At 34.3% G+C, this 57,061-nt stretch overlaps 2 protein-coding genes and 1 long non-coding RNA gene across 3 annotated transcripts; 1 reads left to right on the forward strand and 2 right to left on the reverse strand.

The window, feature by feature from the left end:
* The first annotated feature begins 14,024 nt into the window (after positions 1-14,024).
* On the forward strand, positions 14,025-25,771 carry LOC110643446 (long-chain-alcohol oxidase FAO1). The gene is made up of 6 exons (XM_058146184.1): positions 14,025-14,056; positions 14,146-14,269; positions 14,719-15,036; positions 20,352-20,654; positions 20,777-21,055; positions 23,723-25,771. Exons 1-6 carry the CDS (start codon positions 14,025-14,027, stop codon positions 25,466-25,468), a joined length of 2,802 nt encoding a protein of 933 aa, XP_058002167.1. The 3' UTR covers positions 25,469-25,771.
* Positions 25,772-26,203: 432 nt separating this feature from the next.
* LOC110643447 (phosphate transporter PHO1) lies at positions 26,204-33,343 on the reverse strand. The gene is made up of 15 exons (XM_021795821.2): positions 33,023-33,343; positions 32,099-32,185; positions 31,796-32,021; positions 30,334-30,679; positions 29,741-29,789; positions 29,240-29,311; positions 28,814-28,943; positions 28,218-28,338; positions 27,772-28,021; positions 27,584-27,688; positions 27,457-27,501; positions 27,205-27,357; positions 26,839-27,117; positions 26,622-26,758; positions 26,204-26,541 (listed from the first exon to the last, which is right to left on the reverse strand). Exons 1-15 carry the CDS (start codon positions 33,260-33,262, stop codon positions 26,451-26,453), a joined length of 2,331 nt encoding a protein of 776 aa, XP_021651513.2. The 5' UTR covers positions 33,263-33,343; the 3' UTR covers positions 26,204-26,450.
* An 11,952-nt stretch (positions 33,344-45,295) lies between these two features.
* On the reverse strand, positions 45,296-47,233 carry LOC131179160 (uncharacterized). Its single transcript, XR_009148139.1, has 3 exons — positions 47,029-47,233; positions 46,536-46,593; positions 45,296-45,973 (listed from the first exon to the last, which is right to left on the reverse strand). It is a non-coding gene; the product is annotated as an uncharacterized LOC131179160 (long non-coding RNA).
* Between the last annotated feature and the right edge of the window lie 9,828 nt (positions 47,234-57,061).

The raw sequence follows: 57,061 nt of genomic DNA on the forward strand, positions 1-57,061 counted from the left end.
CGAGGTACTTGATACCAAGTGCCAGTTTACCCGTTTATCCAGTCCAGTCATCTAGTGTAGGTTACTTGGACAACCAAATGAATGAAAGTGGACAAAGTAAATGATATACAAATTCAAAATAAATAAAACATATACATTCATTACATATTTGTTTTCTTGCTATTTTTTTTATTTTTATTATTGCACCACTAAGCATTATTGCTTAGCGCGTTGCTTTTGCCACGCGTAGGTTCTGGAGATACAGATCGTGAGCCCAGTAGACCGCAGACTTGGTGAGTCCATCCTGCAGCTCTGCACAGTGTCCGTGTCACCTCATCACCTGCAGTGCATTGGTAGGGCACTAGGTGTCATTTTGTCATTTTGTAACTAAATTTTTATTTTCTCATATGTATTTAGAATTATGAAATGTATTTTGTTGATCATGTAAATAATGAGAATTGTGTTTGTAAATGGAAAAGAGAATGTTTATTTGTGAATTATACTTGATTATCACATGTGATGGATGATTGAGAACTGAAATTGAGAAATGTTGATGAGATTTTGATATTGGAGTTTGAGATGATGAGACATGAATATAGGAAGTGTTTTTCACAGGTTCCGAAGAACTGTTTTCTCCATTTTTAGCCGGTACTCTGCCGGATTTTCTTTAAAATTTTCGGAACCTCAAATAAATTATAATTTCGATAAATGGCTTAAATGAATTATATTTCACAAATTGTATTCAAAACTATGACAAAAATTGATTAAGGTAAAATAGAGTGTGCCGATACACCGTGTGACATTGCTTACTCGGATATACTGTACACGGGTAAGGGGTGTCACATTTAGTGGTATCAGAGCACGGTTTAGGCGTTTCTGGACCTAGAATGAGTCCATACCATGCATTGCATTTGTAAGAGTCGAGGTGACACTAATGCAGATCTGTTTGTCTTTCTTATTTTAAATAGGATATGGACCCTTCATCTCAGAGGGCAGTTGAGGAGGAAGTGGAGAGTCATGCTCCACTGCGGCGGTGAGACTGGGGCATGGGAGAAGTCGCTCACTTGACTCAAGCAGAGCCTGCTCAGCCTCCATAGGCTATGTTCCAGCAAATGGCCGATTTCTTTAGACAAATGGCCGGGGTAATGCCAGCACCACCACCACCACCAGCTCCACAGCAGAAATCATACCTGGAAAGGCTAAGAAAGTTTGGAGCAGTGGACTTCTTCGGCAAGAGAGAAGATGATTCTGTTGCAGCCGAAAATTGGTTGAACAGAACAGGCAGAGTCTTAAAACAACTCCACTGTACTCTTGAACAAAACCTAGAGGCTGCCATATCTCTGTTACAAGATGATGCCTATGAATGGTGGGATACGGTGTCCAGTGAAGTACAGCAGGAAATAGTAACATGGGCCTTCTTTCTCTCAGAATTCAAGAAGAAATATGTGGGTACTGTATACCTAGAAGAGAGAAGAAGGGAATTCATCAACTCGAGGCGAGACGCTTGTCGATGGTCGAGTATGAGAAGGAATTTGTCCGATTGAGCCGCTATGGAAGGGAGATAGTCCCTAATGAAGCTGAAAGGTGCAAGAGATTTGAAGAGGGATTGAATGACTATATAAAGATTATGATCACTGCCTTGGGAATCACTGACTTCACCAAGTTAGTGGAAGCAGCAATAAAGGTTGAAAAAGTAAGAATCAGTGAGCAAACCAGAAGAGAGAGACAGCAGAAGAGGGGCCCAGGTCAGTCTAGTTCAGCTCCTGCATTTGGGAAGAAGTTCAAGGGTCCACCTGAACAGAGTTCAGCTCAGCCACAAGGTCAGGGTCACCTCGGGGCCCAGCCACGCTTTACCTCTAGAGAGGCCACCCACACCATCGGTGGGCGCTCTCCGTGGATGGGGTTCAGGACCAGCCCGGCAACTCGCATGTCCACACCGAAATGGCATAAGGGGGAGTGTTGGAGAGTGACTGGTGCCTGCTTAAGGTGTGGGTCAACAGAGCATCAGTTAAGGAACTGTCCACGCAGAACTACTACAGCTACTCCAACACAAGCGCATGCACTGCTCCTGCACTACGAGAGGTAGAAAATGCGTAAATCTGAGGTCATTGGACCATCACGAGGCTCATGACGAGCCACAGAGAGGCTGACAGCGGACCACCAAGAGCTTATGCTATTAGAGCTCAGAGGAGCAAGATGCCGGGCGTCATCGAGTGCGTTCTCCTCTACAATACACCTGTGCATGCATTGGTGGATCCAGGATCCACTCATTCCTACATTTGCATCAACCTACCCGTAGAAAGGGGGATATTGGTAGGGGAGAGTGACCAAGACATTATGGTCACTAATCCATTGGGCCACAGTGTAGTGGTGAACAAAGTGTACAAGGGTTGCCCGTTAAGGATTCAGGGGTATGAATTCTTGGCAGACTTAATTGAGTTGCCTTTCCATGAGTTTGACGTGATTTTGGGAATGGACTGGTTGTCACGTCATCAGGCAATGGTTGATTGTAAACTGAAGAGGATTTCTTTGAAAACTTCTGAGGGTAATGAGATCACAGTTGTGGGGGAAAGGATAGATTTCTTGTCCAATGTCATCTCAGCCACAGTTGCAAGAAGAATGATGAGAAAAGGCTGTGAAGCCTACCTAGCACATGTGGTGGATACTAGGCAGGCTAAGCCAAACTTGAATGATATACCCACAGTAAGAGACTTCCCAGAGGTATTTCCTGAAGAATTGCCTGGTTTGCCACCAGAAAGGGAAGTTGAATTTGCTATTGAGACAACGCGGCACAAAGACCCATTTCCATTGCTCCTTATAGGATGGCACCCACTGAATTGAGGGAGTTGAAAACTCAGTTGCAAGAGTTGCTTGCTAAGGGGTTCATACGCCCCAGTGTGTCACCATGGGGAGCTCCAGTGCTGTTTGTGAAAAAGAAGGATGGGACTTTGAGGCTTTGCATTGATTACCGGCAGTTGAATAAAGTGACTGTGAAGAACAAATATCCTTTGCCTAGAATTGATGATCTGTCTGATCAGTTGAAGGGAGCAGGAGTATTTTCTAAGATTGATCTCAGATCAGGGTATCATCAGTTGAGGGTGAAGGATGCAGAAGTGCCAAAGACTGCATTCAGGACCCGATATGGGCATTATGAGTTCCTAGTGATGCCCTTTGGCCTAACAAATGCACCAGCAGCATTCATGGACCTTATGAACCGTATCTTCCATCCATACTTAGATCGGTTCGTAGTGGTCTTTATTGATGATATTTTGGTGTATTCCAAGACCAGGGAAGAACATGATGAGCATTTGAGGATTGTTCTGCAAACCCTGAGAGAAAAGAAGCTGTATGCTAAGTTGTCCAAGTGTGACTTTTGGTTGAATGAGATTGCATTCCCTGGACACATAGTGTTAGCTGATGGGGTTAGGGTGGATCCCAAGAAAATAGAAGCAGTGATGGAATGGAAGCCTCTCAGGAATACAACTGAGGTCAGAAGCTTCTTGGGGCTAGCTGGGTATTACAGAAGATTTGTGAAGGGATTTTCCTTAATAGCTGCTCCAATGACCAAGTTGTTACACAAGAATGTCAGATTTGATTGGAATGACAAGTGTCAGACCAGTTTTGAGAAGTTGAAGGCTATGTTGACAGAGGCACCAGTGTTAACACAGCCAGTGTCAGGAAAAGACTTCGTGGTCTATAGTGATGCCTCTCATAATGGGTTGGGGTGTGTATTGATGCAAGAGGGGAAGGTGGTCGCTTATGCTTCCAGGCAGCTAAGGCCACATGAACAAAATTACCCTACCCATGATCTAGAGCTTGCAGCAATTATCTTCGCACTGAAGATATGGAGGCATTACTTGTATGGTGAAAAGTGCTACATTTACACGGACCACAAAAGCCTGAAATACTTGCCAACCCAGAAAGAGCTCAACCTTAGACAGAGATGATGGATTGAGTTCCTGAAGGACTATGATTGTGTGATTGACTATCATCCTAAGAAGGCAAATGTAGTTGCTAATGCTTTGAGCAGAAAGTCCATCACAGATTTGAGATCATTGAATGCCCGTCTATCTTTGATTCGAGATGGAGCTATTTTGGCTGAGTTGCAAGTGAGGCCAAACCTGCTACAACAGATTTTAGATGGGCAAAAGGCAGATGAAAAGTTAATGGCTATTATGAGCACAATCTCAGAGGGAAAAGCAACTGACTATGAGGTGAAAGCAGATGGGTGTCTGTATTACAAAGGAAGACTGTGTGTACCAGATGATGGGGAATTGAAGGCCAGTATTCTAAAAGAGGCACACACCAGTGTATATGCTATGCACCCAGAAAGTACAAAGATGTATCATGATCTGAAACTCCAATATTGGTGGCCTGGTATGAAGAAGGACATAGCTGACTATGTGACTAAATGCTTGACATGTCAGCAAGTCAAGGCAGAACATCAAGTTCCATCAGGTTTGCTACAGCCTATACGCATACCTGAATGGAAATGGGATCAGGTCACCATGGATTTTGTAAGTGGTCTACCTCTCACCCAGAAGAAACATGATGCAGTATGGGTGATAGTTGATAGATTGACGAAGTCAGCACACTTTCTGCCAGTTAGGACTGACTACTCACTGGAGAAATTAGCGAGTGTATATCGCTGAGATAGTTAGACTGCATGGAATTCCACTTTCTATCATATCTGATCGAGACCCAAGGTTCACATCGAGATTTTGGAAGAAGTTGCATGAATCCTTGGGTACACAACTCCACTTCAGCACAGCTTTCCATCCTCAGACGGATGGGCAATCAGAAAGAGTAATCCAGGTAAACAATTGAACCAATTGAATTAATACACATATTGAACTGAAATGATAATAATAACATGAAATGTATGTCAGGTCCTTGAGGATATGCTGAGGAGTTGTGTCATTGAGTTTGAGGGAAGTTGGGATAGATACCTCCCACTGGCAGAGTTTGCATACAACAATAGCTACCAAGCTAGCATCCAAATGGCCCCATATGAAGTAATCGTATGGGAGAAAATGTAGAACTCAGGTGTCTGGACTGAATTGGGCGAAGACAAGCGGTAGGGCTGGACACGGTGAAACAGTGAGGAGAAAGTGAAACTAATCAAAGCCAATCTGAAGGTTGCCTCGCATGCATGTAAATCTTATGCCGACCTGAAGAGAAAAGAAATAGAATATGTGGTTGGCGACAAAGTGTTCCTCAAGGTGTCACCGTGGAAAAAGGTATTGAGGTTTGGAAGAAAAGGTAAGTTGAGCCCTAGGTTCATTGGCCCATATGAAGTCATTGAACGTGTGGGTCCAGTGGCCTATAGGCTAGCTTTACCACGGTGGACAAGATCCACAATGTGTTCCACGTGTCCATGCTCAGAAGATACCGCTCAGATCCTTCACATGTCATCTCCAGGGAAGAAATTGAAATACAATCGGATTTGACATATGAAGAAGAACCTCTACGGATCCTGGCTCGGGAAGTGAAAGAGTTGAGGAATAAGCGGATTCCACTGGTGAAAGTGCTTTGGAGGCACCACAACACCGAGGAGGCAACTTGGGAAAGTGAAGAGACGATGAGGCAACAGTTCCCTCAACTGTTTGCATCAGGTAAATTTCGAGGACGAAATTTAAATTAGAGGGGAAGAGTTGTAACACCCTCCCTGTAGCAACTCCGTACATTCTACTGTTCCGGTGACCGGTGTCGGTCCGGATAGCTAGAACGTCCGAAAAAATATTTAAACTAAAGTCAGGAACCATAATTAACTCAAATATTAGTAAGAAAAATTTAGTAAAAATTTTAGAAATAAAATACAAACAAGTTCAACGAGCCGGTGCCCTAGCGATGGGCAACCCAGAGGGAAGTTGCGGTTCTCGCAACGAGGAGCCCTAGACCCGGGGAAAAATTCATAAAATAATTTTTAGGACTCCAGAGAAGGGTCATTGAGGTTCCTATGGCATTAGAATGCCAAGAAAATATTTAGAAAATTTTTTCAATCAGTACAGACAATTTTGACCCGTTAAGCCAAACGGAGGGCATTTTGGTCATTTCGCCTTCAGGGACGATTTTTGGCCGACTTGTCCAGTTAAGTAAATAATTATTATGATCTAAAATGTGAATAAATATTGCTAAAAATTGAATTGAAATTAAGTAGAAAAGAAAAGAAAAGAAAAATGAAAAAAATGGGACTTTTGACATCACATGGTGTCGTTAAAATTTCTCTCCACCAATGACAATCAAGCAATTTCATTAAAAAGGGAAAATGAGGCAAAATTGAAACAAAAAAATCTGTTCTTCTTCCTTCATCAATCGGCAGCTTCTCTCTCCCTCTCTCAACCTCCATTAAACCTCACTTCCCAAGCTTGATTCTTACTTTGTTTCACCACAAAAACCTAACCTCTCTTCATTAAAATTTTACACCACACCTTAAACAACCTCTAGGCAGCCATTAGGAAGAGAAGAGTGGAGTTTTTCAACTCTTGGAGATTGGCTAAATTCAAGTTAGTGCACCTATTTACTTAAAACTCTTTAATTTCATGATTAGGGACTTGAATTTAGTAAGGAATTGTAATTTAAATGGACAAAAACTCATGTGTATGTGTACATGAAATTAGGAAGCCCTATTGAAGGAACAATAATAGAGTGTTTTGATGGACTTAAAGAGGATTAGAGATCATGTTTAAACCATGTATGCATGTGGTTAGTGAATGAGTTAGTAATTAAGGTGTGTTGTGAAAACTTATAATGGAAACTAGGGTTTTAAGAGTGAAAATTGGACTTGGCATTTGAATTGATTAATGGACATTCTAATGGTCAATTAGTGACCATTAAAGACAAGTTAATCATAATTTGAAGTGAGTTAATGCATGGCAAAACTGAAATGGAAGGCTGCCTAAAGACAGCAGAAATGAGGCTGAGATTCCAGCCCACTTAGACAGCCATAACTTTGGCTGTGTAGGTCCAATTGGTGTTTGGCCAATTGGACATGAAACTAGGCTTATAATGGCACATTTTTGCTGAAGAAACCATGCCCAAAAGACCAAAGCAAGTGGACCAAAAGTTGGCCCCAATCCGGATACCCTGCAACAGCACCTGCAGAAATGACCAAATGAACAGTAACTGTTCATTTGGCCATAACTCACTGTAGATATGGTCAATTGACCTGAAATTTTTACAGCAACAAGTTAAGACATAGACAAACAACTTTCATGAAGAAACATACCCCAAATTATGGCCAAAACCTATTCAAAAATGCAATCACATTCACTATTCATGGTACTGTAGATTTGGTAATTCTGCAGTTTTGGCAATCCGGCCAGCTGTGGTTTTTGGACCATAAATGGAGCTACAAAACTCCAAATGGAGTGATTCAAGAAAATAAATTTAACTAGACAAAATAAGGAACAACTTTTATGTTTACCATTTCCTCAAATTCCCACTGTAACAGTGCTTAATGGAACAGTAAAGTTAGGCTTCAAAAACTGAAAATTCTGCCCTCTTGGTTTTAAGTTTAGAAATGGTATTAATGCTTAATGCCAACAAGTTTTAAATGCAAAATGTGGTATGTTGGGAGTGCCAAAACCAATGTACTTATTTTCTATCCAAAAGTCAACATTTTTGTTGACCAATGAGGTGAATAGTGACACCAAAACTTGAAATTCACAAATTGAAGAATTTAAAAGTTTCAAATGCCCTAGTATACCTAACAAGATTAGTTTGGATAGTTTGGCATGCCAATAGGGTTCAGTAAGCAATACTGCACATGGCAATATGCCATTCTGTGATTTTATGGCTTTTACCCATTATGACCTTGTATTGAGCTTTGGCCTTGTGCCTGATGTTATCACAGCTTGTTAGCTGTTCTGTTGCACACCGGGAGATGCATATGTGACCGATGGTGTGACGGCCCGAGGTACTTGATACCCAGTGCCAGTTTACCTGTTTATCCAGTCCAGTCATCTAGTGTAGGTTCCTTGGGCAACCAAATGAATGAAAGTGGACAAAGTAAATGATATACAAATTCAAAATAAATAAAACATATACATTCACTACATATTTGTTTTCTTGCTATTTCTTTTATTTTTATTATTGCACCACTAAGCATTATTGCTTAGCGCGTTGCTTTTGCCACACGTAGGTTCTGGAGATACAGATCGTGAGCCCAGTAGACCGCAGACTGGGTGAGTCCATCCTGCAGCTCTGCACAGTGTCCGTGTCACCTCACCACCTGCAGTGCATTGGTAGGGCACTAGGTGTCATTTTGTCATTTTGTAACTAAATTTTTATTTTCTCATATGTATTTAGAATTATGAAATGTATTTTGTTGATCATGTAAATAATGAGAATTGTGTTTGTAAATGGAAAAGAGAATGTTTATTTGTGAATTATACTTGATTATCACATGTGATGGATGATTGAGAACTGAAATTGAGAAATGTTGATGAGATTTTGATATTGGATTTGAGATGATGAGACATGAATATAGGAAGTGTTTTTCACAGGTTCCGAAGAACTGTTTTCTCCATTTTTAGCCGGTACTCTGCCGGATTTTCTTTAAAATTTTCGGAACCTCAAATAAATTATAATTTCGATAAATGGCTTAAATGAATTATATTTCACAAATTGTATTCAAAACTATGACAAAAATTGATTAAGGTAAAATAGAGTGTGCCGATACACCGTGTGACATTGCTTACTCGGATATACTGTACACGGGTAAGGGGTGTCACAAGTGAAATGCAACATCAACAATATTTTCATATCATAACATCAAAAAGGTAATTTGGAGCACTCACACACCCAGTGATATCAATCATAATATATGGGAGCTGATCCCCTATACAGCTCTCTTAAATCCAACCTGGTGCCAGCGAAGAACTCAAGCCGGACTTTCGCTTAATAAACCAAATCGGGGGTCCCAACGAAGAACTCAAGCCGTGACTACCCCCCGAAGTATCGGGTCTCAGCGAAGATCTCAAGCCATGACTACCCGTCCTATCCATAGTCCACACCACATCACACGCACGCCAACGAACGCACACTGCTCCAAATTACCACAGCAACATACATGACACTTTCACAGTTATGAATGCAACATAAATCGTGCCTAAAGTTTATCTACATAGATATATGCATATAAGTGATGCATGGGCATGCTTGAACATATAATAATAGTGAAATTACAATTAAAATTAATATTTTACTCATAGACTTGACAACGGTCACTGTGGCGGCTGGGCGGAGGAAGAAGGCTGTCCCGGCTCACCTAACAATTACATTACAATTATTTAATACAATAGACTCAATACAAACCAAGAGAAAGACCAAATACGTCTTAAGTCGTGCCGAAAATCCGGCAGAGTCTCCCCTATACTTAGGACCTACCCAACCTGCAAAAGGGCTCAAAACATACTTCTATATTCGCAACTCATATATCCACCATTCAATCACATCACACAGCCCCTCTTGGGCCCATTAAATCAATCATTCATCACAATATGTAAAATTTCAATTTAGTCCTTATAATTAATCATTTTTGCAAAAACTGCCCAAACAAGCTCTAAAAATTCTAAAAATTTGCCCCGCGGTCCTTAGAAATATTATTAGGCTATTGCAAAAAGAATCATAATTTTCTGAGCTACCACGAATATTTTATGGATTTTTAATCCTATTTAAGCATTAGAAAATTACGAAAAAGCAAGGTTCGGGTTTACCTTTGCCGATTCTGACTCTGGGGACGCGCTTGGGACATCTGACAATGGGGGGGTAGCCAAAACTTCGGTCCAATTCGGAGACTTTTCCTGTAACGGGTCTGTCTGGCCGGAAATTCATAAACCCGGACAACTATCGAATTTTCGCGAATTGAGGATACCTACATGAAGCCCACAACACGGGGGTTAGTACATAAATTTTTCAGAATTTTCTAAGCTCATTTAATACTCAGAAAAACACTGCGAAGTTCTGTGGGACCCACCAAAAAACGGTGTCGAAAAATTTTGAAATTTATATCCCCGCGAAGCTCTCGACGAGTGGAGCACTCTGGTACTCTCGATTTTCTCGTGGGGTTCACAGTTTGTGAGAAATCTAGCCCGAAAGTCAAAATGGGCTAAAATTTCCCGCGCAAAAATTGGACAAACCCCTCGATGGATTTCGGTGTTCTTAGTGTCTATGGAAAGCTCTCGACGAGTAGATGAGTTTAGAAACAAGACCCGGTCTGATTGGTGGCTGGATCAGTCGAATTTTGGACGGGAAAACGAACGGTCGCGCACGAGAGGGAGGGACGTTCGCGCGCGTTTTCTGGCCGTTTGGGGAAGCGGCCAGTGGGCTGGGACGACTGGGGTTTGGCGCCGGCGAGCTGGGGAGGCAGGGGAGGTGGCGGCGCGGCAAGGGGAGGAGGGAGGAGAGAGAAAAGAGAGAGAGAAGGGGAGGAGGTCGGACGCGCGCGAGAGGAAGAAGGAAGAAAAAGAAAAGGCCGGTCCGATTCGACCGGTCCGATCCGGTCCAGTTCGATTCGGCCTGTCCAATTCAGGATACAAAATTTTAAATTTTTACTCTGCCTTGGGACCGAAAACGGGGTCCAAAAATTCCGAAAAAAATTCCAGAAAACTCAGAAAAATTCGTAGATTCCAAATATATTTTTAGTTTTGCCACGTAGTCTTTAAATTAATTTTTAAAAATCATCAAAGTTTATATTTTCGAAAAATCGAACTCGATTTTCAAAATCCGAAAAATCTCAAAAAAATTTTCCTAAAATTTAAATAAAATTAAAATACCAATAATGCTCATAAAATAATAAAATTTAAAATTCTTGGGGTGTTACATTCTTCCCCCCTTACAGAAAATTCGTCTTCGAATTTTACACAAGGCAGAATAAGGTACATGATTATACATTGAATAGGTAAGGGTACTTGCTACGCATGTCCCGTTCTGACTCCCAGGTGCACTCTTCCACTGACTGACTCCTCCACAAAACCTTAACCATAGGTGAAACAAGTCGAGCACTTGAGAATGATAAGTCGAGCACTTACCTGTAAAAAAGGTTGAAACAAAGAGTAAGTTGGTACCGATGTCTTCGTGTTTCCGGCGCTACTAACACTGAGACAGTAAGGTGATTTTGAGGAGTTGTAAACAATTGAAGTGAGATTTTCTTGAGAAAAGGTGATTGAATTCCCAAGACTCTGCGAGGTTATCCAAGGCATGGATTGCAAGCTCTATAGTTTCCACGGTAAGATCCTTCAGAAAACTTGTTTCTAAAGTCTCTAAGAATCTTGAGATTGAAAATAAAGCTACAGCAATATTCCAGGGCTTTTCCTTAATAATCACCGCTACCTCCATAGTGTTGCATGCAGGTATTTATAGGAGATGGGTACTTAAAACACAGGGCCAGGATTCCAGCAGGAGGAGACGAAAGGCCTAGATTCAAAAGTAGATAATCCGACGTCATAGAACTAAAGAGAATCAAAATTGAGGGTTGGGATTCCGTTCGGAATTTCTGTCCTTTCGCCCCTTAATCCAATGGTCAAGGGTCTTGCCTTACAAATTAAATGGATCCATGGGCTGGAAACAAAAAGCGTCGAATCTGTTATTTATTTTTTATCCAAAGGGCTCAGATCCATCCTTACAATTATAATCATCGGTGTAAATTGAGATGTACTTGGCTGCTTTAACCGTTTGGAATCCGACGGCTAGGAGTGCGTCCTTACAAATGAGATGTGTGGTGAGGATTGGATCATGCCTGCAATGCTTTAACTTACTCTGATTTGATGGTGGAGGGAGCTAGTTTTTATGAATTAAAGATCATGATTAAAAGCTATTCAACTCCCTAAGTTCTCCGATCTCTATAAGTCATCCTTTCCTTTTTCAATCTTCTCATTGTGACTGACCGATCTTAGGATTATTATTCCGATCTCTATTTTCTTTTGCATTTGGTCCTTTTTATTTCCCGATCTCTTTTTGTTCTCCGACCTCCTCTTCATCCCTTCGCTGTGTTGGTCAAAGCAATAAATTTTTCGATTGCCGATGAGCCGCTTCGAGTTCTGCATGCAATAAATGCCAAGGCCCTATATATATGTAGATGAATTTTGTCCCTTGCATACTCACAACTTTCCTTCTCTGGTGAATCTTCAATGTTTTATTTTCTCGTTCTTGGCTTTTCCGACAAAAATTCTTCTCACGACAACCACTTTAATCATTTTTCGAATGTTTTCTTTATTCATCTCCTGAAAATGAGCAATTTCGATAATCAGAGGTTTATGAGGGCGTCGTCTGATGACGGTGAGGGAACTGGACTAATTAACCGATCAAGGTCAAAACTGACTACCACGCTAATCTCGGATCGGTTCATCGGTATGGCTTGCAGATCGATCTCTGACAAGAGGACCGCTAATTTCAATCTTAATATCGGTGACCACCTCTTGAAGTTCATTTGGCTCCTCACCATCTCAGGGGTCCCGAACTCAGTTTGGTTCTGGTCGATGACATCGACAATGACATCGCTCAATATCATGAGAGTCATAGTCATCCCATCTGAGTTGTACATCTGTCCAATATTTATTGCTGGCTTTCTAATCAAACACATCTTTAGATTTAGCCACAAGACTAGGCTTTGACACAGGGTTATTGTGTGACACTTTGGGTTTGGGAGTAGTCCAAGTTAGGTAGAATGTAGTGTAAGGACATTTGTAATTGTTGATCTTGAGAGATCGCCCAAATGATGTAATCTGACCTTTTGGAAATGAAATGAAATCTATTATTGAAATTTGGTCTGCTTATTCTATTTTTATTATTGCATTAGTTATTATTCCGATCTCTAATAAATGTGCCCGATCTGATCCCTAGACAAATCGCCATCCAGCCGAACTGTTGGTTCATAACCCTGTTCCATCTGATGATCTTCGTTAACTGATCTTATTTGTCCGACTTTTTACTATGTTTCTGGAATCTTCTTTTGATGTGTCATTGAAATGGCTCAGTCTCGCTAACCGATGTGTCCCTTGGGGCTTCGTGAGCATTTAATGCTCAGGCGAGTATAAATAGGGAGGTGGTTAGCCATTTGCTCCCTTATGTCATTTTCAGACTTCCTTTTAGCGACTTCGATATTCTCCCTTATTTTCTAGAGTTTTCTGGTGCTGATTTATACTCCGGTAAGAGCTTTAATCTTTTTCTAATCAATTTCATTTTATTCTATGAAAATGAGTGGTATCGACAGTTAGAGAGCTACCAGTCCTCCTTCTGTTCATATCTCATAGACATCGGATGAAGGTGAAGTGACTAGACCGAGTGAGCGACTTGAACCTTTTACAATCACTGTCCTGGCCCATGGTTGATCGACCAAGTCAAAACAAGCATCGTCTTCAAGGAAAGAGAACTTACCCGTGGACGAATTGCCATTGATTCTCAAGGAGACCAATCTCCAGTCTATTAGCTAAGAGTACAACCTTCAGACTAACTCCTTCGAACTTATTAGATGTCATGGCGATCTCCGAGCTGATCATTTCTTTGATGAAACTGACCTGATCATAGTATATGAGGAACAAGTGAAAGCCGGGCTTCGGTTTCCCTTAAACGAATTCTATAGAGCCGTTCTGAAGTTCCATCATGTTTGTGTAGCCCAAGTGCATCCGAACTCCTGGCGGATTCTGATGGCTTTCAGAGGTTTATGCCGAGCTAAAAAGCTCAAGCCTACGGTGAAGATTTTTTGCTGAGTTGCAAAGGCTCACTCGGTGGAAGGAAGATGAATATTGGTTTTTCTAAGCCAAGCCGAACTGCGGGCTCTTCACTGATCTCCCTCAATATGAAAAATCGATCTTTACACTTCTTCGTTGAAGAACTAGAAATATCGATTTTTCATATTGAGGAGCAAGGACCCGAATGGCTTTGAGGGCATCCCGCATAGTTGACAGTATTTGGTTCCTTCAGTTCCAAAGAAGATCGCCCTAAGTAAAGATAAGGACGCCATGGTGAAGGAGTTGAAGGATCAGGCGGCCACTCACAAATACTCATGTTTGGACGCGGTTATGGCTGAACTGAAATAGTGGTTAATGCAAGTGATCGACCATGAGGACTATGAGCTGTAACTCTCTGACCTCGGCCCTGGGATTGGTATAATCTAAATCTTCAGTCTCCTAACTTTGGTGATCTCACTAATTATTCTTTGTGCAGGTATGGTGGGAGGCGAGGGTGCAAAGGAGAGCCACAAGTGAAAGAGGAGCTTGCCCAAAAAGTGCAGGAAATGAAAGTGGCTGCTGCTGCTGCTGCTTCTACTCAGATGCCGAGGCGGGACATGGTAGAAGCACCAAGCTCTCTGTTCTGACCTCTAGAGAAACCAGCCTCAGAGATAGAGATCATTCCTTCTCCACTTGACAAGCTGAACCTCCTCCGCTAGTCTCTTTAAGTGTAGAAGGGGGGCCTTCCCGACCAGCTGTAAGGACACTCTCTCGAGGTGCTCAAGTCCTTATCCAATCTCTGGAAAGGAACCATTCAGTTCGGGGTAATTCTGATCTAGCTAAGGTCTTGGGTGCCACCATCTGTTTTCAAGAAGATCAGAATAGATTGGCCTAAGATAGCATTGATAATCTCCTAGCTCAGACGATGAGCTTGGGTTTGGAGACCATTAAGAACCAACACATAATCAGAGAAAAGGCCCATCTATTGAGACAAGAGATTCTGAAGGCAGTCCAGGATGCAACTTCTGCCAAAGCCCAACTCTCAACTGCTTAGGACCACATCGCCTAGGTAGAAGATCGGGCAAAGTCTTACAAGGAAAGGATAACTGAACTAGAGTGGGAACTTGAAGATGCTTGGGTCTGTCAATCTGGCAATGTCACTCGAAATACTAAAGAGATCAAGGCAAAAGAAGAAGAGGCCTTGGCGAGGGAGGCTGGTGCTTATGTGAATGCTCATGGCGATCTTCTGGCCGAACTCGTGAAGTGCTATCCTGAGGAAGACTTCTCCTGGATGGAGGACCTCATCCCAAGAGCTAAAGAAGACAATGAGGAGGAGCCTGAGAGAGAGGGGGGGAATGACAGAACTGAAAATGTACCTGAAGAGCATGTTAGGGGAGACACTCCTACCGAATGACTTGTATATTTTTTATATTTTGAAATGAATCTAAGTCTTTTCATGCTCAATTTTCGTGATGAGATCGAAAAACATCCAAACCAAATTGCCTGATTACTCAATCAATTGAATAAAGTTGAACATTAAACATGAGATCGATTATTAATCATAACACATCAAACCACTTCCAGAGATTGAAAAACCATTACACGTGAAAATGAGATCGGATGGTGCTGTGACCGAATATCGACTGAAACCTTGAAACATTTGAAGAGTGATTTGGTAAAATCATAAAGATTTGAAAATGACTTGAGCTTATTAGGGTTGGAACCATTAGTTAGATATTGGATAAAACCTTAGCTTCGCTGAGAAATATTTAAACAATTCGAGCAAGATACCTGATCATAAAACTATATGTAGATTTGGAATTTTGGGGTATTTGATTATAGAGAGATCGAAAAAACAATAGCATGTAAGATTGAATGGTTTGGAGATCTAATATCAATCCAAACACATTGAGTAAAGGCGAGGAGATCGAAAAGCAATCTAACTTGAATGTGAGATCGAGTTATTTCGAAGACAAGCCATTGCTGAGTTCGAAAAAGCGACCTGTGATCGGGTCATCAGTTGAGAATGGATAACATAGTGAGATTTCAATTTAAAAAAACATTGCATTTGAGGGTCGATCAAAATATGGTGTCTATAAGTGTTCGACTCATTGAGTAAGATATTGATTTTAAACATAATTTTTATAATTATCTAAGCCTAATGCATTCTTATGTATAAAATGTAACATATTCACATAGTTTCAAATAATTCAAACAATATTCGTATAAAAGATAATTTGGAGCACTCACACACCTGTGTGTCACATCAATAAATATATATGAGAGCTGATCCCCTATACAGCTCTCTTAATTCTAATACCTGCCAGCGAGGTCAACTTAAGTAAGACTTTCTCTTAATAATCCAAGTGCGGGGATCAGCGAGATCAACTCAAAGCTGTATTCATCTCGACTTATCCACATATAAGGATCGGGTCTCAATGAGTCAAACTCCAACCATGACTACCCATATCCATAATCACACCACACGCACGCCGACACACGCATACCTCTCCAAATTATCTTAAGGCGACATCCACAATAGTTTTATCAAATAAAAATGCAATACAAGGCGTGCTTTGTATTTAACTACATAAATATATATTATAAGTGAATGCATGAGCATGCCTAAAATATATAATAATATTGAAATTATATATAAAATCAATATCTACTCGCAGATTATCTAAATGTCACTGGGCGGCTGAGAAGATGAGAAAGGTTGACTCGGCTCACCTAAATAATCATATTCAAGAAATTTATCAATATTAACTCAAACCAAAGAATTAAAGAGCCTAAGACACTCTAAGTTTATGCCAGAAATTCGGCAGAGTTTCTCCTGTATCTAGGACCTACCTAACCTGTAAAAAAACTCAACTAACACTTCTCAATTCAAAAGACCTCAGGCCCACAATGCAACAACTACATAATGCCCCTCCTGGGCCTGCCAAACTAGTCAATTCCCAAATAAATTAATTATTTAAAAATTCAGGACATAACATTATTTATCTATAATTATTTATCATTTTAAAAAATTAAGAAGTATTAATTTTTTTTTTTCAATTTGATCCTTATATCTAGGACTGTGCGGTGTCGGTTTCAATTCGGTACTTTGTATGAACTAGAACTAAACTTCGGTTCTTTTGTTTTTTGAACCAAAAGAGAAACTAAATTTCAGCTTCGATTTTGGTTCGATTTTAAGTGCTTTCGACTCTAGTTCGCATCTAAGTGTTGTTGGTTCTGATTCAATTTTAGTTTCGATTCTATTTTCAATTCCATTTTGGGTTCTGATTCGATTCAGTTATCAGTTCTTATACTTATAATTATAATATTATTATATGCCTTTTAAAATAACAAAAATAATTATATATGCCTAACATCAAAATATCAATAAAAATAATAGCAGTAATATTAAAATAATAATACTAATATCAAAATTCTAAAAAAAAAAATACTAATATCAAAATAAAATATTAATAAAGTAATATAAACATAATAACTTAATCAAGAGAAATACTAAAATTAAATTAACAATTCTCATATAAAAATACAAGATAATATCAAATATGCATAGTGTTAGCATTGAGTGAGAATATCTCAGTAGGCCAGCATCTTACCCAAGTCTCTTTGACACATGGCACTTAGCCTATTACCCTATAAGGGATGAGAGTTGTGTCTTTGCTAAAAGTTTAAACTTTTGGCATGATAGTAAGTGTTCGATTCTATGATTAGTATTACTGTCAAGGTAATGGATTTGAACCTCGGTAGGTGCTTAGGATGAATTATTGGCATTGAGTAGGGATAACTCAGTGGGTCAGCATCTTGCTCTGATCCCTTTGGCTCATGACGCTTGGACTGCTATACCATAAAGAGTTAGAGTTGTGCCTCTGCTAAAAGTTAAAACTTTTAATATGGTGATAAGCGCTCAATCCTATATATAATAAGTCATATAATATTTCCATCAAAATTATAAAATAAAAGCAAATCAACGAGTATAATATGGATTAGGATTAATGTAACCTAAACCAAAAGTACACAACTATGTAATTTTTGGCTTTAGAGAAAATTTTTATTACGTTTTTATTCAACTATTTAAAGTTAAAATTTTATTGGACAATATACCAATTTTATTAATTTAAATTTTAATTCAGAATAATAAATATTAAAAATAAATTTAATTTTAATATAGCAAATGTTGTTTATAAAAATTTTGTAAATTATAATTAAAACTTTTTCAAATTAAAAATAAAATAATAATATAATCTTAAATTTGGTAAATTCAATTATTAACGCTGACTTTTAAATATTGTTTTGGCTCATACTCTCCATTATGACTACATAACTCACAAAATATTTAATTCGGATTACATCACTGAAATTTTGAGTGAATCATAATTCAATCATATTAAACAACACATACATAAATTAAGTCACTTCGTAACATATATTTTAATAAATATATTATACTATCTTATACATATTTTTCAATTATATAATTTTTAATAAGAAAATATACTATACGATGAAAATGTGATTTAATAAGAAAATTAATGACTATGAAAAAAATTTAATGTATTTATAATTAAAAATAATAAAAGTTAATATTGAGTTACATATATATTAATAACAAATTAAGTTATATATATAATCATCTTAATTGCATATAATATATATAATTTTATTAAAACTATGTAATATATGTAAAATATGAAAAAAAATATATATGTATAAAATCAGTTCTTTGGTTCGGTTCTGATTTGATTCGATTTCGATTTGATTTCGATTTAATTCTTGATGAAAAATCAAAACTGAACTAAAATAGTAAAATGACTTTACCAAAATAGTAAAATAACTTTGGTTCAGTTCAGTTCCTACAATAATGATTATTTTTTTGTTTCAGTTCAATTCGAATCCCTAGGAACTATGGACAGCTCTAATTATATCTACTAAATACAATAATTATTTATACAATTTTCTAAAATTTGTTTTAACATTTTTTCCTCTCTCTCACTTAGGGTGTAAATTGCATCAACCATCCCTCAAATTATGTGATTATTTTATTTTAATCACTTAATTTTAATTTGTTAAAATAAAATTCCTTAACTTTAATTTTATTTTAGAAGAAGTCCCCTGCATGTAATAACAAATTTGCAGCTTAAAAGAAATAAAATTACCTTTTGATCTTTTTTCACTAAAATTACCCGTCTACTCTTTTTACTTTTCTTTTCTCTTTTTTACCTTTATGATTAAATTAATAATAATTATTATCAATAAAATTATTTTATTTTAATTGAATTTATTAATCAAATTATTAATTACATATATGTATCTATTACTAATTAAAATTTAATTTTAACCCGACAAAATAATAAATTTTAGGACAATATTCTATTAATATATGATATTTTATCAATATTTTAATTAATAAAAAAATAAATAATTTATAGATATTTTTATTAAATATTAATTTAGTGCTAATTTTAAAAAAATTACCTAAAAATTGCTATAACAGATTAAAGAAACTTTTTCTGAAACAAATTTAAAAGACATTAAAAGGATGGGGTGCACACAACCAACCTGTTTCTTTTACTATTTTTTTTTTAAATGCGCACAACGAACCCATTTATTAATTAGTAATACATAAATTCGTGGTCCTTCATAACATATATATATATATATATATATATATATATATATATATATATATATATATATATATCTTTTCCTTTCATTTTGGGGGGACCTGATAGATAGCATATGATTTTAATTTTTTTTCTTTTAATTTCTAGTAAATTAAAGCATTAGGTTGGGAGTTGAACATCAAATGTATTAATTGAATTAAAAGTATTAATTAATGAATTAAGCTGTAATAATTTAATTCATCAGGTTTCATTTTTTTAATAATTTATTATGATTAATTAATGGTAATTTTTATAAAATAAATATTTTATTAATAAAAATATATCTTACAGATTAATTTATTTTTTATAAAAAAAAATGAAAATACAATTTCTTTCATATTTTAAAGATTAGATTATGTTTCTAACAAAAAAAAAGCCAAATTGTAAAATATCCAAAATAACAATCATATTCTCACATGATTTAATTCCAAACAACAATCTCGACTCCAACATATGTTCGTAGCAGTGGTTCAGAAATGTTCTCATTTATTTTATGTGCAACCATGAAGCTAATAATAAAATAACCCTGTTTTTAGATGAGAATGAGTTCATTCGGATGGAGGATGTTCCTCCAACTATAGCCTTATAATGAATGATTTGCCTTCTTGTTCTTTAAAAAAAAAAAATATCAATGCTAACTATTATTAAAAGATTATATTAGTAAAAGAAATATTTTTTAAATATTATTTAAAATAATTTAATTATTTTAATATTAAAATATATTAAATTTAATTTTAAATTAATTTTTAACATGCTTCCTGACATATATATATATAAAAGAAAAATAATAGAATAAATAAAAATATTTATAATAATTTAATATCAAAAGAATGAAAGACTGAATTTAATTAGTTATTAAAAATTAATATATTTTAAAGAAAACAAAAGATGGAATTTTTTTAATAATATAATTCTATTATAATTTGAAAAGTAATATAAATATATCTTATAAAGAAAAAAAAAATAATGATTGGAAAATTTTAATAAGTTATTGAAAATTAATATATTTTAAGGAAAATAAAAGATAAAAAAATTAATACTTTTCCAGTTCCAAAATTCCACTATAAATTTCTGCTATGGGAAGGGAAGAAAACAACTGGAGACAGGGAGACAGAGAGTCATGAAGGAGTGCCATCAGTTGTTGAGAGGAGGGAAAGGAGAAGGAAAATACAGACATGGGTTCTCTTCAGCAGAGATAGAAACACTTGGCAGCATATGTGAAACTGTGTTCCCACCAATTTGTATTGAGGAAAAGGAAGCTCAACAAAGCAAGCCTTTGCAGGACTTCTTTAGAGCTTCTGGGTCTCAGAACCATATACCTGATGAGGTATATTATATATTTTTTCTCATCTCTCTAAACAATTTCCGTTATATTAATTTGCAAACATATGAGAAACCGACTTGGTTCGTAATGGTCTATAAAAGGATTTTCTTTTTTTTTTTGGACAGATTGCAGAGCTTTTAGTGCAGAGGGGGAGGAGGATAATAGAACTTGTGATCATAGCGAGATTGGTATTACTGATACTTTCAACGAGAATTGGGACACTTTTGCTTTGTGGGTCTCTTTGTTTAGGTGAAAAATGGCCTTACATCAACACTTTCTCAAGCATGTCCTTGGGTAAGAGAGAAAAAGTTTTGCAGAAGTGGTTCAAGCACAGATTTTTCACACCCATCAGACTTATTCTCATTTTCCTTAAGGTCGGCTGCCTTTATGTTTTCTTCTCTCAGGTAATCACTAATTAATATCCTTAATTTTTTATTAATCATAGATTATGCCTTGAGTAACAGGATTGGTGTAAAAGCATGAAAATCGAAGAAATTTTCTGTTATTGCATGGATAATTAATTGGAAACATTATAAAATTAAAAGAAGGTTAAAACATCATTATCAAAGACGAAATGAGTGCCAAATTTTCAAGCTTAATTAGTCAAAATGGTTAACCTTTTTTTTTATTTTAATTTCAATTTTTTAAAAAAAATTAATATTTTTTGTTTGTACTTGCAAGTTTATCCAGAGACTTATTTGATTAAGATTCAATATTTAAGAATTCAAAATTTAAACTCTCTCTCCATAATTTCAAATAGATCAAATGTTTTAAAAAATTTAAAATTTTATGCGCTTCTATAATTATAGTTAAATTTTTTTTATTAATTTTAATTTAATTTAAAATTTTAATTTTTATTATAATCCGATTAAAATTAAAGATTTGGAGGTGCTGAAATATGCGATAATGTGATAAAAAATATTATTTTTTAATATATTATTACTAATAACAAGATTTATTTAATAAGTTTGATTTTAACTTCTTATTAAATATTTATATCAAAATTAGTATAAAATCAATTAATATATATAATTAAAATAATAAATATAAAAATTTTAACATAAATACTTAATATAAAAATTATTAAACTTATTTTATGTTAAATTCAAACTTAATTTATTAAATTTATATTATATCATTAATCAATGAAACTAAATCGTACTTAGACACTAATTCTAAGTTTTAAAATAGAATGGCTAATATCATTATCATTATTGTCATTATCAAAAGAAGATAAATAGACAAATAAAATAATTAATTTTGGATTTATGCTAAAAAAAATTAATTTCTGATTTTGATTTGGAAAGTGACGAGATAATAATAACAACTGTTACACAAGGAACACCGACTTTATTGTTCGTACTTGGCTGCCCCATTAATTAATTGGCCAGCAACTCACTGATGTGTAAAATCATTTTTATGTTGTTACAGTAGAAGGAAATAAACGAGTGATGCAAATTGATCCGAATTAAATAAGGGTATAATAGGAATTTCATAAATTGTAATTTTCAAGCCTTCAAATATTATTTAATCTCTTATAGAATAATATGGATCAATTATATATAAAATTATCATATAACATAACTTCTAATTGAATTATAAGTACAATCAATGAGAGATATAGCATATATTATACTCCCATATATTAATTATATAGAATTAAAATAAGTGTAACATTTTTAACTATAATATGTTCATAATTAATTTAAGTATTAATTGAATTATAAGAAGTAGATTGGTGAAAGATCTAGCACATATTATAGTGTTATGTACTAATTATATAATATGCATAGCATGTTAAATTATAATGTATTTTATTATTGATTTAAGTATTAATTAAATTATAAAGTGAAATTAATAAAAATTTTAGCACATATTATAGTACTATGCACTAATTATATGGAGCTGTGGTATATATCGCACATTTAATTATAATATGTATCACAATTATTTAAGTATTAATAATTTTATAAGGAGCAATTAATGAAAGATATAACATATATTATAATACTATATAGTAATCATACTGAATTAGGTTATGCATATCACATTTAATCATAATATATTCATGATTGATTTAAGTACTAATTAAATTTTAAGTAGCAATTGCGGTCTAGCACGTATTATAGTTGATTTAAGCACTAATACTTTTATAAGAAGTATTTGATGAAAAATGTTTAACGTATTTTATAAATATTCTACAAATAATTATTAAAAATGAATGTAACTAAATTTTAATATATAATACCTTTTAAACATATTTTAAAATTTTATTGAAATTTTAGGTTTAATATATTAAAATTTTCTGGCTCAATAAGTATAAAAATTTATACTTGTGAAGTAAATATATATTGAATTAATAGAATAATTAATTTTAATATGTTTTATATAGTTATTTAAGATATATATATACTTGAAAACAATAATTATAATTGTTTAATGTAGGTTTAACCGTAAAAATTTTTGATATATATATATATAGATATCAGGAGGTTTAAGGTTCAATTCATCTCTTCATCAATTTTTTTTAACTAAGTTAAGAGTTGATCTGATTTAAATCAAATCAGTTATTTTTTTATTAAATCAATTAGATTGAACCGATTCGATTTTAATAACCAAACTTGAAAACAAAATCACTTTAATTAATGTTGCTCCATAATCAATGTTGCTCTAAACCAATAAATAGTATCATCACTTTCATACTAAAGGTTATTATTGTCATTATACTATAGCATTTAGTTACTAAATATTAATAAATATAATTAGAAGATGGAAAATGCAAATATATCCCTCTTGATCTGGATCAATTTGATCTGCATACCATTAATTCAACTCAATTCAACTAAACTTTTATTCAAAAAATTTGAGGTCGGCTATATGAATTTTTTTTCTCCATTCTAAATAATTTTGGGTTAAATCCTCGAAAATGTATTCCATTAAAGTTATTAGTTTAGGTCTACCTCTTTTCTTATATTATTGAAAATATGTTTCTAATTCATAGTTAAGTTTTGATTTCAAATTATTATATTTTTTAAATTATGAGATTTGAAGAATCTTAATAAATTTTAAAGGTAGACGAAAAGGGTGAGAACCCAGCATGGGAAGCCATCGACTACAAGATAAAAAAGGATAAGAATCCAGTCCAAGTTCCAAATGAGAGACCTCTTCAGGAAGGAATAATAGAAAATATGCTTGAAACTGACTCAACCCTGGTCCACAACCTCGCCCAGAAAGGCCTGAAAGTTACAAAAGATCCTGGACACAACCTCTACAAAATCAATTGTGATGTTGTCATCGTTGGCTCTGGCTGTGGTGGAGGTGTTGCTGCCGCTACGCTTGCAACTTCCGGCCAAAAGGTGGTTGTTCTTGAGAAAGGGAACTATTTCACTACCAATGATTATTCTGGTCTGGAAGGCCCTTCTTACGAACAGCTATATGAATCAGGAGGAATCCTTCCAACTGTTGATGGGAAAATGATGATATTGGCAGGATCAGTAGTTGGAGGAGGTTCTGCCATTAACTGGTCTGCATGTATCAAAACACCAAAGCCTGTACTTAAGGAATGGACAGAGAATCAGAAACTTCAGCTTTTTGGAAGCTCTGAATATCTTGCTGCCATGGATACTGTCTGTAAGAGAATTGGAGTTACAGAGAACTGTGTAGAGGAGGGATTTCAAAATCAAGTACTTAGAAAAGGGTGTCAGAAACTTGGCCTTGAAATCAATGCAGTCCCTCGAAATTCCTCAGAGAAGCATTACTGTGGAAGCTGTGGTTACGGTTGTCAACAAGGAGACAAGAAGGGGACTGATTCTACATGGCTGGTTGATGCTGTTAATCATAGTGCAGTAATCTTAACAGGATGCAAGGCAGAGAGATTCATTTTGGAAGATAATAAGAGTGGAAGTAAAAAGAAAAAGAAATGCTTGGGAGTGATGGCAAAATCATTGAACAATAACATTCCTATGAGGTTGCAAATTGAGGCCAAAGTAACAATCTCAGCATGTGGATCTCTTCTTACACCCCCTTTAATGATCACTAGTGGATTGAAGAATCCAAACATCGGTCGGAACCTTCGTCTCCACCCAGTTCTAATGGCCTGGGGTTACTTTCCTGATTCAAATTCAGAGTTCAAGGGGAAATCCTATGAGGGAGGAATAGTGACATCAGTTCACCACGTGGTATCAGAAGACTCTAATTTGAGGGCCATTATAGAAACTCCTCAACTGGGGCCGGCATCTTTTGCTTCAATGACTCCTTGGGAGTGTGGACTTGACATAAAGAATAGAATGGTTAGATACTCCAGAACTGCTCACTTGATGACAATAATCAGGGATCGGGGTTCTGGCCAAGTTAAGGTGGAAGGAAGAGTAAGCTATAACTTAGATGCATTGGACAGAGAAAATCTCAAGGCTGGCCTCCGGCAATCACTGAGGATTTTAGTAGCTGCAGGAGCTGTCGAAGTGGGTACGCACCGAAGTGATGGGCAGAGAATCAAATGTGAAGGGATTAGTGACACGAAGCTTGAAGAATTTTTAGACACAGTTTCTCCATGTGGAGGAGCAATAACACCAGTGCAGGACTGGATGATCTATTCCTCCGCCCATCAAATGGGGAGCTGCAGGATGGGGATTACTGAAAATGAAGGCGCAGTTGATGAGAATGGAGAGAGTTGGGAAGCAGAAGGCCTATTTGTCTGTGACGCTAGTGTTCTTCCCAGTGCTGTTGGTGTCAACCCCATGATCACTGTCCAGTCCACTGCTTACTGTCTCTCTAAGAGATTGGCAAAGTCTTTAAGGAGAGAACAGTATGGCTTTTAGTGAATCCTACTAATTTGATTCTCACAAATACATTAGCTGAAAAGAGGCAGAACTCATAAGCTTGACTTGAGGGGACTGGAATGCGATATTGTGTCAACTTAGATAACGTTTTCTCTATTCTAAGCTTCTTAAGATGCCCAATTCTGATGTTGTCTTCAAGATGCCTGTGCATTTTACGCCCCGTTCCCCACCCCACCCCACCCCACCCTGCCCTGAAGAAGTCAAAGAAAATTCTCCATATCTATTGGAGAAGTCATTAGTGTACTTTGTACTAGTTATCAATGCAGAGCATTTCTTGTTTCATATCATATAATTAAACAGAGATAATAGAACACAGAAATCAAATAAATTAATCAAGAAACTTACAGGACAGAATAGCGACAGGGCAGATATCAAATAAAGAGGAAAGTACTCAATCCATAAAAGCTTGTGAACTTTGCTTTGTGCTTCAGTAATGAGAAGCTGAAGATCAAAACGAAAAGGTTTTGGACTTAGTGTGACTTATAAGTGTAAAATTAGGCTGAAGATAGTTGAGGTTTGCTGAGATATGCAATGGTATTGACAGATAAAAAATTTGATTATTTCTGAACTTAAGCAAAATGCCTGCTAAATGATATTGACAGATAAAAAATCTACTATTGCGAAAATTTCAAATTTTCTTACTTGTGAAATTAGATCTTCAAGTTCATTACCACAGGGAAAAGGACAGAACCGAATTGAAAGAGTTTACAAATGTACAAAACTTAATATGTTATTTGATACTTTCTTTCTTCAATAAACTTGGAGAGCTATACAATTCACAGACTTAATTGTATCTGTGAAGAATGACAAGGATAATCAGGCTTTTTCCCCCCACATAAGATGTGGATCCCAGTCTAACTGTAGCAGCAAAGTTTTGAACGCCCCTTAATGTCAGAATGCTAGGGACTTTTCCTAGCATGAAATCTTCAGGCATTTCCATAAAAGTTTGTAGAATATAGTTTCAGCCATCTGAATCTGTCTCGCGGAATGGTAAGGGTACTGCCTTCACTGCCCTGAACTTGCCAACATTGTTCAGGTGCTCGTTCTCCAGCCTGTCAAGAAACATTTAGAAACCATTAAGTTGACTCTTTTTCTATTCTACAATTCACAGGGCTAATAAGCAGATATTAACCTGTAGAAATTCCAATGGCCTCGCCGAATAACCTCCAAAGAAGCCAAGAAAAAGTCCAACATGCGTGACTCAACAATATTGAAACGGAACCGCATTACAGTCTCCACCCAAACAACTCTCAGAACTATGTTCAAAGCCTGAAATCCAATTTTTCAATCTGTTAACAAATCCAACACTTTAATGCTTGCAAAGAATGTTTACTTGGAAGAGAACTCACAATGGAAATGTAGTAGATGCTCTTGTTCTTTAGGATCAAATCATTTCTTAGCCATAGATTCTTGGATTTTGGGTTGAAAAGGCCCCAATCCTTGACAAAATCCCAGTATAACTGATAAACTGTAGCAACAGCTGAAGTAACCAACACTATACCAAGCCATAGGTGATTCTCCTGCCTAGCATAAGTTAGCCTGGCTCCGGCTGCCACCATAGCAGAAACATACTTCCCCATGTTTGCCAATTGGTTAACGTCACTTTCATCAAACCATCTTCTTGCACACTTCCATATTGAAAACAAAATGAGCTATTTGCTGCATGTGTAGAAGTTCTGGGCAAGAAAATTTTTCAAGCTATCAAGTGGTGTTACCTGCATAGCTCGCCAATAGTATGGCAAAAATGAAATGACATAAGCAAGCTCCCTATAAAGCCTTCCACTGTGGCAGGTTTCGTATCTCTGTGTTCGAAAACTCCCTGCTAGAAAGTAGCATGCCGTAGATTCCAAGTGCCTCATCAGTGGAATCTGTATGAACAATCACACAATAATTGAAAGTGAGGGAGAGAAAACAATTTGACTGATGGGATTAAGCAGCGCAGTGAATTGTATGAGAGGAGAAATCACCTGACTGGTAAGTTGATCTGCCATGAAAAAGTCTACCATCAAAACCTGCGGGAGTGGCGTTTCAAAGATATTCCATTAGATACATGTTTAAAATTGAACAAGAAACGAAATTAGGAAGTGATTGTACCTTATAAAATGGAGAGCAGATAATGTTGCGAATCACACGAAGGAAGCAGTACCGTGTTGGGCGATAGAAGAAGTCAAATGGGCAGATAAGCAATGCCATGAAAATCTGGTAATTGGATAGAAATTTTATCAATGTGAGAAGGAATTAATTAAACTGCACAAACAACTAAGAGCAGGAGCAAAACTTACCAGGAGTAGAATTCCAGGGATGGCATCAACATGGGTGGATGAAAAGCCATTAGCCCTTAAAAGAAGATGGATTACCATTGCAGAGACAACAGAGGTCATGAAAGTGGTACAAATAAGAAAGGCATCTCTATATTTGAGGGCTGTGCGGGGTTGAAATTCAAAAATGAAATTGTAGTTGATCCTTGTACTCTTCCACATGAAGAGGTTGCATCCATACATGAACAAATGCAAGCTTAACAAGGCAAACACACTGCAAGACATCACATCAACCCTTTAGTCCATCATTTGTATATCAAGTTCGAGTATGCTTTATTGGACACCTTACATTTTGCATATATTAATCCTTCTTGTTAATCATGCGAGAAATTTCTAATAATTCGGTCCCATGTATCTAAGACATCATCAAATTTATTAACTTTATAAAATAAATCCTTCTTGTTAATCACCTGAAAACAGGGTAGACTGTCTCCACATATGATATTCCACTTGTGGGCTTAAAAATGCCACACAAATGCGCCAAGATTGCATATACACTAAATAGCGACACGAAAGAGCCAGTAAACAAGCCTGCAAAAAAAAAAAAAAAAAAAAAAAGCTAAAAAATCAACATCACAGATTGGTGGGTAATATTCAAATTGCACTAATGTCATAGAGTGGGATTAGTGGTCTAGCAAGTTTTCTTGTCCATGGAAAATTCCTACGATGCTTTTCTCAAAGAGAGAGACTAATCATGAAATCATGCATATTGCATTACAGTACATATTGATATTCCTTCATCTGTTGAAAAAAAAAAAAAGCAAAGCGTATAAATGGCTGAAGTTCATGTCATAGGGCCAATCAAATAAGGCAATTTTTTGACTTTTTGTGCATAACTTTTATTTTGTTCTTCATATTTCAAGTCATCGGTAGCAAAAATAAAATTGTTTTCGAGATGCTTCTGCCACTATACATACATAAACAGTATAGGGTTTTTCTCTTTTTCAATGTCAAATTTAATATATAAAATATAATTAAAAATAAATTATTTTATTATTTTAATTACCAACAAAAAAGGTGACCATGTGAGACTCCTGCTGCTGCTGGGGTCTGAGGAACTTCATTGCCTTTTTCCTGTCATTGTTGGCGAAGTGCTTTGTGAATATGGACTCCACTTCATCCATTAGTCTTACAACCTTATCAACCAAATATAATAATATCATAATTATATAATGCTTACTAGAAAACCATTATTACTCCAATTCTCCACATGCACTCGCAAAGAGTAAAAGAAATGGAAAACGTTTTTCAACGCTACTTCTACTACTACTACTAATAGTAATAACAACATGAAAGGTTGTGGTTTAGTGACTTTGCCACAAAATTTTGATTTGTGCATAGACACTAGTTGGTGGGTGAAAGAATAAGAACCTCATGTGCAAAGGTATAGCTTTTTCTAGCAACATGGTAAGATGGGAAGATAATATCTTACCTTATCAGAGCTAATGAAGTGGGATCTCTTCACTGCTTTTAGATAACTTGCTGATGCCTGCTGGTTTGATACCTGCTTGTGTGGACAGCAAAATACCAATTATGAATTTTCTTTCTCTAAGCAAAAGATTTTGCAGTGTAGGTTGTTAGTTTCACACACTTCGTGAGAGATGTACATTTGGATATTATTGTCTTGCAAGTTATTAGAGATATCAACCAAGTAATTTTTTTTATGTGGTCTCTCTTTATTTTGTTTTAAGTTTTCAGATGTCTGTTTGCTGGTGTCGAAAATCAGGATTCAAACCCTAATCACAATCTTGAAAGTTTCAGAGATACCAAAAAAAAAAATCTTTAATTTCCTAGCAGGAGATGCTTATTATAACCAACTAATAAATACCCAATTAATATACAAGTCATGCTCTTTTAATTTTTCCTCTTGTTTATGTATTGTTCTCCACATGTGGGTGATAAAGCTAGCTGAGATATAATATACATTAATTACCTTGTCAAATTTCTTGAGAATTTTCGTAAAAGCCACCATGTTGAGTGAGCTGCATGCATCCCACAAATAGTAAAAAGATTAGAATCTGGTAAATGATGAGAACAATTATCTTCAATAGAGGAAAAACCCCACTAACTTAAAACTAAATATCGATTAGGGTTAAAGTTTTGTGCCAAATACCTTAATTTAATTAATAATAAAATAAAAGGTTTTTTTTTTCAAAAAAAAAAGGTTAATTGAATATATAAATGGAAATTTAAAATAACCAAGAAATTATTTGAATAGAAATTAATCAACAATAAACGAGGTGTGAACTGATGGCATAAAATTCAACAAATAATTTCTGGAATATTAGGCTTGGGTTCCTTTGCCAAAACGGCATAGCTATAGGCACAAGTCTTCAATAAATATTGGGAGCCTTACGTGGAATATTTGATGAGTGCCATGCAGATCATATCTTGTAATTGTCGTATTCATTACCAATTTCATATATAAACTATATATATTATAAGCTAAAACAAGAATAATTAATTAGAGACTTTGAAAGGAATAATCATGGCAAATTCAAGATCAATTAAGAAGCATGTTAAAACCTGTAAGTTTTTAGGAGGCCAAGGCCTCGATAAAGCTCCACAAATGCTCCTCTAATCATCTTCTCAGCACACTGGATCTTCTTCTTGTTAATGAAATCCCCAGGACCTGCTTCCTTCTTAGGATTGTTAACCAAATCTTCCCACAGCATTGACGTAATAGCTGAGATTGCTCTTGTTGGTGTGGTAGCTGGAGTGTCTATTCTCAGGGCCATTTTAGGCTTCCCTTTCTTCGTTTTCGACCTGGTCGCTGAATTGATAAAATTTACACCATTTTTCTCTAGTGCTGCGATTACTTCATCAGCTTCTGAAGATTCTCCAGAGTTATCGTTTGATTCATTTGTGGTCTCTGCATAAATTAATTATTATAATTAGATATGAAAATATAAATAAATTTCTTAATTTTTTTTCTAATATTATGAGACAAATATTCAATTAAATCAATATAATAATTAATAGATTTTTTTTTTTAAGTAAAAATTCTTTATTAAGAATATATCAAGAAAGAAAAACCATGACCCATTAACCAAAGCAAAAGGTTCACGAAATACAATTCTCAGATACAAAACTAATTAATAGATTTGTTGGGTGTCTCTTTCTATGGGAAGGTTGAAACAAAGAGACGATTGTGTGTAAAGGTGCAAGAAATTTGGATTTGTGAAGCTTTGGCATTAAGGCGAATTTCTCTTTTTCGAAAGTGACATAATCAAAGCAAATAATAATAATAATTTTTAAGAATTTGAATTTTTATTTTAAATAGATAAAAATAAATATTTTTAACATTAAAGTTCCATTTATTTTGAAAATTTTTATATTTTCTAGCTTTTAAGACACTCATAAATATGTTAAAAAATATATTTTCTTAATTCAATAAAAAATTAAGTTATTTTTAAGAAAAAAATTATTTTTATTTAAACTAAGATATTAATTTTTAAACTTTGACAACTTTATTAAAATATAAAGCATATATATTATTAATTTAATAATTAAATAATAAAAAATATTTTAAAATACTTTCTTAAAAATAATTTTAATAAAAAATATTTTTTTAATATATAAATTATTTTTGGTAAAATAAATGGACGCTATATATTAAAATTGAAATTTCATTTGCCTTAGGTATGAATTATGATGATCAATGAGTCCACTGTCTTTAATTCTTTCCACTTCTGGTAACATATTTGTTGTGGTACAGATGCTTTTGCTCATCATAATGACCCAGCACAAAAACAAAATAGAATCAAAACAGATCATGTTATTTCTAAAAATAAAAAAATAATTAAACCCCATAACCAATCAGGTAAAATATTTTATTTAAAATGAAAAAGACCATATTACCCTCAATACTATCTCTAACTGACCAAAAAGCCAACGTGGTTGCTTCAATCATATAGGCACACATACATCAATATCATGCTATATTATGTGTTCCATGATAATGATAAAGAGAGAAAAAAAGGTTTACCAGAATAATTGGAATTCCTGGGGGAAGGAGACCATGAAGGAGCATTGAAAATTCCGGCGGCATTGGGCTTCCGGCGGCGGTTGTTAAGAATTTGCTTGAGATCCAACAAAATCTGTAGCTGCTTATGAAGAAGCTCACCTCTCTCGAGCAACTCACTTTCTCTAGCCTTGTAAAACTGGTTCACTTTGTTCAGTTCTTCATCTAATCTCTCAAAAAACACTCTCACCTAACCATAAATTTTCATTAAAATAAAAACAAAAATATGTATAACAAGGGTCATATCAATTAGTTAATTAATTATACCTCATCTTCTTCAGAGAACAACTGAAGAAGCTCAGTTTGGTAGATTTCTTGACGAAGATGACCATCCTCCATGGTTTTGCTTCTCACCTGTAACAAAAATAAATAATAAAAATGGATGCTTGTTATATATATATATGAAACAACGTAACTTTACAGCCTCTCTTCTATATATCTCCCTTGTCTTCTTCATGGATCTTTATAAGGCATGCTCCCTTTGTTTTTCCCCTGACCTCTGTTATATTCACGATACTTTCGTGATTTTGGGCTTCCATACATAACCGTTTCCTTGATTTCGTGACAGATTTTTAAACAAAAATAATAACAACGATCCTTCACTTCACAGAATTAACTAATTATAATAATCACTTTTCAGATTTTTAATAGCTTATTACAAAAATCATTATTTACCTATATATTGGAAATGTTTAAGATTATGTTCTAACGTTGGAAGTCACTTCAAAGGAACGGACGGTGATAGATTAAATAAAAGATGTGGGACCCTTTTTAATCAATGGTGGAAAATTAAATTCTTGGGAGTAAAGTAGAACAGTGAAGATAGAAGCTATGAAGCAGCACCTCAAAAGTTTTGTAAAGAAAAATGAAGGTGAGGTGGCACGTCAGCGCAGACCGGACACCGAAACTTGAGGACATCAAAAGCGAAAGAGCCAGGGATATCGGCGGATACATTCAGATATCGGAAAATCCTGGTAAATTTTTTTAAGGTTCTCTTATGTTTTCTTTTAACAACTCCGATAGTTCGTTTCATTGATATTTTTCGCCTGGAAATGATGCCACTTTGCTCTCTTGCTATTGGCCCAAAAGAGTACTCCGATTTCTCGGTGTCAAAAGCCAAACTTTTATCAAGTTATAGATAGAATGAAGAAAACGCAAATAAAGATGAGATGAAATGTGTAGGTAGTTTACCTTAATGATCTCAGTTTTGGTATCGGAACGGAAGAAATTGTTGGAGAATTTGCCAGCGAAAAATCGAATGGGGTCGAAAATGGAGAGACCAAAGTCATGGTTAAGTACTTCTTGTGTTTGTTTTGGTTTTCTTGAGAGTTTGATCTTCTTTATCTGTTTCTTAAGTTGCCAATAGTTAACGAAGGCTTCCTTCCATTCTGGGATAAGTTGAGCTTCAAGCTCCTTTGAGAACTTCACCATTTTCTTCTATTCTCTCTCTGTAAGGAATTAAAGCAAGTAAGGAGGGAGACAGAGAGAGAGAGAAAGAAAAAGAAAGCAAGGAGATTATTTGAAGTATGAGAGGGATTAGAGAGGTTTATATATCTGATATTGAGAGAGAGAGAGAGAGACGTGAGGAGAAATATAAAGTGAGGTTGCTTGTTAACAATGTATAATCTTTTTGTTATTTTTTTGTTAACATTGGACTATCTTTTCAAACGAATAAAACTCACTTTTGCTAAAATATTATTCATATAAATTTGTAAAACAAATAAAAGAACGTTGGGTATTATTTTCCATTTTTTTATCATATTAAATTAAAAATAACTCTAATATTAATTATTTTTTTATTAATTTATATAAGTAATTGAATTACTTTCCATATCAAAATAATTAACTAATTTAATGATATAATCTAATTATTTATATTTTACTTTTCAATCTCATACATTTTCAGTGTGGAATTCCCTACAAAATTCTTTATTTTTTCATTTACGAATTTCAAAATATCAAAGAAATTCTCTCTTAGTAATTCTTTCTATATATCAACTTAATTAATAGATAATCCAAAGTGTATATATATAGGAATTAGGAAGTGAGTATTGAAAATTGTAATACGGCAGATATATAGAGTATGCTGCTGTGTGCATGAGTTGTATAATAAGATAAGATAGTACAGTTGGATTTTCTATGCCAATATATGGGTGGGAAAATTTCTGCAATCTTTAAGTAGGTTTTCCTGCACCTACGATTCAAAACTTAATGTTGACATGACTTCCATCTAATTTGATGATAGATTATGTTGTTATATTTACATATATTTAACATAAATATATAATAAATGGTAAATTTAATTACCTGTTCTGAATGAGCAAATTATATATATAAAATTTAACACATCATCTCATATTTGAAAATTAAATATTCGAAATATAAAGTTTGTGAGACTGAGACTGAATATTATGAGTGATTTAATATTATGATTGAAATTAATTTTAAAATATTGAATCTAATTTCACCTACAAAAATATTTTATAAAATATTATAAACCCTAAATCATTATAGAAGAATTTTTTTTTTAATAATCAATGCAAGACTTAACAGTTACATATTATAAATTGGTTAAACAGTCGTTGAGGGATTTTGCGGGCATAGCCCCTCCTAACTCTTTTATTTTTAATTTGATTAATTTTTTCATTATTATTTATTACTAATTTCATTTGAATTTTAATATATATATATATATATATATATATATATATATATATATATATATCTCCTCTACTTTCCAGCATTCTCAGCACACACGATATTGTGTACGGTACTTTCAAGAGGTGGATGATATCAAAATCCCATTAATCAAAGAAAAAAAAAATTAAGTGTGTAATTTATAAACATTTATATTGAGAAAATGTTGATTTTAGATTTTACAAATTGAAGGGAATCAATGATAAAACTTTTCACCATGGAAATTAGTTTTCGAGGAATATACATGTATTTTGATTCTATATTTTTTCATTTACAAATAATTAAGGAGGAACAGCTTGAATTTAAGTGCTTTATCTGCCAAAATGCATGAAAATATAAATATGTGATACTCATATATTTAACAATAATGCATTAACAATAATAAAGAATAAGTTATTTTATTTTATTTTTTTATAATTAACTTTTATTAAGATTTAAATTTGATATTTCAAAATTTTAAAAATTAATGACTTTACTATTATTGAATTAAAATTCATTGCAATAAATTGATATACTATATCCATATATTTTTTTATTTATCATTTTTTAAAAGTTATTTTGTCTACGTTGAAAAGATTAAGATGTATTTTTTTTAATTTTATCTTTATTATTACAAGTATAATAATAAACCCTAGCTCACAGGGAATGGATTTAATAATTATTTGTTAATTTTAAGAGTGGAAGATGACTAAGCAAATAATGTAGTATCCCTCAAGTGGACTTCATATATATATATATATATATATATATATATATATATATATATATATATATATATATATATATATATATATATATATATAAAGCTGCAATATTTTCTTACCAAGTCAAACGAGCAGACATCAATCGGCCTAATTAATATAATGTTAGTGACAATATTGTGTTGTGAAACCATCAATACGGAATCGTATAAAGCTCTCGGGAGGTAACATTTGGCTTCTTAATTAGATGAATCTAATAATTAAGAATTGAAATTTTAAAAATTAAGGGATTTCATATTATATCTGATTAATGTTAATGTTGAGAGAGTGTTTTGATTAAGATTAATAAGATATTACCATTATTTTTAAATAACAGATAATCTAATAATTACTTTTAATAAATATTTTACTTTAAATCACTATATAAATACTTAATCATTAATAACTAATAAGTAAATAACTATCAATTAATAAAATAATTGATAACTAATAAAATAGTCAATGGTTAATATTGTTGAACAGGGTCTAAAAAACATCAAAAGGATGTTTGCCCACATTAGCTCTCACCATCATATTAGCAAGCCCATCCATGATATTAATTTTTATCTAATATTAATTAGTAAATTTTAATTAATTATCATCGCATCTTGATTCTGTTTTTAGGTAAAGTTGGTATTTTATTAAATCACCCGATATGCACGTCTAGGGTTTTTGTCTTCAAGTGTTCCAGAAAGCTAGCTTTAAGCTCCCACCATATTTGGGGACAATTAAATAGTGATGAAGGCTCAAAAGAAATAATTATGTTTAGGCTTTAGAGTAGATTCTGAATCTAGCTAGCTGTTGTAAACCACAGAATGCGCAACAAATTATACATATATAATAAAATGATTCTTGAAGTTATTTATAATTTATGTTACTTAAATTTTGAATATATCTTTTATAAATTTGAATTATGATTTAATTTCGACATGTGTCTTTAGCTATTATTATTGATTTCGTTGAATTGTGATTATTTATCTTCCCACACGCTAAGAAATTTTTCATGCTTAACCAATGTTCCATCGCACTCCTAGATTTAGCACAACGCTTACTGCAAGAAAACTCGCCCATCCCCCATGACGGGTTGTGCACTCCACTTGTTGACCACGTATCAAGGGAATTGAACCCCCTTGCACAATGCATGAATCTTCAACTAGGATTTTTGATGAGTTATTTGTAAATTCAATTGTTATGGGTGATTTGGTTTTTGATAATTGCATGGCGTAATCTATTTTCTTTTTTAATGATACCATTTATGAAATTATTGTAGGATGTAGATGAGATGGCAATCGGTGAATATTTTTAGGTATTTCATTCGATCAAATTTTATTGAGATATGAATTTAATAATTCAAATATTTGAAATCATGTCTAATTAAATAAGATTGAATATTTAGTACATGTAAGTATTTAATTTCATTCTCTATTAATAAATGAGGAAATAATGATGCTACATTATTATTAAAATATTTTATTTTTAAGATTAAAATACAAGGGCTTTTTTTTTTAAAAAAAAATCTCTTAATGGTATGATGTTATATTTAAATTTGATTAAAAATTATATTTCAAGATTTTAAAAGTATGCTAGTGTGTGTATATATATATATATATATATATATATATATATATATATATATATTAAAATCATGAAAATATTTGTAGTTTGATGATAGAGTTTGGTTTGATTAAATAAAGAAATAAATTTAATGCATAAAAATTGATTTGTGATACTATATTGTTTATTTTTTTAATATTTACAATAATATAATATCCAAATTAAATTAGTTTTTACAAATATTATAGTAGAAAATATTAAATTTTATGATAGAATATTATGTTTCAAACTTTAGTATTTATTTTGAAAAGTGTAAGTCTTTATACCAAGTATTGACTGTCAATCAACAACTAATGGCGAGTGGTATGTTATACCTTCTTAAATTTTTTTTAAAAAAAGTGATATTATCACAGTTTCAACAATTTTATTTATATACACGTATTGACTGAAATATTTAAGTTTTCTTTTAAAGACAGTTATTTTAATGATTTATTAATTTTTTATCAACAACTCACATTTTCAATAACTTTATTCACTGAAACGTATTTACAGAGATGTTTAAATGTGTTTTTGTAGGCCATCATTTTAGTGACTCATTGATTTCTTAGCAACAAGATCATGTGTAGTATGATTGTCTTGTAAAGAATCAAATATCTAATTTGGTAACTTGTACATATAGACAGAGGCGAACCAAGCAGATACCTCAGAAGGCTCTAGTCCTCCCAATTTTTTTTTTAAATTAATATATTATAATTAAAAGAAATAGAAAAAGACTAAGCATTTAAGTAAGCCTTCGCCCCACATCTTTTTTAAATATTATATATAAAGTTAACATAATATAAATACACATTTTTTAAAAAATTGATATGATTTATAGTTCTTAAATCTCAATTCCTATAATTTCTAACTATGATTTATAGTTTAAGATTTGTAATTTTAAATAGCTAACTAGAATAGAATTTAATCATTTTAATTGAGATTCAAATATTTCACAATTTTAGGCATTATTATTTCATAAATAGTTATATTGTTACTTTTTAATATTAAAATTTACATTTTTTTAAATATATTTTTTTCCTTTTTATTTTTATCTTCAACATGTTTAAAATTTATGGTTTTTATGCTTCAATTTATAAGCAATTTATTGGCAATATTTTTTTATAATATATAGTTGGATACTGGTTGATAAAGTATAATCAATCTAGTATTTAAAAGATTATATTGCAAAAACTTTTTAATTTAAGGTACATGTACCAGTAAATTTAGGTGATAGCTGCCGGAAAGCTTAGTTGATAGTCTATTTATATAAATATTATATATTTTATGAATCTTAAATTTATAGTAAATTAGGTTTAGATAAGAAAAATTCTGACTTGAATACTTTCTATTCGTTATGCATTAACAATAATAAAGAATAAGTTATTTTATTTTATTTTTTTATAATTAACTTTTATTAAGATTTAAATTTGACATTTCAAAATTTTAAAAATTAATAACTTTAATATTATTCAATTAAAATTCATTGCAATAAATTGATATACTATCTCCATCTATTTTTGTCACGACCCAACCTATGGGCCGGACCGGCACTAGGACCTGGGCCAGCCTAAAGCCCCCGAGGCCCGTAGTAAGCCTTAACTATTCATTAACCCAACTCTAAGGCCCATTTGGGCCCAATATCAAGAAAACAAACGGACAGAGTCCGGCCATAAAATGGACTTTCCAACGGGGAGTTTTCGACTCACCCGACCTGTAAACACAATAAACAATCCATTGGGGAGCTCAGCTCACCCTCCACATACTCATCAACATAATAATAAATGGGAGCTCAGCTCCCTCATCCAATCCATCAAACAGACTTAAAATATTAAGTTTACAGGTCCAACATGAATATAATATTACAGACCAATTTCAAATAATTACTGCTAACACATGCGGAAATTCTAGGAGTAATTAAAATTACACAATATTGATAAACAACCTGCGAGGTAAAAAGGCAGGTTAACCCAGAACAAAATATCCTCCTGTGGCCTGTAAAAATTTTTGAACAGGAGTGAGCGTTCGACTCAGAGAGTAAAATATCAATTTTAACCATAATCTCTATAACTATCTAAAACTAATGCAACCTGTGGAATGAGGTGCAACATCAGCAATAAATTCACATCATAGCATCAAAAAGGTAATTTGGAGCACTCACACACCCTGTAGTATCAATCATAACATATGGGAGCTGATCCCCTATCTGACTCTCTTAAATCCAACCTTGGTGCGATGAATTACTCAAGCTCGGACTTCCACTTAATAACCAAATCGAGGGTCCCAGAATTACTCAAGCCGTGACTACCCTCGAAGGATCAGTCCCAATTACTCAAGCCGTGACTATCCCGTCATATCCATAGTCCTCACCACATCACACGCACGCCTTCGCTCGCAGACTGCTCCAAATTACCACAACAACATCCATGGCACATCAACAGTTATGAATGCAACATAAATCGTGCCTAGAGTTTAACTACATAAATATATGCATATAAGTGATGCATGGGCATGCTTGAACATATAATAATATCGAAATTACAATTAAAATTAATATTCTACTCACAGACTTGACGACAATCACTGTGGCGGCTGGGCGGAGGAAGAAAGCTGTCCAGGCTCACCTGACAATTTTATTACAATCATTTAATAAATCTAACTCAATACAAACAAAGAAAAAGACCAATACGTCCTAAGTCGTGCCGAAAATCCGGCAGAGTCTCCCCTATACCTAGGACCTACCCAACCTGCAAAAGGGCTCAAAACACACTTCTATACTCACAATCCATATATCCACAACTCAATCACATCACACAGCCCCTCCTGGGCCCATCAAATCAATCATCCGTTACAATATATAAAATTTCAATTTAGTCCTTATAATTAACCATTTTTGCAAAAACTGCCCAAATAAGTTCTAAAAATTCTAAAACTTTGCCCCGCGGTCCTTAGCAACATCACTAAGCTATTGCAAAAAGAATCGTAATTTTCTAAGCTACCACGAATATTTTATGGATTTAAGCACTAGAAAATTACGAAAAAGCAAGGTTCGGGTTTACCTTTTCAGATTCCGACTTGGAAGCGCTCGGGATGCATGACAATGGGGGGGTAGCCAAAACCTCGGTCCAATTGGAGACTTTTCCGGTAGGTGAGTGCATGCGGCCGGAAATTCACAGATCCGGACAACTGTCGAATTTCCGCGAATTGAGGATACCTACACGAAGCCCAATAATAATATATAAAAAAAATCAGGGGTGTTACATTCTTCCCCCCTTACAGAAAATTCGTCCTCGAATTTTACACAAGGCAGAATAAAGTACATGATTACACATTGAACAGATAAGGGTACTTGCTACGCATGTCCCGTTCTGACTCCCAGGTGCACTCTTCCACTGACTGGCTCCTCCACAAAACCTTAACTATAGGGATCTGTTTTGATCTTAGCTGTCTCACTTGGTAGTCTACTATGGCTACAGGTTGCTCCTCAAATGTCAAGTTCTCCTTTAGTTCTATTACATCCGACTGTAGTACATGAGAAGGATCGAGAATGTATTTCCTAAGCATGGAGATGTGAAACACGGGATGAACGTGAGAAAGGTTGGGTGGTAGCTCCAACCGGTAGGCAACTGCTCCAACTTTATCAGTAACCTCAAAAGGTCCAATATACCGAGGTGCCAACTTGCCCTTCTTTCCAAATCTCATGACTCCCTTCATTGGAGAAATCTTCAGGAATACATAGTCGCCCACTGCAAACTCCACATCCCTCCGTCTGGGGTCTGCATAACTCTTACGCCATCTTGAAAAGCTGTTCCCTGATTAAAGGAACTATCTCTGAAGTGTACTGCACTAGGTCTACATCATGCACCTTCGCTTCCCCCATTTCCGTCCAACACAGAGGAGACCTACACTTTCTTCCATATAGTGCCTCATAGGGCGCCATTCCTATGCTGGAGTGATAACTGTTGTTGTAGGCAAACTCCACCAAAGCTAGCTGATCATCCCATTGACCTCCAAAATCCAAAACACTCATGCGAAGCATGTCTTCCAGTGTTTATATTGTCCTTTCGGACTGTCAATGCATGCGAGGGTGGAAAGCCGTACTAAAGTTCAATCTGTGTGCCAAGTGCCTCCTGCAACTTTCTCCAAAGCGAGAAGTGAATCGGGGCCCTCTGTCGGATATTATGGGCGGAACTCCATGCAATCGACTATTTCTCGAATGTAGAGCCGGACATACTTGTGCCACAGTATGTAGTCTTCTGAGTAAGAAGTGAGCTGATTTGGTCAAGCGGTCTACAATTACCCATATCGAATCATATCCTCGCGTGGTACGAGGCAACCCAGTCACAAAATCCATAGTGATCATTTTCCACTTCCATTCTGGGATAGGGAGCTCTTGCAACTTCCCTGACGGTCTCTAGTGTTCAAACTTCACCTTCTGACAAGTTAAGCACTTCGACACAAAGTCTGCTATGTCTCTCTTCATGCCATTCCACCAATAGCTATCTTTCACATCATGGTACATCTTGGTGGAACCTGGGTGGACACTGTACAGTGTGTAGTGTGCCTCTCGCATGATTTCATTCCTGAGGTTGTCCACATCGGGCACACATATCCTAGAACCTTGCACTAGGGCACCATCATTGGCAAATCCGAACTCACCACCTTCACCTTGCTGTACTCTTTCTATAATCTTCATCAATTGTTGGTCTCTGTGCTGGGAAACTCTAACTCTGTCCCTCAAGTCTAGCCTCACTGAAAAGTGAGCCAACGTATCCCTCATCTGAAAGATCTAGGATTAAACCTTGATCTATCAACTCATGTACCTCCTGAATCAACAGTCTCTTCTCTGCTGAAATGTGCGCCAAACTGCCAGAAAATTTTCTGCTTAAAGCATCTGCTACTACATTGGCCTTCCCAGGGTGGTACTGGATGGTGCAATCATAGTCTTCCAGAAGCTCCATCCATCTCCTCTGTCTCAAGTTTAAATCCCTCTGTTGGAAGATGTACTTCAAACTCTTATAGTCGGTGTATATCCCGCACACTTCACCATATAGGTAGTGTCTCCAGATTTTTAGTGCAAAGACTACAGCCGCTATTTCCAAATCATGGGTGGGATAGTTCTGCTCATGCCTCTTCAGCTGCCTTGAAGCATAAGCCACTACTTTTCCATTCCGCATCAAAACACACCCTAGGCCAACTCTGAAGGCGTCACAGTACACGGTGTATCCTTCACCGCTCATAGGTAGTGTTAACACAGGCGATGGTTAGACACTCCTTATCCTCATCATTATAAGCGACTCTATCGAGCTCTCTTCCTGTCCTTTGGATCTTATCCACTTCCCTTTTCCTATTTTTGGTATTGTTGGTATCTTTTCAACCTGCTGTACTTATTCCTTAATTTTAGTCCTATCTCATCCTTACACCTTTTCCTTCAAAGATGTCTATCCCATCATCAACTTTAACTTTCTTTTTATTTCTTAGTCTTATCTTGATTACTAGTTTCATTACTTCGAGAATTCTAACCCTATGATTTACTCCTACCAGCACATTCTTCACCTTATGTAACACTTATAATTACCCATAGAAATTTTTTTTTTCTTGTATCCCCTTTTTTCCAACTTAACTATCAGAACATTATCATTCCCTATCAGCCTTAGTAGGAAATTGCTTATCCTGGATGAATATGAGCCCCATAAACTATAAGTTCCATCTGAACTAACACGGCTGTAGGAAATATGTGTCATGCCTTAATTCCAAACAAGATACTTCACGTGTTCATTCTCCTTAATATAATCATATATACTGCCCATAGCTTTCTAAACTTCAACCTCAAATTACCCATCAGCAACAATTTCATCTATTGAATCTCAACCATAAATAGTACTTCCTCCAGCTCATAGTTTAAAACGGTGGCAAGCCTTGGTAGCTAACTCCTTTTGACTCATGTCATTACTCTGTTCGTCCTTTCATACTTAATACTAGGTATGCACTTACTGTCATTCTCATATCAGGAAATTATGTATGAATTTGTGCCTACCAAACTCTCAATAACTAGGTCTCCTTGACTCAGTTTCTGTTCCTTATATAACCTTCTAGAACCAAAAGCACAAGCTAAACTTGAAAAGAAAGAAAATATCCTCTTATATTCAACTACACCCGATTATCATATTATAACTTTTCACCTAAGTTTCTTGGTCTTTCTCTCCAAATTTCATCATCTCCTAGCACAATTATGCTCTACCTATAAGGTATCATCTGCATGAACCCTTTACCGTACCATTTTCCTTCTTGACATAATATTTTATAATTTATTAACTTTACTTATACTCGACCTATGATTCATATCTATCATCGTTTTTATTGTGCCCTTAACTTTTGTTGATTCCTGAAAGATTTTTCTCACTAATAAATTCTTCCAACACTAATTCCACCCTTATCTAGGGTCATTAATTTGATCCTTGAACTTTCTAGTGATTTATAACCATCCATACTTGTCACTTTTTATTCTACCCCTACTGTTGCTCTGTCGTTATTGCTTCACTGCAAAGTGATTCTGTTGATCACACTAAAAATGTTTGCCTGACATTCATAACGAACCTCTAACTACCTTCTCACTATCTCAAAAGTCTAACCTAAAACCTATGTGTCATTATCTATCATTCTTTTCCTCTCATCATACCTATTTGATCCCTTAGACTGACTTTTATTCAACTTACTGCTTACTAACTTCTCTTTCTCTACCTATTTAGGTAGTCCGCAATACCATCGCACACCTTATAACATTTACTCATTATTATTGTATTCCATACCTCCATCACTTTTCTCACTAATGTGGTCCCATTTTGGATTTTCCATCCTTGTCATTCTCCTTGCCAAGAATAACACTTAGCCTATCCTATATCTTAACTTTGTTCCTTTTATTATGCGCTCTTTAGGTTGTCCTTTCATTTATTTCCTTTGTCTTACCCAAAATAGAACTTGACTATTCTATCCACGGTTCCATTCTTCTTCATAACATAATAGATGTACTTGCTAACTATATCTTTCAGAGTCTCTATCGCGTTATCATATGTCTGTGCTACTCAGATTTGGTCCTTTGACCACTCTAGCTAGTACTTCCACTAGCATTTAGATTATATTGCATCTGCAATCAATTGTCCAAACTTTCATTCTGCACTTTCTTTATCCATTAGCCTTCTGTGATTTATTTTCGCTAATTTATTACTCTTAACACTATTATAATTAGATTATACTATTGTTTTGAATAATTTGAAATTAGAAAGGAACTCAGCAAATTACAGTCATACTTTTATTGTATGATCTCTATTCTTATCCTTTAGCTTACATAATACCCTTACCACCTCAAGAACTGATTCTGTAGTAATTTTATTTATTTGTTATTATTATTATTATCCATGTTTACTCAATTAGCCAAAACTTAAGGTTCCGGGCACTCAAACCTGTCATCCAATTCAAAGGATTTACATCCATCATGATCTGATTATATATGATTCCTATAATGGAACTTGTATCCTCTCCAGGATACCCGAGCCAACTACTGTCTACCACACTCTACAGTCCCATCTGGGACACTATTTTATTGGTCACCATTATTAGTAATAACTTTCGATCCCTTCTGAAAAGATAGGACTATACCATAACTTGCTGCAACAAAGGTACTACATTTACCACCTTGCCCAAAACCATGTCAAATTAATGTCTCATTTATTATATCATAGCTCCGTAAATCATCAATTCATAGTTTCGACCTTCCCTAGGTAGTAGGGTTGTACTTTATTCCATACTGATACACACAAAGTATACTATTCTCACTCTATAGGTGTCACCTTTACTTTGCAACTAGTCCGAAACCTGCAGTCCGATGGCAACTCTTCATCAGTAACTCTAGCTCATGCTAGGGTAATCGAGTCACCGACTCTAGTTACCACCCAACTGTGACCTTCGATATTCTAGCTCTAGGCTCTTAACCAGAGTTCCCAACTCCTCTGCAGATATAAAACTCGTGCGGTATTCTTGTACCAAAGCAGTAGACTGCAACATCCTCATCATAAGCACTACAGGAAGTACGCACTCTACACAATAATCTCATGTCGGTCATGTCTGCGACTACAGAGCAGACATCGAGAACATTGTATAGTTACTACGATACGTCCTGACAGACTAGGTCTCCTAATTTCTTATCTCTCCTAAATCTTCTATTATCACAAACTTATTCTGACTGGGTTATCTACTGATGACTGCCAGTAGTGGTATCCTCATCCTTATCTAGGGCAACTGTACTTTTAAGACTCACTTTTATGTACTCATGTCTTACACGAAATGGGCACACCATTTAAACCCATACAGACAAAAATATAACATTTCTTGGAGTACGTATCCTCATGATAGACCTCACATGTCTACTAACTCTATTTCACATTTCTGTGTACTCCACGAAAATCAAGACACTAACTGAGGTAATCTTATATTTCCCGAGTTATAACGTAGAATCTAGAAACAAAGAATTACAGGAAAAGACGAAACAAAATCCTATACTCCGCATGTGACTCCTAGTAGACTCTTCCCAACACTTAGATAATTTTTCCCTATGAATCTGGAGCCTAAGCTCTGATACCACATTTGTCACGACCCAACCTATGGGCCGGACCGGCACTAGGACCTGGGCCAGCCTAAAGCCCCCGAGGCCCGTAGTAAGCCTTAACTATTCATTAACCCAACTCTAAGGCCCATTTGGGCCCAATATCAAGAAAACAAACGGACAGAGTCCGGCCATAAAATGGACTTTCCAACGGGGAGTTTTCGACTCACCCGACCTGTAAACACAATAAACAATCCATTGGGGAGCTCAGCTCACCCTCCACATACTCATCAACATAATAATAAATGGGAGCTCAGCTCCCTCATCCAATCTATCAAACAGACTTAAAATATTAAGTTTACAGGTCCAACATGAATATAATATTACAGACCAATTTCAAATAATTACTGCTAACACATGCGAAAATTCTAGGAGTAATTAAAATTACACAATATTGATAAACAACCTGCGAGGTAAAAAGGCAGGTTAACCCAGAACAAAATATCCTCCTGTGGCCTGTAAAAATTTTTGAACAGGAGTGAGCGTTCGACTCAGAGAGTAAAATATCAATTTTAACCATAATCTCTATAACTATCTAAAACTAATGCAACCTGTGGAATGAAGTGCAACATCAGCAATAAATTCACATCATAGCATCAAAAAGGTAATTTGGAGCACTCACACACCCTGTAGTATCAATCATAACATATGGGGTGATCCCTATCTGACTCTCTTAAATCCAACTCGGTGCCAATTACTCAAGCTCGGACTTCCACTTAATAACCAAATCGAGGGTCCCAGCGAATTACTCAAGCCGTGACTACCCCTCGAAGGATCGGGTCCCAGCGAATTACTCAAGCCGTGACTACCCCGTCCTATCCATAGTCCACACCACATCACACGCACGCCAACTGCTTCAAATTACCACAACAACATCCATGGCACATCAACAGTTATGAATGCAACATAAATCGTGCCTAGAGTTTAACTACATAAATATATGCATATGAGTGATGCATGGGCATGCTTGAACATATAATAATATCGAAATTACAATTAAAATTAATATTCTACTCACAGACTTGACGACAATCACTGTGGCGGCTGGGCGGAGGAAGAAAGCTGTCCAGGCTCACCTGACAATTTTATTACAATCATTTAATAAATCTAACTCAATACAAACAAAGAAAAAGACCAATACGTCCTAAGTCGTGCCGAAAATCCGGCAGAGTCTCCCCTATACCTAGGACCTACCCAACCTGCAAAAGGGCTCAAAACACACTTCTATACTCACAATCCATATATCCACAACTCAATCACATCACACAGCCCCTCCTGGGCCCATCAAATCAATCATCCGTTACAATATATAAAATTTCAATTTAGTCCTTATAATTAACCATTTTTGCAAAAACTGCCCAAATAAGTTCTAAAAATTCTAAAACTTTGCCCCGCGGTCCTTAGCAACATCACTAAGCTATTGCAAAAAGAATCGTAATTTTCTAAGCTACCACGAATATTTTATGGATTTAAGCACTAGAAAATTACGAAAAAGCAAGGTTCGGGTTTACCTTTGCCGATTCCGACTTCGGGAACGCGCTCGGGATGCATGACAATGGTGGGGTAGCCAAAACCTCGATCCAATTCGGAGACTTTTCCGGTAGCTGGTCTGTCTGGCCGGAAATTCACAGATCCGGACAACTGTCGAATTTCCGCGAATTGAGGATACCTACACGAAGCCCAATAATAATATATAAAAAAAATCAGGGGTGTTACAATTTTTATTTATCATTTTTTAAAAGTTATTTTGTCTATGTTGAAAAGATTAAGATTTATTATTTTTTTTTAATTTTATCTTTATTATTACAAGTATAATAATAAACCCTAGCTCACAGGAAAGGGATTTAATAATTATTTGTTAATTTTAAGAGTGGAAGCAAATAATGTAGCATCCCTCAAGTGGACTTCATTAATATATATATATATATATATATATATATATATATATATATATATATAAAGCTGCAATGTTTTCTTGCCAAGTCAAACGAGCAGACATCAATCGGCCTAATTAATGTAATGTTAGTGACAATATTGTGTTGTGAAACCATCAATACGGAATCGTATAAAGCTCTTGGGAGGTAACATTTGGCTTCTTAATTAGCTGAATCTAATAATTAAGAATTGAAATTTTAAAAATTAAGGGATTTCAGATTATATCTTATTAATGTTAAGATTGAGAGAGTATTTTGATTAAGATTAATAAGATGTTACCACTATTTTTAAATAACAGATAATCTAATAATTATTTTTAATAAATATTTTACTTTAAATCACTATATAAATATTTAATTATTAACAACTAATATGTAAACAACTATCGATTAATAAAATAGTTAATGACTAATAAAACAGTCAATAGTTAATATTGTTGAACAGGGTATAAGAAACATCAAAAGGATGTTTGCCCACATTAGCACTCACCATCATATTAGCAAGCCCATCCATGATATTAATTTTATCTAATATTAATTAGTAATTTTTAATTAATTATCATCGCATCTTGATTCTGTTTTTAGGTAAAGTTGGTATTTTATTAAATCACCCGATATGCACGTCTAGGGTTTTTGTCTTCAAGTGTTCCAGAAAGCTAGCTTTAAGCTCCCACCATATTTGAGGACAATTAAACAGTGATGGAGGCTTAAAAGAAATAATTATGTTTAGGCTTTAGACTAGATTCTGAATCTAGCTAGCTGTTGTAAAGCACAGAATGTGCAACAAATTATACATATATAATAAAAAGATTCTTGAAGTTATTTATAATTTATGTTACTTAAATTTTGAATCTACCTTTTATAAACTCGAATTATGATTTAATTTTGACATGTGTCTTTAGCTATTATTATTGAATTCGTTGAATTGTGATTATTTTTTTTTATTTGTAATTAAAGTTGAATGTTTGTTTTAACATTATTTACGGCCAAAATTGTAGACTTCATTAATTCTTCTGCTATTAATTCCTTTAAAAACATAATGTTGGCATGATTCATGAGAAAGATGATAATTTTTACACTCATAAAAAATAATTTTCGTTTGAAAAATGAAATGTTAATTTTATATAATTATGAGTGAAAAAACAATTGAGAATATCTAATAATTTTTCTTATATAAATTATCGATTCACAAACGAAATGAGGGCAAAATGCATGTTGAAATATGAAACTCTCTTCTATTTTATTATATTTTATTTTTGTCCATTCTGCTTTCCACGTAGTAGCTAGAGACCTAAAAGAGTTTATGCTTTAGTGTAACCAACTAAACATACACTCAGAGAATATTCCAAATAAATAAATGAAGATTAGTGAAAGGTAAATTGGGTGGGAAGGCACTTTTAACAGCATTGGCTATAAAATCAGTTTTTAAGTCGATAGCCCCATGCAGGGTGCCCATTATTGCTAACTCATCTTCCACAAGCAATAGCTGCCCATGCCACTGCTTACCTTTGATCGCCTGATGAAACAGGTGCCGTGCTGTAGAAAATTATATATGATGTTCTCTGTTTTTTAGGTCTGTTTCTTGAATACTTGGCAAAATTGAATAACAAATTAAGGTCTGGATGAGCATTATTGCTTGAATTTATGTCTTTTGTAGGCGTGGCATACCCACAATGTGTTCTTTGGTATCATTGGTTACTTATTCTGAATCTTACCAGCTGAGTAATTAATATTCATTTTATAATGTGAAAGATATTTATTAATAATAATAATAATAATAATAATAATAATAATAATAATAATAATAATAATAATAATAATAATAATAATAATCGGAATGCTTTAATTAATATGGTAAAATACTGTATATGATGTAATCGGTGAACAAAGGCTAGAGCCTTTTTTGCAGAAAAATTAAAAAAAAATAGAAAAAATAGAATTGTAAGAAAAATAAAATCTTACTTATAATTTTTTTTTATAAGAAAATAAAGAGATTTATTTGTTTTATATATTTTGATGAAAAGAAAAATGAGAGAAAATTATTATATTTTTATTATTATGCTTATATTGATTAAATAAAATTATATTTAAAAAAATTATTGTAGGAAAAAAAGTATAAAAAGAAAAATAGAAATTAATTTTATTTTTTATTTTTTTCCATCTAATTTGAGTGGAAAATAAATTTAAAGTGCTCTTTAAATATTTTCCAAATAAATTCTTATAATTTTTTTTTTTCATTCTTATAAAACGGGGGATTAGACTTTTATTTTTTTTTTTTAATAAAATAAAAAATTAATTTTCTCCTTCTCTTATCATTTTTCTCTCTTATCCTCGCTTATCATTTTTCACTCTTATCCTTGCTGCAATAGTGTAGTGGTGGTAGCTATTTAATTCACGTCTCTGATATGGCATAAAATTAAAGCAGAAGTGGTGGTAGCTCTCTTTCGATGCGTTCAAACACGTGTATAGATTCTTTGCCAGAATATACACACAGTTGCCATTAGCAAACTGGGAGGAATTTCTGTAGCATCCATGGATGATGGATCTAAGTCTAAGCTCTGTATAGAAGTTGTTTTGTACAGTGTCAGGGACTAAAACACTGGCTTTAGTGGGATCTGCTGATGATATAACTGTGCAGCCAACGACACAAACACTTACTACACTTTCATTCTTTTAATTTTTTTCCAAATACGAGTGTTCCATGACGTTGAAACAATAACCATTGCATTGATTAGCTTGTTAATGGGATTTGTGTAGTGGGTTCTTTTTTTATTATTATTATTTCATGGAAAAATAAATAAATAAGGAATCAAACATTTAGGGTATTAAGCCTTAAAAGATTGGGCATATCAACACAACTTAATATCCCTTTTTTCACAAGGAAAGCCCATAATAAAAAACTTGGGGCAGCAAAACTTTGTGTCTCTCTCTAATTCATGGGATTCTGTAACGATGGATATCCATTTTAGGATATTGAAGGATGGGTTATTGTCTATGATGTTGGATGACACATGAGGTCAACGTCTGTGAGAATGTATTGGTGATACTCAGACATTAATTTTGGGTTCTGAAAAGCTTGCCTTTTCTTTTACTGGAGGTGTGTGGAATCAGAATCTTATTACTCTGGCTTGGAGCTTGGAAGCATCTAGACTAAGGGCAATTTGAATTTCTAAACTGCCCCTAATGTTGGGAGAAAGCAGAACTCTCTATCCATTTGGATAAAAGGAATTAAGGACAATTAATTAAAGTGGGGGGCACCTTGTACTAGATGACCTTGTGCTTGTCCTAAGAGTCAAAGATCTGTGCAGTTAACACCTCCCCCAATCTAAACTTCACAGTAAACCAAAAAAACCCCCACATAAGTTTCTTATTCTTTGTTATGATTATGGATTAGATTGCTGACTTTCCACTATAGGAGGAGAGAATAATATCAATTATACAGGACTATGGAGGCCTTTCTAGGTCACATTTCCATTGAAGTGTACCTTTTTGCAGCCAAGAGAGATAAAAAAAAAAAATAATGCATAACCCACTAATGGATTGTATGCAATTTTTATTTCCTTGCAATGGCAATGCCTTGTTCTGATTTCCTTCTCCTTCATTTAACCTCTTGTAGCTCACCTTAATTGGGCATGTGAAAAAGACTTTCTCCTATTGGTGCATAGTCCATTAGGTATATTTGTGATCATGAAAAAGCAGCATTTTGATACTAATTGGTGAGTGGTAGTCAAATTGCTTCTCTGCCTCAGGCTGACAACTAATTCCCACAAAGGGGAAAGGGGAAGTGGGTTTGATGGAGTTGCATTTGATTCTCAATTACAAAATGCAAGCTTAGGTACGAATTATTTCTTTAAGTAGTTAAATTAATTTGGGATAGATACATTCACGCACGCCTATTTCACTTTAATAGAGATTTACATAAAAAGAAGTCTATCATATGTATAAATTTAATTTAGATCAGTAAAAAAATTTCTTATTGGAAAAATGTATAATTATTGTTTAAATTTTAATATCTATTAATTTAGGCTTTGAATTGAGTTGAATATTTTTCATATGAATGATGTTATTATGAGTCTCTGAAGATTAGTCTAAATATCATATAAGCTTGTAAACAAAAGAAAGCAACGAGGTCAATGGCCTATTGGCTAACCACTCTGATGCTCAAGTTAATAATATGAATTAAAAGTAATGAAGATGAACAACAATAAGTTCAATAGAGATTTTGGTAGAGTAAGCGTACCTGATTAATTGTTATTTCCCATATTTATAAACCAAATGTAGCCGTTGTAACTATCTACGTGAATATCAGATATTAGGTTAATATCCTGAGATTCTCTTCAGAAAATCCGGCCTTATCATTGTTGATGCTTGGTAGAGTTGATGCTTGGCTAAGATGCTCGGCTTACCAAGCAAACATCTACATCTCATCAAACTTCTCTTCTACTCAATCTGGATTGTTCAAGCAATTTCTACTTGTCTTGTCTGGTTCGAATATAGGCTCTTCTTTTCTGCTTTTGACTCTTTAATTAAGCATTGATACTTTAACCACTACGCTGGATTCTTCATCTAAGCACTGACTATGTAACACCCTAGGTAAATCCCACATCGGCAAAACACAGGAGAGATGCTGTCAAATGTGATACGGTGTGTCCGCAAGTGCACGGGTCACAGTAGTATAGTTTTAAAAAAAATGATATCGATCCCACAGGGAATTGTGCTTAAATTGGAAATAAAAGTATAAGCTAATTAGAATGACAAAAATTAAAGATGTAAAATGAAATTTGGAATTAAAATTGGTATTTGAGGAATTAAAACTAAATCAAACAATTAACTAAAATTAATTAAACTAGATTACCAAAAATTAATTTGAAATTTCTATTTATGAAATTTGAGAGGAATTAAATCTAAATTCAATAAAAAATAAAGTGATTCTAGAGATTGGATTTTTTAATATTGTTTGCATGTGGTTTATCCCTAATTTAGCCAAACACATGAGAATTGCAATTTTGAGGGAAATCAATTCTTAAATTTTTGAAACCTTTTTCAAGCATCTCAAAGTTGGTTTTCATTAAATCAAACCCTGTTTTCACGGTATTTCAAACCTAACAAAAACCCAATTAATGCTCTAATTGATTTTGGAAAGTCCCCTTAATTCTCTTAGCTTATCTCTAACACCAAGAAAACCAAGTTTATTGCAAGATTATCTATCCCTAATATTCACTTTTCAGTCCATCTATTAAGGATTAAAACTTAACTTAATGAGGGCCCATTCATCAAGCAAGGCAACAAGCTCACAAGCAATAAATCAAAATGTAACAAATCCCATTTAAATGGCTAAATCAGTTCAAAACCACAATACAAATCAATATTTACAAACCCATCTCTAGAATCTCAATCAACTACTCACTATTCATAGTTTTAAGACAAACCCAAATGTATAAATGAAGAAATAATGGAAATGTAAGCTAAAGGGTAGAAAAACCCAGGAAATTGCAGAAGGATCTGCTGCAGAAAAGTGCAGAAACGTGATCCTTGCTGTTGCTGGAAAAATGCAGAACGTGCTCCCTCCTTCTCTCTTTCTAATCTTGCCAAAAATGCCTCCCTTGCTCTCTATGGAAAGAAAATGATAAAATGAGACTTTATCTAGGTGAGGGGACTGCCCTAGAATGGGTAAAAGGGGGAAGGTTCCAGAGAAAGTGAGGTAAAAAGCTGGAGTAACGGAAATGCCACGTCAACTATTTCCAGTAAAAATGACATAAGCTGGGTCGGTTATGTCGCGGGTTGTGTCACGGGTTGTGTAGCTCTCGGCCTGAATATCTGACGATCGACACAACTTGCGACATAAGCTAACTCGGTTGTGCTGTAGGTTGTGTCGCTCTCGGCCATTTTTACTCAACTTCAAAAATTTTTGCAATTCAACTCTAATCTCCTCCAAATGGCTACTCTGATCAAAATACATCAAATTTCTCCAAATTTTCCCTACAAAACAAATAAATTCCAAAAATTAAACTAAGAAAAGTGAAAATTATAAAATTGACTAAATATATACTAATATCTATAATAATAGCTATGAACAAGGGTAAATTATGTGCAAAAATTACATCTAAATGATGATATAAAATGCATGCATCAAATTCCCCCATACTCAAACTCTTGCTTGTCCTCAAGCAAAATTTCATTAAAACTCATTTGGAAGGGAATAGAATCAGTCTTTGAAAACACAAAAATCACTAATCCAAACCACCAACTTACCTCTAGCCACCAACATTCCAAGTTCCCACCAGCAAAAGCACAAAGAATGAAGCAAGCACTCTCAACAATTACAGAATAGCTAAGAATTAACCAATCAACCCAAGCAACAAATACCAACCAGCTACAAGAGTCAATTGTGCCAAAACAAACCTAAATGAAATAGATAGCCAATGTGTCTCAAATAGATGGTGAGTAATGTATGGAAGATTATATTGCCAAACCCATATGCAAGCATAAAAGATCTAACTCTACTAATGTAACAAGCATTTTTCAAAGAATCATTAGGTCTTTTTAAGGGTTGTAATGGGGTCTAATAGGGTAAAATTGTGGTTAACAAAGAAAGGGAATAAGGTAAACAAAATATGAGAATAATATTAATCATGAAACTCAAAGTGCATCCATTTTTTTTTTTTCATTTTCAAATATTTTTTTTATTATTATTATTTTTTTTTTTTTTTATAAAGAGGAAAGAAATTCACAATGAATCTCAAGTGCTATCACAATAAAGGGACTACTTTTATAATATTTTATTTTATTTTATTTTATTTTTATATTTTATTGTGTACTTGTCCCTATTTCATATCACACCCAAAATTACCTTTGGGATATTTTGGTGACCATTTTTTTTTTATCAACTTTTCACAATTACTCTAGCACTTTTCAAGATGTTTCAATCCTCCAAGTTTTTTTTTTATATATCATTATTTATTTTATTTTTTTATGCACTTAATTGCTAAAATATTATTCTCATAATAGGTGGTAGTGTTTAGGTTTAATGGCTAGGTAAATGATTTGGGTTTCAAAGAAATTAGGGAATTAAGGTTTAAGGGGGGTTTGCAAGGGTTGAAATGAAATTAAGGGAGGTTAAGGCTAAATGCGAGGTTTAAAATATGAAGGAATGCCTAAATCATATTCTTATCAAATGCAAGTTAAAAATTTCACTTTGAAAGATCTAAGATGCTTGTTCTAGGAATGGTGAGACGACAAGGACCATTTTCTTCCTTAAAGGCTTATCCAGACACTCAAAACTCAAAATAACTAATCAAAATCTGCATACCTAGATGAATGTATTAATTTTCAGCTATTAAGTAAGAGAAAGAATAATGCTTAAGACTTTGTACCCAGCTGGAACTTTCATTCCACTAACCATCTAAAGGCAAGTTGGATTGCTTGAATAAGCAACTTATGGAATTCAAAGACTGGTTTAAAAATCCAAAAATTTTAAATGAATGAATGAAATGCTTGAGTGTAAATGTATAGTCAACCTATATGTAACTAAGTATGCTTAACTAAGTATATGAAGCTATATGCAAGTGTATATATGTGAATATGTACAAGTATGAAGTAATGAATGAGTATGTCACTATATGCAAGTAAAAAGGAAAAAGTAATTTTTGCAAACAATTTACCCTCTCCCCCATACTCAGAATGAACATTGTCCTCAATGTTAAAAGAATGCAAGGAATGGGATAATTTGGCTATATGTGCATAGAGAATTATTACCCTGTTGCATAAGCGATAGCACAACTTGTGTTGAAAGTGACACAAGCTGAGATAAGAAGTGTTACCTCATTGAAGTGCAGCCAATTTAATTAGATAAAATTTGGACAGCTGCTGCACTCATTGCAAAAGAAACAGTGCAATGGAAGCCATTAAATCAATTAAACTCAAAAAGTTGGAATAAAGAGGTTAAGCTCAAAAATATAGCCGTCAAGTGTAAATCCGAAGTAGCAAATCAAAGCAAGTGAGCAATGTACTAAAGATATAAAAGAAAAATGTATTTTATGAGGAACTAAAAAAAAACTAAATAAGTAAATGGTTCAAGTAAAAGAAAAACAAAACAAACAAAATATTAACTAAATAAGTTCAAAATACTAATTAATTAAGCAACGAAATTAAAGACATGAAATGTTTTTTTTTTTTTTTTTTTATCAAAATGGGTGAGTGGGCTTTTGGGCTTGGGCTTGGAGTAGCTGCTGGCCCATTCTGGTGAAGAAAGTTTTTATCCTGCAAAACAAATAGGCGACACAAGTTAAAACATAAGGATAAGGGGGTTGTGTCGGGGGTTGTGCAACAATCTGCCCAAAAGTGTGCCCAGCGGACATAAACGGTGACACAAGCAAACCCGGTTATGTCGCAAGTTGTGCAATCTGCTGCCCAAAATTGACCGAATTTCATAGCACCTAAAAAATTGAAACAAATTAGATTTCAAATGATTAAACCTTCATAACATGAATTCTAATTGTTCAACTTGTTATGTTCATCAAATACTCACACAAAATAATTTTTCAAAGCACCAATTCACACATCCACATTCAAATAATTTTCCTTTTAATCTAAGATGTCAAAATTTGAAAAAAATTTTTTTCTTAAAACTAACAAAAAGGGCAATGAATCTAGCAAGAATCACCAGCAAATTCTCAACAAAATAAAGATGAAAATGGTAAGTGAACAAATTTAAAACTAAAATTTAAAGCCAAAAATTTAAAGCTAGACTAAAACAAGAAAAAATTTTTTATGCTCATTTGCTTGCAATGCATTGTATCCCATCTGCACAAGGAAATTAGAACAATGTTAAACTCTGAATAAGGAGTATAGAAAAGCTTAAAACAAATATATGAAAGAAATAAAGAATCAATGAAAAATTATGAGTTATGCACAAAAATGCTAAGTTTAGGTCTTTAGCTTGACCATACTCACTCAAGATTTTATGGAGAATGAGAGAGATAGCAAGTTGCTATCTTCTCAATTGGCTCACCAACTAAATAGTGCCTCAATCTTTGCCCATTTACCTTGAAATTACCTGATTTTTCACCAAAAATTTCCACAGCACCATGAGGTAAAACTTTCACAATTTTGAATGGACCTGACCACCTTGATTTTAATTTTCCTGGAAAAAATTTTAACCTTGAATTGAATAAGAGAACCAAATCTCCTTCTTTAAAGTCCTTTTTCTTGATATGCTTATCATGCCATTTTTTAGTTCTTTCTTTATAGATCCTAGCATTTTCATAAGCATCAAGTCTCAATTCTTCTAATTCATCAAGTTGCAAAAGTCTTTTATGTCCAGCAGCTTGTAAATCAAAATTGATTGCTCTAATGGCCCAATAAGCTTTGTGTTCTAACTCTACGGGCAAATGGCATGATTTCCCAAAAACTAACCTATAAGGTGTAGTTCCTATGGGGGTTTTAAATGTTGTTCTATATGCCCAAAGAGTATCATCTAATTTAAGGGACCAATCTTTTCTGGACTTATTGACAGTTTTCTCCAAGATTTGCTTGATTTCTCTATTTGTGATTTTTACTTGGCCATTTGTTTGAGGGTGATATGGTGTGGCAATCCTATGTTTTACCCCAT

This window comes from Hevea brasiliensis, chromosome 4 (assembly GCF_030052815.1).
Source record: "Hevea brasiliensis isolate MT/VB/25A 57/8 chromosome 4, ASM3005281v1, whole genome shotgun sequence".
Taxonomy (NCBI): Eukaryota; Viridiplantae; Streptophyta; class Magnoliopsida; order Malpighiales; family Euphorbiaceae; genus Hevea; species Hevea brasiliensis.

Excerpts from the sequence above, each read along its gene's own strand:
- LOC110643446 (XM_058146184.1), top strand. The coding sequence starts at position 14,025 with ATGCAAGTGATCGACCATGAGGACTATGAGCT. Across the intron at positions 14,057-14,145 it reads GACCATGAGGACTATGAGCT|GTATGGTGGGAGGCGAGGGT; the intron begins GTAACTCTCTGA and ends TTCTTTGTGCAG. Across the intron at positions 15,037-20,351 it reads AAAATGTACCTGAAGAGCAT|ATAAAAAAATTAATACTTTT; the intron begins GTTAGGGGAGAC and ends GGAAAATAAAAG.
- LOC110643447 (XM_021795821.2), bottom strand. The coding sequence starts at position 33,262 with ATGGTGAAGTTCTCAAAGGAGCTTGAAGCTCAACTTATCCCAGAATGG. Across the intron at positions 27,118-27,204 it reads ACTATTGGCGAGCTATGCAG|TGTGCAAGAAGATGGTTTGA; the intron begins GTAACACCACTT and ends TCAATATGGAAG. Across the intron at positions 26,542-26,621 it reads GGCCATTGGAATTTCTACAG|GCTGGAGAACGAGCACCTGA; the intron begins GTTAATATCTGC and ends GTTTCTTGACAG.